At 37.5% G+C, this 72,089-nt stretch overlaps 3 protein-coding genes across 4 annotated transcripts in view; all 3 read right to left on the bottom strand.

The window, feature by feature from the left end:
- Positions 1-43,153: 43,153 nt before the first annotated feature.
- Positions 43,154-44,243, bottom strand: LOC134334683 (protein FAM181B). Its single transcript, XM_063017108.1, has one exon. The coding sequence runs from the start codon at positions 44,127-44,129 to the stop codon at positions 43,158-43,160; it is 972 nt and encodes a 323-aa protein (XP_062873178.1). The 5' UTR covers positions 44,130-44,243; the 3' UTR covers positions 43,154-43,157.
- A 7,242-nt stretch (positions 44,244-51,485) lies between these two features.
- Positions 51,486-64,416, bottom strand: prcp (prolylcarboxypeptidase (angiotensinase C)). Of its 2 annotated transcripts, XM_063017106.1 has the most exons (9): positions 64,249-64,416; positions 60,535-60,675; positions 59,724-59,825; positions 59,437-59,618; positions 58,909-59,066; positions 58,407-58,576; positions 53,231-53,398; positions 52,746-52,933; positions 51,487-52,403 (listed from the first exon to the last, which is right to left on the bottom strand). In XM_063017106.1, exons 1-9 carry the CDS (start codon positions 64,414-64,416, stop codon positions 52,199-52,201), a joined length of 1,482 nt encoding a protein of 493 aa, XP_062873176.1. In that variant the 3' UTR covers positions 51,487-52,198. The 2 variants fall into 2 exon arrangements, with proteins under 2 accessions (XP_062873177.1, XP_062873176.1); XM_063017107.1 differs by lacking the exon at positions 60,535-60,675 and having other exon boundaries at positions 51,486-52,403.
- A 7,373-nt stretch (positions 64,417-71,789) lies between these two features.
- rab30 (RAB30, member RAS oncogene family) overlaps positions 71,790-72,089 on the bottom strand; it is a 9,199-nt gene continuing 8,899 nt past the window's right edge. Inside the window, exon 5 of the mRNA XM_063016362.1 lies at positions 71,790-72,089. This exon is cut by the window's right edge and continues 346 nt beyond it. The gene's annotated coding sequence lies outside the window, so the exon portion shown is untranslated.

Below are 72,089 nucleotides of genomic sequence, written 5' to 3'. Positions count from 1 at the left end.
CCCCTTCAGCCTTGGGTAAGTTTATTAGGGTAATTTGAGTACTGACTTTTTTCTGTTTCATTAGAATGTAAGGAGTTTCACCCAGGGGTTTAAATACAGTTTAACTGACCATAATTCAGTGTATTAGACGTCGGGGTGTGATCTTTGAAATAGACGATCTATAATACATTTATTATAAAGTGAAGATAATACAAAACCACAGCCACATAGTCTAGGTCAAGTCCACCCTAGAATTTCGTTAGAATGACTACTTTGACAGGTACTGGAATGCAAAAGTCTGTGACTCCCTGAAATGTTTGGTCCATAAACAGTTTCTTTAAAGTTTTGGATTATTTATCTAACAAGTCCATCCATCACTTAACAATTTAAACTAAACACTGTATTGTGGAAGCATCATTTACTACAAGGAAATTGATTCACTGAGAAAATGTGGAATACTTTTTTATTATTTTTGAAAACAGACCATAGGGCGGCACGGTGGCTAAGTGTGTAGCACTGTCGCCTCACAGCAAGAAGGTCCTGTATCCCCAGGCGGGGCGGTCCAGGTCCTTTCTGTCTGGAATTTGCATGTTCTCCTTGTGTCTGTGTGGGTTTACTCCGGGTGCTTCGGTTTCCTCCCACAGTCCAAAGACATGCAAGTGAAGTAAATTGGAGATACTGAATTGTCCAAGACTTCGTTTTAACCTTGTGTGAACTGATGAACCTTGTGTAATGAGTAACTACCATTCCTGTCATTAATGTAACCAAAGTGTAAAACATGACGTTAAAATCCTAATAAACAAACAAACAAAATCGGACCATAGTTTATTTGCAAGTTGGGATGTAATGTATGTGTAAGTGTATATACAATGCCTTAGCTTTAGCAAAAAAAATGCTTAAATATTTAATTTCATACTAAAGTCCAAATAATGATTTGAAAGTTTGCACCTTCCCCAGAGTACATTTCCAAACACTTGGGTTTTTTACGTATTGACCAACACAAAAGAAAAGAAAAATAAACAAAAATGGAAGAAAAAACAGTTTAAAGAAATGTCCAAAATGCATTGTTTACCTTAAAAGTTTACCATAATGTAATTACATGTTTGGATTGGGATTTCTGCTCAAGTATGTTCTTTATTTAATACAGTTACAGTATAAATGAGCTAGTTTGACTGCAAAAGTAAAAAAAACATTTAACATGAGAACTATTAAAAGATTTTCCGGGTCTTTGGTCTCTTGAAGCTCAAGTGATCGCATGGACACTTTTACATGTACTATTTTAATGAGTGCGGTCATTCCCTTGTTAGAGTCACGAAAATCAGCAGCTACAATCAAATTTACCAACAAGGGATTAGCGGGCCATTGCACATTGCAAGTTAAATTACACGTGATCTTGTTCAGTGCTCATTAGGCCACAAACTTGAATACCGTAATCTGTACACTGGTTGCATACAGCAAATTATAAACTAAACAGTTATTAAGCCTTAAAACATCTTCAAAGAGCCAAGAGTGAGAAAAGGGCAAAGCTTCCTGACAAAATCAGTCAATTAATTTTCTAAATGTGTTATCTTTTTATACTCATGGAGGATAAAATTAAATGAATTTTAACATCAATCGAGGTTAGGACTGCACAGTACATTTTAAAATGTCATGCCTTTACAAACACCTGAAAAACTAATAGGAAGACAAAAAAGGACACCAGCGTAGGCTTCGCTAGCAAGAACAAACAACTTTGTTGACTGAGGCATTTCATTTTCAGTAACTCTGGCAACCAGTAAGATGTTTTTCTTTCCTCCTTGTTTGACCATGAATAGGAATTGATTCTGAGAACACAGAAGGACCCCTTGTCATAAAAAAGCATGTACAGACCACAAGACCTCAATACTACCTAATGAAAGTGAATGGATTTACTGTCCTACTCCTATCCTACCAGATCTCCAAGGACATTTTTTCTGGAACATAATATATTTGTGTGCTGAGCATGAATATGATGCCTCATAAAACCTGTACTTTAATGAAGGAGAAGAGCAGCCTCTTAGCTGGTGAGGACAACGGCCATATAAAGAGTAAATGATGGAGGGTCCCATTAAACGTCGCCATTAGGCAAGTGATTCATCCTGCGAGCATCTCTTGCATACAGCACTTCATGATTGCTTGTTCTATTAGTAGAATATCTCTTCTGTCTGGGTAAATAACATCTACAACACAATGCTGTCTTTTGGTTCAGGGCCATATAAGGTAATTGTTTAGCATTAATGGAGGGATTTTTGTACCACTTAAATGTTTTTTTTTTACCTAGAGAAAAAATACAAGGGCAAATCAAACAAATGTAACTACTGGTGTAACCTTAATACCAATGTCAAAGATCAGCTTATTCTCTCAGTAAATACAATCTTATTATGTAAAATCACAGAGTAAACAGATTTTAAGTAAAAAAGCATCAACCAGAAACAGTTTACAAAGGACAATATTAAAGACTGATAGTAAAAGTTCAGTTCAGTTGAAATTTTTTTCTACAAGTTTGAAACCATCTCTTAACAACTTCAGGTCTGCCATAAATAAGGTTGGTATATTACTTATGGCATAAACATTTAAACAAGATTTACATCACAAGGCTTTTGTGCAAAAGGCAAAATCCTGCTTGTCCATGTATTAGCAACAAACTTTAGCCAAGCTTTAAGGTGTCCCTTTCTTGCTAATTTGTCAAAAGTATGTGGACACCATTCCTACTTATAGAGTTCGAGTGTTTCAGCAACACCCATTTCAAACACGTATAAAATTAAGTATTAAAAATAAACCCTATTCTTTCAATGTTTTGGAAAGGTACTGTGCTTCTGTACACAAAGAAGGCTCTCCAGTTGCCTTAAATATAATCTTGCGCTCAATTTCACTTAACACCTTTAACTGCAACAAGTCGATTACAGGAAAACTGATTGCAAGCCATGGCTTTCGGACCAACATTAGTGCCTGACCTTACTTAATGTAAAATGATGAGATTAGTTCAGAAAAAGAAATAACTGGAAACAAATTTTGGGCGGTTCTAGAGGGGATTCCTCATAACTGATGCAATTACGACCTCTGTTGGCTGATTGGTGGCGCCTGCACAGAGACGAGGGATAATGGAAATCAGGCTGTGTCTCTCCGTACACAAAGCTGATCCACATATGAACTCACCTTGTGCAAGTGAAAAGATTCAGACTGCACTACTGCACATATTTTGATGGGGGTGTGTATTAGAAATTCTGATTTTCTATGGATAAGCTGTAAAATGCTGTACTGTAGTATAAGTGGTATTGTGGTGTAAGTAAAACATATACCAATTTAATGATGCATTTTTGTCTTTCTGCAAACCATAGAGAAATGGTACTTTGATTTTAGATTTGGTGGAGATTTAGACATGGGTAAAAAGCCTTGATCATTCATTGCATTCTTTAGGTTTGGATAACAGCTAAGAAACAACAGGTTCTAGATAATGACCCATTTTTGAGATTCAGTTCATAGTGCTCCAAACACTTGCTGCATCTGACCACCTTATAGAACAGCATTTCCCAACCTTTTTTGCACCACGGACCGATTTCATAGAAGATATAATTTCACGGACCGGTGGGGGCGGGAAGATATAATAATATTGCTTACAATTGGTGTAAAATGAGCTTTTTTCGCCGCAACAAGACGCTGCTCCCACCTAGGGGTGACAATAAGACAATAACACCCGAAACAGAAGCAGTGCAAACTGCTTTTCTAGCGATCTCTAATTATTCATTCTTTCTGTGCGGCCCGGTAATAAATGGCCCACGTGGTTTGGGACCTCTGTTATAGAATATATAGAATGCCTTTATTTGTCATATATACATATGTAGATGTACAGTACAACAAAATTCTTTCTTCACATATCCCAGCTTGTTTAAAAGCTGGGATCAGAGCGCAGGGTCAGCCATTGTACGGCACCCCTGGAGCAGAAAGCTGGGATTCAAACTCTTAACCTTTCAGTTGCTAGCTCAAAGCCCTACCCATTAGGCTACCACTGTCACTAATGTATCTCATGTATCTTTGTAAACAATGGGCATGTTTAAAGGCGCTTACCAATGCATCATGGTGGTTAGTCTCAATGGTTAGAGTTCAGGCAGAAACAAAGTGAATAAAAACACTGTATGATTCATTTTTAGAAAGCTTGATATTTAAACTGTATAAGACGAGATCAGTGAATCAACTGGTGTACGTAAGATGGCATGGTATTTAGGTAATTTGAAATGCTAAACACCACAGGCTTTTAAGAGGTCTAAAGGGAACAAATTAAATTCTCTAATGTGGCATTTACTTGCATTACCACTTTCAGAATAGCTCACACTTGTGTAAATAAGAATTTTTTTCTGGCATGTTCAACTTGCTAAGTAGCAGATTTTCTATAACACCAATGCAGCCTGTGCAACTTCCCTCTGAGGTCAGTAAATATTTCAGCCTTTCCACTTGGGGTTAAGTCAAACATGAAGACCCGAGGAAAGCAATTACCAAAAGTTATCTTTAGACAATAACCACAAAGCCGTAGACTTCACAGCCTCAGTGCAGATGACTCCAGTGATGAACGAGGGAACACAGGGTCTAGAGAAGTGGGCCGACCCTTAGAACCCGGCGGCCAAAGAGAGGGTGACCACATGCTACCCGGATCATTACACCACCTGAGCCCAGACCTCTGCTGCCACTCTGATTGATGTCCTACGCCAGCCCAAACTGCCCAGTGGAGGCCATCTTTTTCAGTACATGCCACAGCCCATCCATCTTGGCTGTGGCGCTCAGGCTGTGGCGCTCAGACTGCTCTACAGCACTGTACATCTCGTCAAGGGGTGCCAGGTTCCTCAGCCCCAATCCTGGCTTCATGATTTAATGGGCACATTAACAGCAAAACTCGATACTTCACAGTAAATTACTGCAAGCCTGCCAGGCAGAAAGAATTAATACAACAGCAGATCTGGAAGTTCATTCAGATCATTGCATAGCTCTGGGTAATTCATTATGGTTGAACACTGCATGTTTATATAAAAAAATGCTGAATGATCTATAATACAGCCGACTCTGGTAATGCGTGTCTAGTCAGAACTGGAAGACACCTTCAGGATTGTATCCCTGCTAATAATGGAGGAAAACAATGCTATTAAAACTTGCCAGGCTTAGCCATGTGTACTTGGAGAAAAACTAATTGATGACAATAGCAGCGTCACTGAGGCTACAAAATCCTATTTGTATTCAACATCTGTTAATCATTGCAGAGTCGGCATACATTAGATGCATTTTCAGCAGCTTCCCCTAAAATGTCAAAAATTAAATGGTCAAATATGTACAGTTGTGTTAACATTTCATTGACTACAAATGCGTTAGAACACGTTCATCTCGAAGACGTGTTCATTCAGATTCAGCTACTTATCACAAATCGACTGACTCGAACTTCTCATACATTCCCGGAGCATCAATGCATTTGCCCGCAGAAGCTGAGCGTCTATTCACTTCTATGGGGCTCAATGGAAGGGTTTTTTTCATTGCTTCGAAACTCGCCGGTCATTGGATAAATGCCACGATTTTGTCCCGCCCCCGGACGCTGAGCATCTCTGGGGGTGAATGGAGCTGTGGGCGGGTCTGGACGCTGAGCTTCTGCAAGATGATTGGAGGATCAGTCGAAAGGCTGAATCCCGTTTTGATTGACAGCTATTTTGAGATCTACACCATCAATGGGAGCTTCAGTCCCATCGTGGATTTTGCGAGTGAAGTCGAAAGACAAACTGCAACCCATTTCAGGCCATTTTCTTGAAAAAGAACAGAGGGCACAATTTATATATAAATAAATTGACAAATTTTATGATGTAAACCGACAATGAGCTTCCCCTCTTTGAAAGACCAGCGGCCGCCACTGATTTTCAGTGTAACTTAACTTAAGTGTCTTAACTGACATTTGCAAAAATTTTACTTTGCAACATTTTGCAAGCAATGTAATATAACCTGTTGAATCTCCACAAGCGTTGACTGCAGCAAATAATGCCAGACACAAACCCACTGCTCCCTACAGATGGAGCACATTTACTTGTTTGCTCCAGCACCTGTTTATATAAAGCACATGTGCAACCTCAAGAGATGGTGTGAATGGTAATGAAATTAGCTACAATTACCAAGTCTTCTCATAAAATGGTAGTTGAGGTGATGAGCACAAGCTGTGCACCCTCAGATCTGTTGGGTGTTGAAGTGGGCCTAATAAAACCTGACAAGATCTTTTTTAGGTAGCATATGTTAGTGCCTGTTATGTATTAGCCTAATACCAAAAAATCCTTCCACATCTAAAATTGTAAAAGTCAACAGAAGCCAGTTAAGTAGATTTTAATTATATTTGAGGCCTAGGTATCACGCCTCAGTTCTGTGTCACCAATAGTCTGTGTTTATTTTTTCATCACTTATCTTGATCTTTTAGTCTTAAGACTGGAATAAGCATGTCATCTCCTGTACCGAGTAATGTCCTGTATTATATTATATATTAACACATGGTCAAACAATAGACACCCATTTGTGGTGGCAAAAAGGTTCATAAAATCAAGCATAAAGCAATGCGATCTCTACACAATAATTGGAACACCTATTATTAAAGTTTTAGTATCTCTATATGACATTCATAAAGAGATTCAGATCATCATTATACTGTCATGGCAACTACAAGTACTGGTAACACTTACAGTTGTTGTTGGATATGTCATAAACCTGTTGTACCAGATGTCACATGATTTATATTATTTTTATGATTGTGGATAACATTGGAAAGAAAAAAATTAAGTGACTTAATTCAGAAATTAGAGAAAGAACTCATTTGGTTTTAATGTTTGATCCTATGACTGTCAAAATACACTATATGGCCAAAAGTATGTGGACAACAAATTCTATAAAGGGTTCTCTCCTTCTATAAGGTTGCCTCTCCTTTTTTGTTTTACTTCCATTCAAATAGTGATAACCACAAAGAGCATTACTTAGGTTAGGCAGTATGTTGGCCAGTAGGTCTTACAGGTCAATAGGTTTTGGTTGAGGTTGAGTTCAGTTTTTTTGTGCAGGCTGTGTGTATAGTTAAATAGAACAGTAAATACTTAATTGATGTCAAAGGAAACTTAGAACATGCATACAAAAATGTGTTATATTCAAATACATGCAATTTCATCATGTCATATTGTGTTTTAATTAGGGCTGTCGAAGTTAACGCGATAATAACGCATTAACGCGACCTCAATTTAACGCGATTTTAAAAAAAATAGTGCCGTTAACGCAGATTCTAGTTCATGTTGACACTTGACTGGTAGAACAAACATTTTAATGTCGGACTTGCCACCGTTTTTCATTTGCGGTTTGTTAACATAATGTAACCGATCGTCGTAGTGATGTACTTGCATAATAAAGAAATAAATACACGCTATATTCACAAGTTGTCGGGAGCAGAACACTTTATTACACTTAATTAACTTCTTCTTCTGTACCGAATACCGGAAAGCTGAGTCAAGCACGTTAGTTCATGAACTATGGAAGCCCCAAAGGGTCAAAACACACTCACTTCGTGTAGAAACGTCCATCAAACCATCGTCACGATACAACCACAGACAAGTCTGATACAATAACTACGCCTTATCCCACCTAAAGCACCGCTGATCTACAATGTTTGCTGATGGAGAAATTCTAACCTACAATCTGACATTTACTGCCTAATATGTGAGTGAATAAACTCCCTTACAGTTTTCTCTTGTCCCAGCAGTTTTTAACATAAGTACATTTAGCATAAAATGTGTTCACCATTTTAATTGTAACATTTCACTTAAAAATCCTTGTTTTCTATAACATTTACACAGATTTTTTTTAATGCGATTAATCGCGATTAACTATATGAAATTCTGAGATTAATCGCGATTAAAAAAAATTATCGTTTGACAGCCCTAGTTTTAATGCTTTATGCAAAAAAATCAAAACCATTTACTTCAATTGGTTTAACATTTAATCAGAAAAAATGCTGTCACCTTAATAATTAAACAAATCTGCAGTCAGAAAGGACAAATGCTGTAAAAAAAACAGTACCAGACATGGTTCACTGGCTTTACAGATCATGTATAGGCTTATTAGCTGAGCAAAAAAATCCTTCTCCCATCCCAAGCACCACCCCTGCAGCCAGCTGCATTCGCCAGATGCAGAGCTTGCCTGCTACCTTTTTGCTTCAATAATCTTCATTATAGTAATTGTTGTTTGATGTTTTCCTAACCTACTGCTCAGGGGAAAAAAGTTTTCTTCAGCTCCCAGTGCCAACTCCAGTTATTTAGTTTTTCTTTCCATTCATGTCACCTGTAATGAATTAGGATTTCTCCCAGCTGGCTGAGTTCCCTAATCAGAAGTCTGGACAAAGAGATGCCAAGCTTGAATAAGGATTAAACTACATTGACCAACGTTCTTGTCACTTTCCTCTTAATGAAGTGGTCACATGTCTGCTAGTTTGGCAAGCAAGGCTGGCATCTGGTGCCCAAGTGTTCAAGAGTTTACTTACATTTCACCTGCACAATTACTCAGAATGAATGATTACCTACTTAGGTACACTCCTCAGGGTCTGTTATTCTGTCTAAGGAGAGCCATACACAGCCATGCATGTCATGATGGACTAATTACCAAAACACCAAAGAAAACATCAGCTAGTCTTTCAAAAAACTGTCTCATTAAATTGTACTGGTCATTAGATATAAACTCTCACAATTCTCCAAAAAGAGAAGCATGTAACCCTCGTGTTCTTGGAACGTGTGGAGTGATACGTAGCTTTAATTAATACTGTTTTCTGACTTACATTTTATCCCCATTCTTGCATGTGTTTGTGTGTTTAATCAATACAGAGTACAGCTTTGTGTCATGGCACAAAGCCTTGTGTCAAGATCTTCTGCAAAGCCACAGACTGGTGTTAATCACAATGCAACAAACATCTCACCCAGATACAGGGGGGAAACATTTTTGTTTTTCCAGTATTTACAGCAAAAGGATGAAAACAAAAAAGTACAGTGGTACCTTGTCACTCCACATCCTCTAAACTCGAAATATTTGAAACTTGACGCCCTCCGTTGAGAAATGTGTACCTTTAAACTCGACTGTCGCTTTGTTTACATTTATGCTGTCCGTTTTACTTCAAATAAATCAGCATAAAAATCCCGAAAAGGTTCAATATTTGATAACGGTAAACAGCAGCACCGTGACCCAGATTAACCACACAGCAGCATAACATCATAACAGCTGCTTACCTGAGCTTCTCTTCATCCACTTGTTTTCTAGTATGTTTCCAGAATATTCCCAGAATATATAAATCCATATCCAACTGTGTTTGTCCACCTAACTAATGAAAACCGTCTTACTCTGATAATTTTATTTCTCGGCTTTCACAGTTAAAAGTTGAACCTGGTACTTCATTAACTAAGCTGTAATGAACCAACCAACGAGGAGAGAGTTTAATTACAATGCAACAAACATCTCACCCTGATACAGGAGGGGGGGGGAATTTGTTTCCAATAATTACAGCAAAAGGATGAAAACAAAAGGTACAGTGGTACCTTGTAACTCGACGTCCTGTAAACTCGAATTTTTTTAAGCTCGACGCCCTTCGTTGAGAAATGTGTACCTTTAAACTCGACTTTTTCCTTAAACTCGAAGTGTGTGACTGTCGCTTTGTTCACATTTATGCTGTCCGTTTTACTTCAAATAAATTAGCATAAAAATCCCTAAAAGGTTCAATATTTGATAATGCTTTGCTATCATTGCAAAATAAAAAAGCCCACGGTAAACAGCAGCACCGTGACCCAGATTAACCACACAGCAGCATAACATAACAGCTGCTTACCTGAGCTTCTCTTCATCCACTTGTTTTTCTTCTTGGTGGCCATCTTGTATGTTTCCAGAATATTCCCAGAATATATAAATCCATATCCAACTGTGTTTGCCCACCTAACTAACAAAAACCGTCTTACTCGGATAATTTTATTTCTCGGCTGTCACGGTTAAAAGTTGAAACTGGTACTTCATTAACTAAGCTGTAAATTATACCTCCACACAACCAATAAAGAGAGAGTTTTTTAGTGTCAGCTCACCTAAATCACGCACATTTGAGAAATAAAAAAACTAGCATATATTGCTTCGGATTAAAGGAACAGCTGAAATTCCGGCCCAAATCTGAATTCGGAAGCTCTGATTGGTTTATAACGCTGTCTTTCAAGGTCTGAACCACGACTGAATCTCTGAATCAAATGCGCATAAATCCATGTTTACGCACGACACCGTAATGAAATAGAGTGAGCAAAACGAAGCTCCCTGATTCGATTCCAATGAATAATTCCTTTGAAAAGAGTCGTTTGACTTGTTTGATTCAGTTCGCTTTTTCACACTGATGTGAAGAAATGGGGGAGGGGTTTATTTCATGTGTATGGACAGAGTCTGACAGAGATTTAGAGCCAAAAAAGGCACAAATGTATTGAATAATGACACGTTTAAGAACAAATAATTCATCTTACATATTTTTTTCTGCAACATAATCTGTTTTTTTGTGTTGGAAAGCTTTGGAGACCTTTGAAGACCAACATGGACATTTTTTACTTCAATAACAGATCAGAATTAGTTAGAAGCAAAAGATTTCGTATGGTGATTGTAAACAACATTATATAACATTATATAAATAACACAGGAATAAATTGTTGGTAATGGAATATAATATTATAATATTGATAATATTGATAAATTATCAGTGTTTGTAAATTATACCAACTATTTGCTATGACTGCATTACAACAATTTTGTATCACGATTTGATGCCAGGTAACCTAAATCAGCATTCACATGTTAAATGAGATATTAGAAAAGACAGACAGACAACATGACCCAAGATTTAGAGGACAGAAAAAATAGGGGTGATTTGCAATGATACGAGTCCCTTGATGCCAGGTTGTTGATAGTTCTGGGTGCACTAAAGACAGTACCTATCGACCTCACCATCTGTGAATCAAAAGGCATTTGGAATTTTCTAATTATCGGACTCCGGCTTCCTTAAAGCCCTTGACTGCCACGAAGGGCTTAGACAGGACATGACCACAAGGGTTGAGATGCCACTGTGCGATAAGGTTCATTTATTGTTTGATGCTCATCAGCACATTACCTCTCTCACTCTTTTTAAAGCCTCACATACAAAATCTTGATTAGGATCACAGGCGTTTCTACAGGGAAATGTCCCAGCCTACCTTTTGAAGGTGAAACTTTAAGGACATCGCCTGTTTCAAGCCATTTTAAACGAAGTCTCTGGTTTGTTCAGTTTACCGATTATCTTAGTGACTGTGTCCTGCTGTGGCATGCATGAAAGGAACAAGGTTTTTAGAGATTGATATGTTAATGCCCTATCATGATGGCCAGAGTAATTAACACTAAATGGTAATGACTTGTCCTTCATACTTTCATTTTGTACTGGAAATTAATGTCGCTGTCAGGGGTTTTAAATTGAAAACTATACCAATCCAGAGCAAGGCCATTTAAGGCAGCATGAAACAACCTAAACGCATGGCAGAGCGTTATATAGAATGGCAACACAATTACTAACCATTGACATGGTAAAAATCCACTTGATTGAACATGATTGTTTTGATATATTAACATGAGCAAGATGAAATGTGTGGATTTTAGCTTGTTGCATGATTTATAACAAGAAATGTCTGACAGTGAGTGAATGATAATGCATTTTATTGTATTTATGACATCTTGAAGGACATTGCTGACTGATATTAAGCCAAACCAATCAGGCAGAAATTTTTAAATAATAAGCTCATACAAATATCAATTGCAACTGAAATATGGAGACAAATACATCAAAAAGTTAAGGTTATAACTGCAAATCTGGCAGAAATGTAATTACACATTTGCTTGTCTTGCAGACATAACAAGAACACATTTACAACTCCAAATCAGAAAAAGCTGGGACCGTAAGGAAAATACAAATAAAATAATGCAAGGTTTCTTACATTTACTTTGACTTTTATTTCATTGCAGACAGTATGAACAAAATATATTGCTTGGTTTGTCTGGTCAAATTTATTTCATTTGTTAAAATAGATTCATTCCTGCATTTCAGGCCTGCAACACATTCTAAAAAAGTTGAGATGGGATTTAGGCCTAATAATGAGGTAAAAACTAAATAATGATGTGTTTCTACAGAAAATAAGAAGAACATATTGCTCCCTGTGTAAACTGCTGTTCTTTTTCCACCGTTTCCTCTAATGTGACAGCACATTGCTTAGCCTAAACACAAAAAAGTTTCTTGGATGAGGTTTAGATTAACCTTTACTTTACTCGTTATCCATTAGTGCCATTTATTGTAAGACGTACAGGTCAGACTTTATGACACTTTTATGCAACCACACTATTGGTTTGATCCTTTGCATAGTATGATTAATTTATCTTTAAATTATAATATCAGGGGATGCTTTTGGGTGAGCTTAGCATATTTAAACATCTCTGGTGTCCTTTGACACTCCATTGCACAAACAAGTGAGAACTCCAGAGAGTTCTTTTAGGTCTACAGTGTATCCTAATTTAAACAGTTTTTACCTTCATTTGTACAGTAACAAAGAAAATTTTACTTTGTGACCTTCAGTTCATGGAGGTGCCACCCACACTTTACTATAGGCTTGTTATTTTTACATTATTGCGTATGTCCACTTTTGCAGCACAGTACTGCCCAGTTTATTAAAAACTTTGAGAGCAGTGGGGTAATGCTTTCCGAATATGCACCATACAGCTTAATTAGTTAACATGTTTAACTAGTATCCCAATTTGCTACTTTAGCCATACATGCTCATATCCATAGTAACAGTCTTACAGTAATGGGCTTAAAAAACAGCCAAACAAGTTCCTGGTCCAAGAATGAACCTTACATCGTTAACTTTATTTCTGTACAGTGTTGCATTGGCTTATAAATGTGAAAACAAAATGTGGGCAAAGCCTCCCCTAGATCTTCAGATTTGAATTCTTTGTATGAGAACATATCTGTCAGTACAAGACTATAGATCAGCTCACAAGCAAACCAACTGTTTTTGTTTAATATGTTACATCACTACTTTTACCCTTTCCTTCTAAAATCCAGGGTAAGATCTTGCCAATGTTTTTGAATAATAGAAATGATTGTGTGGAAAAGAGATGCCTCATCACTGTAGGACACTCACTCATGTAATGGCTGATCTACCTAATTAGCTGGCTTAGCTGTCTTTGATTTATATAGTGCTCCAATCTCTCCTTAATCAGCAGCAACCAATGATCTGTGGAGAAACCCTGCCCATTTAATTACCCAGTCGGTGAGCATTATACCAACTTCAATCACCAGGAAGGATATTTAAAAATCAGATAAAGTTTCTACACTCGCTACACTGATCATTTCAATAATTAGGTTATGATTATCAGGCAAGTCTAGGGAGTCGTACAACATGTTCTGGCAACACTGCATCAAATTAGGACTGAAATAGATTTAGCTATAAAAATGACATTCATATGTTTTAGTCTTATTATCCCAAAATGTCCATTCAACCAAAACTTTGGACATTAATATAAAGTTTGCCTCACATTTTGCTGCAATTAAAGTTTCCATTCCTCTGGAATAACTTTTTGTGACTACATTCTGGAACAGTTATTTCCAAAGGGGCTGGATCAGGTTGATGACTTGAGATACATTAATTTGTTTTTCAAATTCTGTAGGATGCTATTTTAGGCCAAAGCCTTACAAGGTCGTAGCCATGAATTAAACACTGGGGGGACCAAATCTACCAGGATGGGGGTGGGCATTGTAAAACATTCACTGCATATCAACAAAGGAATGGAACAGATAGATAGAAGATATACTTTATTTGTCATATATACATATACAGTACAATGAAATTCTTTCTTCGCATATCCCAGCTTGTTTGGAAGCTGGGGTCAGAGCGCAGGGTCAGCCATCGTACGGCGCCCCTGGAGCAGACAGGGTTAAGGGCCTTGCTCAAGGACCCAACAGTGGCTGCTTAGCAGAGCCTGGATTTGAACCGCCAATCTAGGCTACCACTGTCCCTCTGACACTGACGGATCCTAACATTGCACAAAGCTAGTGAGTGGAATGTGTATCATTTTTACATCAGTATGTTAGGTGGACATTTTGAGCATACAGTGTATCACAAAAGTGAGTACACCCCTCACATTTCTGCAGATATTTAAGTATATCTTTTCATGGGACAACATTGACAAAATGACACTTTGACACAATGAAAAGTAGTCTGTGTGCAGCTTATATAACAGTGTAAATGTATTCTTCCCTCAAAATAACTCAATATACAGCCATTAATGTCTAAACCACCGGCAACAAAAGTGAGTACACCCCTTAGTGAAAGTTCCTGAAGTGTCAATATTTTGTGTGGCCACCATTATTTCACAGAACTGCCTTAACTCTCCTGGGCATGGAGTTTACCAGAGCTTCACAGGTTGCCACTGGAATGCTTTTCCACTCCTCCATGATGACATCACGGAGCTGGCGGAAATTCGAGACTTTGCGCTCCTCCACCTTCCGCTTGAGGATGCCCCAAAGATGTTCTATTGGGTTTAGGTCTGGAGACATGCTTGGCCAGTCCATCACCTTTACCCTCAGCCTCTTCAATAAAGCAGTGGTCGTCTTAGAGGTGTGTTTGGGGTCATTATCATGCTGGAACACTGCCCTGCGACCCAGTTTCCGGAGGGAGGGGATCATGCTCTGCTTCAGTATTTCACAGTACATATTGGAGTTCATGTGTCCCTCAATGAAATGTAACTCCCCAACACCTGCTGCACTCATGCAGCCCCAGACCATGGCATTCCCACCACCATGCTTGACTGTAGGCATGACACACTTATCTTTGTACTCCTCACCTGATTGCCGCCACACATGCTTAAGACCATCTGAACCAAACAAATTAATCTTGGTCTCATCAGACCATAGGACATGGTTCCAGTAATCCATGTCCTTTGTTGACATGTCTTCAGCAAACTGTTTGTGGGCTTTCTTGTGTAGAAACTTCAGAAGAGGCTTCCTTCTGGGGTGACAGCCATGCAGACCAATTTGATGTAGTGTGCGGCGTATGGTCTGAGCACTGACAGGCTGACCCCCCACCTTTTCAATCTCTGCAGCAATGCTGACAGCACTCCTGCGCCTATCTTTCAAAGACAGCAGTTGGATGGGACGCTGAGCACGTGCACTCAGCTTCTTTGGACGACCAACGCGAGGTCTGTTCTGAGTGGACCCTGCTCTTTTAAAACGCTGGATGATCTTGGCCACTGTGCTGCAGCTAGTTTCAGGGTGTTGGCAATCTTCTTGTAGCCTTGGCCATCTTCATGTAGCGCAACAATTCGTCTTTTAAGATCCTCAGAGAGTTCTTTGCCATGAGGTGCCATGATGGAACTTTCAGTGACCAGTATGAGAGAGTGTGAGAGCTGTACTACTAAATTGAACACACCTGCTCCCTATGCACACCTGAGACCTAGTAACACTAACAAATCACATGACATTTTGGAAGGAAAATGACAAGCAGTGCTCAATTTGGACATTTAGGGGTGTAGTCTCTTAGGGGTGTACTCACTTTTGTTGCCGGTGGTTTAGACATTAATGGCTGTATATTGAGTTATTTTGAGGGAAGAATAAATTTACACTGTTATATAAGCTGCACACAGACTACTTTTCATTGTGTCAAAGTGTCATTTTGTCAATGTTGTCCCATGAAAAGATATACTTAAATATCTGCAGAAATGTGAGGGGTGTACTCACTTTTGTGATACACTGTATCTGAATATTGGGGGGGGGCATGTCTCTATGAATATATATTGTGATTGCGAACTTGAAACCTTAAGATTTATCTTACTGGAACTAAGTAGAGCAGCCTAAAACATTACTCCTCATGCACCTAACTTTAAAGCAAACAATAGCCTGCTGTAGAATTTGCTTGTCATCCGCCAAAAGATGGAAAGTCTAATAGCCTTTCTGTGTGCTTAATGTATTAAAATAATGAGCCAGCAACACCTAATATCTTGCACACACATTTATTCCATTTAGCAGATGCTTTTATTCAAAGCAACTTACAAGTGTGACTGAATGTAGAAATTAAGGGTTAAAGGCCTTGCTCAGATAACCGCTTAGGTGGCGCAGCGGTAAAAACACACACTGGAACACGAGCTAAGATCTCGAATACATTGTATTGAGTCTCAGTTCTGCCTGCTGGCTGGGCTGAGCAGCCACATGAACAACGATTGGCCTGTTGTTCAGATAGGGGTGGGATATTAAAGCCGGATTGGGACTCATAACTAATGCAATTACAACCTCTGCTAGCTGATTGATGGTGCCTGCACAGAGACAGGTAAAAGAGTGCTGTCAGGGTGTGTCTCTCCGTACACAGTGCTGATCTGCATTGCACTCGTCAAAGTGTAGGTGACAAAATGCATACGGCTGCTGCCCACGTGTCGGAGGGGGGCGTGGATTAGCTTCGTTCCCCTCAATTAGATCGGGGATCGGTATTGGTGAACAGGAAGCATGACGCAATCGCGCTAAAAGGGAGAAAAAGGGGAGAAAATGCATAAACAAAAATATATATAAAAAGGCCTTGCTCAGGGATACAACACTGGCAATGTGGCAGTGTTAGGGATTGAACCAGCAACTCTCCGATTACCAGTGCAGTACTTTAACTGCTGATTTACCATGCCTCGTAAGAAACTATTTTTAAAATTAAAACAGAGCAAAATGTTCCATTTTTCTTACAACGTAGATCCATAGATTAAATGTAAAGCACAATGTTTAAGTATTCTTGACAATATAAGGAACCTTGTGTAGGATTTGCCACTTCTAGGCAAATGTTTTGGTATACTAAATCATAGAAAAGGTTTACATGTTAAGCATTTAGAAAGTCCTTGGCTAGTGCTTCCTTAGGCAAAGGACCGTTGTACAATAGTTAGAAGGCAAGAGATTTGCTTCTTAAAAATTGCCATATATTGTATCATACTGTCACTACCACAGAGTTACAAAGAATCTATGTGCAGGGCTCTGTGGTCACTGTGATACAAGCAGATATTGCACAGATGTGTGACTGCCAAAACAATTTTATTTCATCCATGCAGATATACGTGACCTTTATTGTAATCCCTATAATATTTAGGAATATACCAGGCTTATGATGCTACTGCATGAGCTGCAGTATAAGTAGACGATCACCTCAATGTGTTTAAGAGGTAGCACAACCAAACACTCAGATAGCCAGATTGGGGTTGTTGTTTGATTGGGGAAATTCTGATTGTGGCCAAGAACTGGCAATGTCCACACTAAGGCGAATAAAATATATGTTATTTTTATAAGTATATTTAATTTAAGTGAAGGTTGATAACTTTGTTATTGGCACTGCTCAAATGAGTGTATACTTTTTCTAGTTTTCTTAATCTTAAAGGAAGTGTAGTTGATAATGCAGCCCAGAGCAAGGATCCTCAGTCGGCAACTATAATATGCAACAGGAAAAAATGTTAAGCAGCATGAGCTATGACTAAAATGAATTAAACTGCCTCTTACTAAAAATCTGCTTTATTATTACTAGGTATGGACATAAATTTCTAAATATATGTCTGCAGAATAAGCATTAGATGGATATTTCACTGCTCGGTTTGTAACTGTTACATGACAGCACTTGCAAATGCATATGGCTACAAGCGGCAAGCATTCATCAATGTATATAGCACTTCAGGTTTCCTTTTTGTCAGGGACTGTATGGAAAACAGTGAATAAGCAAGCACTCACCTTCTGTCTTCTGTAAGAGGAGCTCTGTGTAGAGGCATTAATGCTGCATCAGTGTTCCTTAATGCTAATCAGTATTAAAAGGCCCTTTTTTATCATTAGCTCACAGACTTCCAACCGAGGCTGTGTCATTTTATTTTTAATCTGCCATTGTAAGGCTTGCCAAACTGACAAGTCATTGCATTTTTTCGAGCACAGGCAGACAGAAGATCCTTACTAAGTAACAAGAGTTATTAGCCCACATGGGAGACAGAGAGAGGACATTGTCACTAAGTGCTTTTATTTCTTCTTTCCCATGAATCACTGTCAACATACAGCACAGACATAAAGTAGCACACAAAATAAGAAGGAAAATATATTCTGATATACAGAGAGATCAAATGGTAAGAACATGATCTGTTTTCTAAATCAAATAAACAGGAATAAAATAAAGCAGCTATATAGCTTCAGCTATTTGACCCCAAAGGAGTAAACTTTTTTAATACAGGATCAACCATTTGACCCAATACAGTAAGTGGGACCTGTAGCTCTTATGTCCTTGGGAGTGTAGGATTTGGGGGATTTTTTAGTTTCACCTCCAGGTGCTCCAGTTTCCTCCCACAATCCAAAGACATGCCGCAGGTTAAATGGAGCTATTAAAATTGCCCTAGATGTGAATGTATAGAATAGAATGCCTTTATTTGTCATATACATATACAGATGTACAGTACAACGAAATTCTTTCTTCGCATATCCCAGCTTGTTTGGAAGCTGAGGTCAGCCATTTGTACGGAGCCCAACAGTGGCTGCATGGCTGAGCTGAGATTCGAACTCTCAACCTTTCAGTTGATAGGCCCCTGAATGTGTGTGTGTCTTTGCCCTGTGATAGACTTACAAATAATGTGTTAGACACCACTTTTTCATCACCATCAATGCAATAACTGAGCAAATTATTTTAAAAAAAAAACACACACAACTCACAATATATATCATTAATTTGGTTAATTTTGACCTCAATGTAATTTTATTTTACTCACACAACACTGGGGACTTTGGGACCCCAAAAACAAGAAGGCAAGGGTGAAAAAGAACTACCTATGATATAAAACATATGTTTATGAATTATTGTTTGACAATCATACATTTCATGGTAGATACAAGGAACGTGTATTTTGTACCTACTAATTAATTATGCTATTAGATTTTTCTTTTTTCACATCCTGTGCAAAGCCACATCCACATTATCAAGTATATTTCCTCCAATTAAAATAAAACTTTACTCACCCCACCCACCACAATTCTGCATCCATTGCCTTATTTTAATTTAATTTTAATGTAATTTTTGTTTCTACATCAGAGATCAGAGCTGCTTATTAATTAAGCCAATGAAGTTTGTAAGTTTAAAGCCAAAGTAAGTATAAGCAAACAAGGCAACATTAAACACTTCTTCACTTAATTAAATGTTGATATAATTAAGAACCATGGGCCCACTGAGAAATCAGGTTAAATGGTCATTACAAAACAAAACCCCCTGTTTAATCAACACTGATCATTTTGTTTTAAACTAGTGTGCATATATTTTTTTAATTTATGAATTTGAATGTGGCACTAATGTACAGCAGGTAGTTGTAGTAAGAACACTACAAACTACAAGTGCTACCCAGTCACACTTATAAATGGGGAGGAGAGGTGTTACACATTATATATGGTAAATTAATGTGTGAATACTATGTAAGCAGTCTTGGATACAGACAAAAACCAGATATGAAAAAGTGACTCCACAACAGTCCGTTACCAGTTTAGCTTCAGGTATAAGGGTTTGCATGTGAAACTTGTAGATACATTGCAACACAGTTGAAAGCTAATTTAGTAAAGTGCCTAACTAAGTATTGCATATTTCAAATCAAATTATTGTTTTGAAATGGCTATTACACAGTAAAAAAAAAAATTCATACAATGCCTCTCTCAAAACTGCAACCCTATTTCCAGACAAAGCTAGAATTTTTTTTTTAAATGCAATACAACAAGATCTGCTATTTGTTAATTGTCTTAAACTGTTATACAATTGACCAAAGCACAAAAAATAATTGTAATGTTTAAGCTGACCAACTTGATTGTATTTTGTAAATAAAAGAAAAATCTATATGTCTTTACACTACAAACGTGGGACCAGGACAAAATGACCTACAATTTAGTTTGAAGTGTAAAGACCCTTTACAGGCTATTTAAAATGTCAAATAATTAAAGTATGTTTTACTCATGATAAAAACAATATGGCCAGAGACAGAGCAGTAACAGAAGTTAACGTGTTACCTGCATGTTACTGTATGATTTCTACCTTGCTCACCTGTTCCTGCACTATAACTGGTAAGCATCTCTCCCCACCACAGTTTCCTCCACATCTAATTACTAACACTGTGTCATTTAAAACATTTAAATGTCTGCATTTAATTAAAAAAAAAGAATGTGACTCTCTAGAGTCTAGACTAATGATGGATCCTGATTGGAGAGCAGACTTTATTATGAATAACTTATAAATCATTTAAATGGTTTTAGTATGAACAAATTATAAAATTATGTAATTGGTACAAATCTATTTTTAAAAAACCTGAACATTCAATGCCCAGTAAGTCTTTTTTGTGGGTGTTTTACAATTTTACAATGTCCAATACTGACCATACAACTACTTATTATTTCTTATCATATTATAGGCACTCAAAACTGTGGAAGGAATAACTGTACTACCATGAGATGGCATACAGTTCCTCTTTCCTCTTAGGACATTGTGTGTTTTTTTAGTACAATTCAATCAATATGCAGCATTAAATCTAATGTATGTACCCTCACACCTACATGTCAACTTTGTGCTGCAGAGTATTCATTTATTTTAGCTGGTGGCAGATTTAGCAGTTGCTATTTAGAAAATGTCGATTTTCCAATAACTGCTGCATTAGTATGTAAATATATGGGCATACTAATAAGGATTTTCTATTGAGAGAACATCCTCAGGAAAGTTAATCATTTTAATTGTTTTCTCATTACCCAAAACCATAGTATCAATTTTCATTCTTTATTTGATATTAAATATTGTTTGAATGTCACTTTGGAATGTAATTTAAAGTATCAACCTTATATAGACTTGCATAGTTTTTATGATTTTATTATTTTTCTGATCTTTTGTTTTTCAGTGGGTTTACCCTTTTTAATGTATCGTTATAAAACCACTATAGGTATAGTCAGATCTGTATTTTTTGTATAGTATGTAGGAGCAAGGGTTGCCAGGTGTATACTAAATGTCGACGTGGAATGTTAGAAAATGAATAATATTTATATAATGGAAATAAGTGCAAAATCTAATTCATTTATCTTGTATGTGTGCTTAATTGTATATAAATGCAGCATCATTTGGGCCATACAAGGATAGCGCACAATTGCAAAGCTTGGTTGAAGTATCATCACCATGCTGAGGGAATTTTTTGAATGATGATACAGAGAAGCACAGCACTTTCGGAGTCTTGACTGCAGCAGAGAAAGCAGCTGTTAGCCATTTGTCTTTGTATGGTCAATGAACCAGTATTCACCATACAGCTGCTCCAGAGTACCCTACTTATTAAGCACATCTGTTACATATTGGACTCTAGGTGGTAGTTATCAAGCTGTCCAGACTTTTTGGTAAAACTACTGTAAAAACTAAGTTTCCAGTTCTTTGCTTGATTCTGGGTATTTATCCTCTCAAACTAGAGTATTTTATACATTTTCAGAGATGGTGAAAAGACCACGATGTCGAAAATTCACTTATACAAAAACAGTAGCTTAAAACTTTCTTTTCATCTTCCATGAATCACTCCAAATGCATAATAAGTTATCCTTGCCACAAATCCTGGACCCTTTTGTAAAACCACTGCTGCCCTTTCTTTCTCCTTGGCATCGGTCTCCCATTGTGGCTGATCTGAATACATAGATTTATCTCTGTTTGATTAATACCCAAATCCTTTTACACTGTCAATATTGTCTCTCTGCATGATGCTAGACCTCTGTGATGCACACACAGAAATACACTGAATTTTATTCCACTATTCCCACACTAAAAATTACATATCACATACTACTGTTAGTGTTTCAACAGAAGGAAGTTGTCAAGGTATGTGTTTACTTCACAACCAATCTCAACCCAGTTGCTCTGAATCTAGTCATCTTTAATTCCCTTATATTGAAATCATGTCCCTAGAATCTCCTGCACTGGATGAGGAGAGCTGAGACTATCATGCGGCCTTTCCAACACACACAGCCACCAGTCGCATCTTTTCACCTGCCCACGAGGTGAAACCTCTTTGCTTTGTGCAAAAGTTTTAGGTTGCATTTCTTGATCTAGCAGTGGACTGTGTTAAGAGACAATGGTTTTCCATCATACTCCTGAGCCCATGTGCCTAATTCTGATTACCGTTGCAATCCTGTCTGAGGGCTTGAAGGTTGGCAGCCTTACCCTACACAGACAAAGATTTTTCAGAATTCCTTAAATCTTTTTACAGTATTAAGTACGGTAGATAGTGGGGAAAAAACTCTGCATGAATCTGCATTCATGCTTTGAGTAATGTTCTTCTTGAAATGGTTGACAATTGCCCTTAAAGTTTGATAAAGTGGTGAACCACAAATCATCTTTGCTTGCAAAGACTGAGACACTCAGTGGTGGTGAGTACCCACCCATGGGACAATCCACCCTGCAGCATAAAGAAGTTAAAGGATCTGCTGGTGGTTTCTATGAAAGGGTGTACATGGTCTGCAACAATGCTTATAGGTGGTACGTGTCAAAGTAATATCCACATGGATGACAGGACAAAGGTTTCTCAGCATCACACTGCCTCCAAGGGCTTGCCTTCTTCCCATAGTGCATCCTGGTGCCATGTGTTCCCCAGGTAAGCGACGCACACGCACCCGGCCATTCACGTGATGTATAAGAAAACGTGATTCATCAGACCAGGCCACCTTCTTCCATTGCTCCGTGGTCCAGTTCCAATGCTCACGTGCCCATTGTTGCCGCTTTCGGCGTATTCTGACACCTTTTTTATCAGAACCAGCATTAACGTCTTCAGCAATTTGAGCTACAGTAGCTCGTTTGTTGGATCGGACCACACGGGCCAGCCTTCACTCCCTACGTGCATCAATGAGCCTTGGCCACCCATGACCCTGTCGCCGGTTTACCACTGTTCCTTCCTTGGACCACTTTTGATAGATACTGACCACTGTAGACTGGGAACACCCCACAAGAGCTGTAGTCATCTAGCCATCACAATTAGGCCCTTGTCAAACTCGCTCAAATCCTTACGCTTGCCCATTTTTCCTGTTTGTAACACATCAACTTTGAAAATAACATGTTCACTTGCTGCCTAATATATCCCCCCCACTAACAGGTGCCGTGATGAAGAGATAATCAGTGTCATTCACTTCACCTGTCAGTGGTTATAATGTTATGCCTGGTCGGTGTACATAAGAGTATACAAGTTTTGTTCATGAACTGAGAACAACTGTTTGTTTTAAGTGGGGCATTGACTTTGTTTAACAAGGTTATATGAATAGTTTTCGAGTATCTAAACAATGGGACAATGGGAACTCCACAAAATTTAAGTTCCTAGCCCTACATATATAATCTATCATTAACTCACTTTAACGTTATGCATGCAGACAGATCCACTGAGAGAAGAATGCAAATGGTTGTTAAATTATCATAAATTTACATTTCTGAAAATTCACAAGGACATTAAAAGGCATTGTGACTTTATATCTGAAATGCATTCATAATTCTGTCAGTGAAGGAGCAAAAATTTGCCCCAAATAAGCTTGTGCGTGATATACAATTATACAGTAATACCTTTGAGAACATGTGGTATTGCTTGCTATGATTCAATCTTTCAACAGCCCGAGACAAAAATGGAGAAAAATATTTGTCCACCTTCTGAAGTGCCATTGCATTTCTCGGAGTTTAAAATATAGAAACTTTATTTTTAACTTTGTTCATTTGCGCTCTGCGCTATTGCTTTATAAGCCTCCACAGTGTTTATCCTGACTAGATTAAAACCTGAATGCCAATATGGGGTCATTTTCCATGTATTGCTCATCCCACAGGAATAAATCTCATTTTAAAGTCTCTGCTTTTTAACATGAACTATTTATAAGTGAGTTAATAAGAAACATTACTTGAACACCTTTATGTGCCATGAGATACTGAAGATGTTTCTGTATTATTAAGGTTTTATGTAATTCAATTTGGGATTTTAGTTAAGAAACAGAAATGAATACTGTTTTATTATTATTAAAGAGACAATAACTGGCTCCAAGTGAATGTGAAATTTCTTTTTAATTTAGTGCAGATACAAGCTGCGTATTCATAAAATTCACGTTGTTCTTAAAATAATTCTTGTTTAATTACTTTAATACACAGAGGGAATAAACATGCACAAAGGATCACAAAGACAATTTAACAAACTGCATATATTTCTAGCCTTCACTAATTGACTAGACAAAACAGGATTCACTGAAGAGTTGCAGCACCTGCGTGCACACTTAATATCCCAAAGCATTTTCTGCTCTTTGGCTTATGTTCCAATCTATTCATGGTCTTTAATTGCTATAATTTAGACAAATAAACACATAGAGTAAAAATCAGTGTCCTACTGGATTTTACACTAGTTTACTATTGGGGCAAGCCTGCATACATTTATAAATCTAATATACACTGATTAAAACCACCTCCTTGTTTCTACACACACTGTCCATTTTTTATCAGCTCCACTTACCATATAGAAGCACTTTGTAGTTCTACAATTACTGACTGTAGTCCATCTGTTTCTCTGCATGCTTTCTTTTTAGCCTGCTTTCACACTGTTCTTCAATGGTCATCTATTGCTGCTGTTTGAGTTGGTCATCTTCTAGACCTTCATCAGCGGTCACAGAACGCTGCCCACAGGGTGCTGTTGGCTTGGATAATTTTGGTTGGTGGACTATTCTCAGTCCAGCAGTGACAGTGAGGTGTTTAAAAACTCCAGCAGAGCTGCTGGGTCTGATCCACTCATACCAGCACAACTCACACTAACACCAGGTCAGTGTCACTGCAGTGCTGAGAATGATCCACCACACAAATAATACCTACTCTGTAGTGGTCCTGGGAGAGTCCTGACCATTGAAGAACAGCATGAAAGGGGGCTAACAAAGCATGCAGAAAAATAGATGAACTACAGTCAGTAATTGTAGAATGTATAAAACTGACTAAAATTACATTTTAACCAGAGACAAATATGTGCTAAATATGCTTGACAAAACACTAAAAAGACATAAATTTGATATGAAAAGTAAGACTGCTTGCCAAATGCTGCTCGTTGTAAACAGTCAGAATTTGGCAACAATAGCTGCTCGTATTCTGCACGCCCGACCTTTACAGCACACCTGCCTTTTAACCTTTGTCTTTATTATTTTATCCACATTCACAGGTATGAAACCTTTGTTCATTCTGCATTTCTGCAGCTGAGTTTCAAAATACCAACTTCCATTGTTTTACTGCTTAATATCCTGGGCCATTTAGCATTAAAAACTTTAATTTCCTCAGTCACTACCAAAACAAAATAGTTCATAAAAACTAAATGCTTGCGTGGCCTGGTCAATTCACTGACTTCAATCTTTTTGGAAATGTATGTAGAACTGAGTCAATATAAGTGATCCTTAAAACCTTGGAAAGTTAAATACAGTAGAGGATATGTCTTCTTATAAACAATGTAAAGTACCAAAAAGGCAATTCAAACAAATGAACAATATACATTTGCAGTGTTTAGATACTTTTTTTATTGTTGAACACTTATTCAAATAAATTGTAAATGACAAAAAAGTGGGCGCCCACATGGCGAAGCGGGATATTCCGCTAGCACACCAGCGCTGAGATTCTGAACTCGGTTCAAAACTCGCCATTGCCACCGGTCAGCTGGGCACCATCTAGAGGGCATAATTGCCAGTGCCTGCAGCAGACTCTAATTGACTACCATGTCTGCTAGGTGGGGTCTTCAAACGCTGTATAAGGACCCTGATTAGCAGATAGAGGCACCTGTGCATTAAGCCTTGGTGAATAAGAAAGGGTCTGTTGAGGATTGCGCACGGTTCGGAGAAGGCGTGAGCAGGAAATATACCTTCCTCGAATGCAATCAGTGATCCCCAGCAGCAGAAGACAAATTAACTATGCTAAATTGAGAGAAAAATGGGAGAAAATGCATAAATAAATAGAAAAAAAGTTCCTAACTAAATGTCCCTAAATGAATTTTTGTGAAACACTTTATTTTTAAATTTTATTAAATGTTAGACCAATAAATAAGTAATATATTAAATACGTTTATTTATGTGGATTATATTTATGCATTAAAATAGAAAAAAAAGATGCTGCAATGACATTTGTCAGTGACAAAGCCCAAATAAAATGCATATTTGGTTTAAATGCAAGAAACTTTACCATTACCTCATCTTCCTATAGTAGAAAAGCAGTTTTGTGAATATGTGAATAGCAGCCAGGAATGCCTGATGGCCTGTTCTGCAGCTCCATTTCAGTAAAGCTAAGCTTTATATCATAGTCAGTTGCAATGTCATGGTTGTGCCGGCTTTCATATTCATATGCATCTGTTCTTATTTTATGACAAAAAGCGTAGCAATGACTGTGCTAATGAGGAAGGATTACATTACTCACTATCAAAGACTTAGAAGGATTAGCTTGAATAAGCAGTGTGGCATGCCGGGGTTGTACTGGAGGAAGTAATGTTTTTCAGCAGAATGTGCAAATGAAGTGCTAGGATTGGGTTTTTATAAAGAAACTGAGAAATTCAGAGCTATATTGAGGGTACATTCAGGAATGTGACAGTGGCAGAACTCATGAAACCTTCAGTATTGACAGATTCATGCAGCCTAAATTTATGTCAATACATAAATACAGAGAAATAAAAATTTCAGTGGGCCTGTGATGGAAATGGAAAAGGGCTCTGGAACCAGTATGAGTCAGAGCACAAGTGAGCTAAACCCCTAGAGAAAGATAACCAGTAGAATCTTTAAAATGTTTGAAAGGCAGACTGTATGTAAATTGGTATTTGTTTGCATAAAAAGAGATGCTAGCAAACCAATATAAATTATGTAACCAAATGGGAAAACATGCAGTAAAGCTGTGCCAGAATAAGTATCATTTTAATATCATAATTTTCCTTTAGTATTAGTAATTTTATGAATAAATATTAAATTATCTACCCAGGAACACTTGGCCAGAATTCATGCAGAAGGTCTCACAGGATCCTAGAAAAAATGTCTAAAGAACCGCAGATGTCTCTAACCTTAATTAACTAGATAAAACTGGGAGAAGGGAGAAGACCACTGCAATATTTGTATTTTTGTGTTTGGTATAGTATATTTACAGTATTGTATAACTTTGGAGATTAGATGTTATCATGATGGCTTCCAACAAGCATACACATTTCATAATAGGACCATTAAAAATACTCAAACTTGGCAGCGGTAGTGTAATGGTGCTTTACTTCAATAAAACCTGAAAAAGCAAATGTAAAGGGGGCTGTTTAAGGTGAAGCTGAGATGTAACAGGGTTATAGAGCAGGACAATAATCAACAATACAAATGCTAGGTCACTTCCAGAAATACAGAATTAAAGATTTGGCTTGGCCTGGATGAATTCCTGACTTTAAGTATGTTTTAGCAAAAAACGAAACAAGCTGTTTATGTCCAGTAAGCAAACAGTGTACCTGGTTTTAAACATTAAAGATGCACATTAAAGATTATATGAGTTTAAATAAACTGTCATATTACAGATGTTTTAATTATAACCAGTTACGTTGAAGTATTTTCCCCACAAATAAATAAAATTACAATTAATATGTTTACTTAGCACAGCTTGTGTAGCAAGTTTGTATAACCTTTAATACATGTAGTGCATGCAACAACAAAGGAAATTGCACTGAATATAGTACATGAATATATGCACTCATGACCACTTATTAAGTATACCTATTTATAAAAGCTACATCTACCATACAGATAAGCCTATATGCTATCTTTTTCTAGTCTTCATTAATGGACACTTTCTAATCATAGGTCACTGTTGACTATATATTCTTGGTTGGAGCAACATTCTCATATTCTTATATTAGGTGTTTAAAGATACTAACACTGCTGCACCTAATACACTCATATGTGTATATATATATATATAACACTCTAGAACAGACCTGGGCATTGTACGGCCCGCGGGCCACATCCGGCCCGCGAGACATCCCCAACCGGCCCGCATGAGGTTCGTGGCAATTAAAAATTAGATGTAAATAAATGTACATCAAACATGCCACTAACAGGACTGATTTTGACGAGAGCGCTGTTTCTTTAAATATCCGTACGTTTCGATTTGTGTATGCGCGTGTGTGCGCGAGTGTATCAGCTTCACTGTAATGCGAACAGAACTGAGTGTGATTGACGGTGGAGTTTTTAACAAGACACGAACTTCTGAATTGTTTATTTACTAAAGTCAGATGTAACGCTGGTTAAGGATCAGAATTTAGGCTCTAAATCGCTGTTGCGGTACTAAACAGAAATACAAGCATATGAACGATGTGGAGCGTCACACCTGAAGCTTCACTAACTAAACTGCAAAAGCAACAAGGACTTTTTATAAAGTTTAACACATCTAGAACTGAAGCAGTCAGGACCAGCTCTGTGATTTTAAAAATAATATTAAACAATAACAAAGGACTGAAAAACAAATGAGGTCATTAGACTCAAAACAAAATAGTGTAAAGTTTAAAAACCTGCACATTTTGTTCACATTTGTTTTTGCATTTGTTTGTTTAAATAGTGAAATAATGTTGATGTTTTTACTCTGCATACTTCTAATTTTCTAAATGTAACATCAAAACATTAACAGCTTATTAGAACTGTACAATTCACTGCTTTTCATAAAGAGTGGACAGTTGTAGCCTAGTGGTTAAGGTACTGGACTAGTAATCCGAAGGTTGCTGGTTCAAGCCCCACCACTGCCAGGTTGCTGCTGTTGGGCTCTTGAGCAAGTCCCATAACCTTTAATTGCTCAGACTGTATACTGTAACTGTATTGTAAATCGCTTTGGGTAAATGCATCTGCTAAATACTAAAAATGTAATGTAAATGTAAATAAAAAGATAAAATTAATATTGAGCAGAATTAAGTTCACCTTATTGGTCCGGCCCTCCACAACAGTCCGAGTTTCTTATGTGGCCCCTTGGAAAATTTAATTGCCCACCCCTGCTCTAGAATGTGACTGTGTGAGTTCTTAGTGCTGAGAATGAAACATCAAGAAACAACATCTGGTCTCGTGGGCAGATTTTTACAGTCAGTAATTGTATACCCAGGAAGCTAATCTGTATGCCTTAAACATAAAGGTGCACAGCTAAATATTGGATTCTTATTCATTGTTATTACTATTAATTTTGTAATAATTTTTTTACTGCAAATAAAGCAGACTTAACTGCAGAACAAGCTAGAAAATGAAAACAAATAAGACTCCCTTTCTAAATGACCAGCATCATATCATACAATGCAACATATACTGTTGTGGTTCACTCTGTGACCACTATAGCAAATATTCAACAGTTTCTGAGCTTTTAAAAAAAGAGTAACAACATACCATCTGCATAATCCAGCTTGACCTGTGACAAACATAAATGCATGTATGTGGTTCTGGTAGGTTAAACATTTACTTAATGTACTATTGTTCTAAAGAAATAAACAAACTTAGCTTGCTAAATAACCATAACTGCTGATGTCACAGAATATATGCAATATGATTCTAAATAGACTGTGGACCAGTTATAGTTGATAGGTGTTTTGCTTGAATGTATTAGACAAGAAAATGACATGCTGGTTAACACCACAGAAATGTTCTACCAGCATTTCTACGCTTCTACCAGCATCCAAGGCAGAGTAAGGAACCACATAAATGGCATGGAGTTTCAATGTTATACAATTCAATGAACAATGGACATTGTACTACTGCTCAAAATAAATGAGTTTGCTTATCAGCAATGTTCTCAAATACTGGGTTGGATTATGAACTCTACACAGTATAAGGTCTAGCTCCTTCAGTCACAGAGCCTACATGGCCCTCTCCTCAAAGATGAACTTGACGCAATGGGTTTAATGGATGCAGGTTTGATGGGATTGCTCTGATTCCTTCATTTCAGCTTAAGCCACCACTGCAAAGTCCTAAATCCATTGTATGAAATATCATCACGATAGGATTTCATGAATACTTGATTGGTGTACAGAAGGTTCTTTTAAGTTGACTAGTCCTAAGCCAGGTTTTAAAATGGGAACATATGAAGCAAACTCAGGGCAAACCAAATCAAAACTTAAGGCATTGCTTAAATAGGGGAGGAATAGGTGCCGGCAGTAAACAAATAAAGCACCTTGATGAGGCCCTGAAGAAATCTAAGTTGCCTACTTGTGGCAAACATGAAGTACTGCAATCCTCACTCTTAACTGGTACAGTATTTAAAGACATTTATAAACCGTAAAGATTTCACCATGTGAAATGCCAAAACAAACCTAAATGTAAAACAGACCTATTTTAGTTTAATAAAGAGGCACTTTCATAACACAATAAATTAGAACCAATGAGTTTTAATGTAGGTGTATTTTGCGTGCGTAGGAGCTAGGAACTCAAGGTTTTTCATTTATTTTCTCTAACTGCTTTATCCAGGTGAAGGACAAAGTGAGTACAGTATCAATTAATCAAAAAGAAACCCACATTCACATAGTCAGGCCTAGGGGAGAATTCAGAATAGACAAAACACCCTCGTTATGTTTTGGGATGTGGGAGAAAATGGAGTATCCAGAAGGACATGAAGTGACTATGCAATACTCCCACAGAGAGTTATTTAAAAAAATAATTAATTTCATGTCCCAAGGGCTGTGAAAATCCAAATGGGGCTGTGAGGGTGGTTAACATTATCTAATATAAGTGATTCTTAACCTTTTAATTGGCTTGGCCATGATAGGCCGCAACAGAGACCAAAATCCAATTTTGCAGGCTGCATAAATGTATTAATAAATGGACTCAATAGGCTGCAAATTGCCCCAGGAGCCACAGGTTGAAAACATCTGGCTTGTATTGTTCTTGTTGTGTACTGTACTGTATTGTTTACAGGAAGTACACATGTTAAATTGGCATTTAAACAAAAGTTGAGCCAATGAACAATTAATTTGCTGAAAATGCATAAAAGCAGCATATAGAATGTAGTATAAAAATAAAAATGAGCATTTATTGTACACCCAGGACACCCAGGATGGCCAAATATATTTGCTTCCAGAGCTTCTGTACCATTGTGTGCTGCATATTAACAATATAACATGGTGATTTCATTTTTACAGTGAAAAGTAAAAAACTGTGGCCAGGAAGGCAACAGTGACATTCAGCTTAACTCATTCAGCCTCAATCTCATCATACAGCTCTAATCTCATGTCGCTTTGATCTCCTCCAGGTCCAGTCACATTTATCTTATTTACCTTTATACTTATTCAGCAATAATCTCATCCATCTTATCCATCCAGTAACACACATTAATGTGCAATTGATTCATGTACATGTATTTGTCTGCAAAAGGCCCACCTGCCGTATACATCGGCAGGGGAACGCAGACTACTGTATGAGGTGCAGGTGACTGACCGTGCCCGTTCCTTTTTATCGACGCTTCAAGGGCGGTTTCTGTGCCTCATTAAGTGTTAATACGCTGAAACTGAAGGGATTTCTATTTAAACCGACCTCATTTGTCAGCTCATTGCTGGCTTATCTGTTGATCTGCACTTTCTTTCTCTTTGAGGCCACCATGCCATGTCTGTCCTGACTTTTTTCTGCCGGTAATTATGTCTGCATACTTTATCTTTTCGGGGGAACTCACATGGTAGGGCATCAGTCTTTTTTGATATGGCCCTTATTTGCATTCATGAGGATCCTGCCCTGGATGAGAGCTGCCTCCAGGGGCAACGTGGCGTCACTCTCATATGGCGACCCCACAAAAGAATATAGGCTGGACGCAAGCAACATCGGTCACTGAAATGTCATTTCTGTTCCCCTTTTATAGCCACTACCTAAGTTCCTTTTTTTACTACATTTCCTTTATTTCTTGTGTGTGGGTTGTCATTTACTGATGGATTGGATAGCTGGCATTTAGGTGACAATATGGTTCTCATTCTCTATCTCTATCACTCTGTTTTCTCTTCATTTCTGGCCATTTCTTTTAAGGCTCTTTAGCCACAGTATCGTTCTACCTTGGTTAGGGATCCTGCAACTGGGTTTATTTCTTATTTTATCCTCAAAGGTGCCTGGCTCCACCTGGTGCCTATTTGGCAAGGGCACTCCACCCCATTACATTGTCTTTGGATTTATTAACAAATTTGATAAACAATACAAATCATAACATTGAAATGTAATTGATATTCTTAGCTATGATCATAGTATAAGGGTTAAAATATTTAAAATGTTAATGTAATTGTATGTTTAGGAAAATGTAATAATTAATTAATTTGATTTAACAGGTATGATAATATGCTCATTTCATATGATTAGTTATTTCAGTCCTCTGTCACTTCATTGTATTGATTGGTTAAGTAGCTGGGGAAGAGAGTGTTTGTATTAAACAGTAAAGAAAGTATTAAGAACCTGTTTTTTCTTGTAATTGGTTTACCCACATCATGCTACTCATTAGAACCAGTTTATTACAATTTTTAATGTTGAAGCTGAAAAAAGAACCTGATTAAGGCTGTAAAAAAGACATTGTTTGGAACATAAGGTAGTTTTATACTTGGTTTCCCACCTGAGAATAAATTGTCCCACATCTTAAAGTGCTCAGGAAGAGAGTCCTTCACCTTCGAGAAGAGGTGCCTCTGGTAATTATAAGAAAGGAGTCTATGATAGGGAATGGGATTTTCGGCGTTCTTATAGGTTCTTATTTCTCTCAGAGGACTCGTCTGGGTTATTACTCTGGTCCTTTTCCTGGGGATATGAGGACATCATTTGCAAGTTTGTATTTCATCTTGGTTTTAGTACTTTGTATAACTGGAGATAAAGTAGTTGTAAATATGTTGGACCCATCTTTCAGTCAGTAATAAAAGCAGAGTTAAGTTCAAACTTTACGTATATTGACTATCATTTTATGTTAAAGCAAAATTTAGAGCTGGGTTGTACAAAGCCAGTGAGTAAAAGCTGCTATTTTAAAAAGATTTTTTGATTTTGAAGCAGGGGTTTGATTTTATTTTATTTTATTTATTTTTGTGCAGCAGCCTCCAAGCAAAGTAGTAAAGGTCTAAGTAAAGGTCATTTGACTGTGGACTGTGTCATCCATGTTTAGTGCTTTTAGCCATTTATGGCAAATCTGCTCTGTTGTGGTTTTTGGATTGCATTTGCACACTCAGACAAATATTTTCTTAGCACAAGGTATTAGTTTGGGTTTTTACCCACATTAACTGAAGAAAACACTGTTCTGTGTACTTTTTAACTGTTGTAGACAAACTATGTCTATTTATATTCACAGGGAAATCTCTGTTATCACTTATAGTCAATCTTAAGCATTTCTGAGCAAATAAATGGTAATTCCACAAAGTTTATATGTTCATATTCATATGTACACACTTACCAAGCACAACTGTAGAAACACCTGTATTAAAAATGCATTTATTAGCTGTTTTACGAGCTACACCTGCCATGTACATTCACGTTCTGGATATCCAATTACTGATTGTAGCCCAATGTCAGCCCCCTCCACCCCATCCAAAAAGGACCCCATAGGACATGTACATTATTTGGGTGGTGGACTATTTTCATCACTTTAATGCCACTAATGGTAATGATATGGTAGTGTGTGTTGGACTGGTATGAGTGTATCAAGTTTACTAACTGGCCTCATACTCTGTTAACACTCATTGTAGGTGTACAGTTGGAGGATAGAGTTATAGAATCTGGTCCTATGGGGTTGTTTATTAATATATGGGATAGAGAGGGTTGTCTGAGTGTACAGAGCAACAGATGGACTAGTCAGTAATTGTGTACTCACACAGTGCATATACTGTACGTATATGCAAGGTGTAGCTTATAAAATGGCTAATAAATGTATATTCATGTACATTCATTCATATTTCATGGATATGTACTTGTATGGACTCTTCACTAAAAAACTGCATTTGGGATTGGCTAGTCTAAAATGCCCCCAAAGTATGAGGTAATTTGTAGTTCCATATGAAAGAGGGTTCTTGGGATAGGTTCTGGACTACAATTAATCAGTATAAAGTGGATAAATATGAAGTAAATAAAAAAATGGATGTTTAGAAGTGTACAGGGAAATATTTTTAAGATGCTATTTACTGTGTTTCAACTCTTCTCCTGTAACAATACACAGGCTATTTCTGAGCTTATGATTTTTGGACGGTATTTGGAATGCAAACTAATCTAAAAAATGTTGACAGATGTGTGCTTTTTATTATTGCTCCATCCAAGTAATAATGTCCTTGATGTTCAGCTGACCTTTAATTTTAGGAACAGAGGATGTCAGCGCATGTGGTAATTGCAGTCGTTCCACTTTTAATAAGTGTCACCAAATCCCATGACAGTTGGCTCACATATTGCTTATTAGTCGTGCTTTATGTTAGTATGATTCTAATTCTTTGGCACAAATGCACTTCAGTTTAAATATCATTAGCTGGCTTGCACCAAAATACGTTTTATTTATTTGAAATCATTATTGTACAGTAACAGAATCAATAGTATTGATGTAAATACAGTGTATCACAAAAGTGAGTACACCCCTCACATTTCTGCAAATATTTCATTATATCTTTTCATGGGACAACACTATAGACATGAAACTTGGATATAACTTAGAGTAGTCAGTGTACAGCTTGTATAGCAGTGTAGATTTACTGTCTTCTGAAAATAACTCAACACACAGCCATTAATGTCTAAATAGCTGGCAACATAAGTGAGTACACCCCACAGTGAACATGTCCAAATTGTGCCCAAATGTGTCGTTGTCCCTCCCTGGTGTCATGTGTCAAGGTCCCAGGTGTAAATGGGGAGCAGGGCTGTTAAATTTGGTGTTTTGGGTACAATTCTCTCATACTGGCCACTGGATATTCAACATGGCACCTCATGGCAAAGAACTCTCTGAGGATGTGAGAAATAGAATTGTTGCTCTCCACAAAGATGGCCTGGGCTATAAGAAGATTGCTAACACCCTGAAACTGAGCTACAGCATGGTGGCCAAGGTCATACAGCGGTTTTCCAGGACGGGTTCCACTCGGAACAGGCTTCGCCAGGGTCGACCAAAGAAGTTGAGTCCACGTGTTCGGCGTCATATCCAGAGGTTGGCTTTAAAAAATAGACACATGAGTGCTGCCAGCATTGCTGCAGAGGTTGAAGACGTGGGAGGTCAGCCTGTCAGTGCTCAGACCATACGCCGCACACTGCATCAACTCGGTCTGCATGGTCGTCATCCCAGAAGGAAGCTGACGCACAAGAAAGCCAGCAAACAGTTTGCTGAAGACAAGCAGTCCAAGAACATGGATTACTGGAATGCCCTGTGGTCTGACGAGACCAAGATAAACTTGTTTGGCTCAGATGGTGTCCAGCATGTGTGGCGGCGCCCTGGTGAGAAGTACCAAGACAACTGTATCTTGCCTACAGTCAAGCATGGTGGTGGTAGCATCATGGTCTTGGGCTGCATGAGTGTTGCTGGCACTGGGGAGCTGCAGTTCATTGAGGGAAACATGAATTCCAACATGTACTGTGACATTCTAAAACAGAGAATGATCCCCTCCCTTCGAAAACTGGGCCTCATGGCAGTTTTCCAACAGGATAACGACCCCAAACACAACCTCCAAGATGACAACTGCCTTGCTGAGGAAGCTGAAGGTAAAGGTGATGGACTAAACTCAATTGAGCACCTGTGGCGCATCCTCAAGTGGAAGGTGGAGGAGTTCAAGGTGTCTAACATCCACCAGCTCCGTGATGTCATCATGGAGGAGTGGAAGAGGATTCCAGTAGCAACCTGTGCAGCTCTGGTGAATTCCATGCCCAGGAGGGTTAAGGCAGTGCTGGATAATAATGGTGGTCACACAAAATATTGACACTTTGGGCACAATTTGGACATGTTCACTGTGGGGTGTACTCACTTATGTTGCCAGCCATTTAGACATTAATGGCGGTGTTGAGTTATTTTCAGAAGACAGTAAATCTACACTGCTATACAAGTTGTACACTGACTACTCTAAGTTATATCCAAGTTTTATTTCTATAGTGTTGTCCCATGAAAATATATAATAAAATATTTGCAGAAATGTGAGGGGTGTACTCACTTTTGTGATACACTGTACACTGCTTGTAAATTAGGAGGGAACACTTAATCATCACACTATAACACCAAGGCATATTAATCTGAAGAGTAATCAATTGTGAATCAGTTTCACCTGCTTTGGTGCAAAGAAAAGTAAAAACAGGTGCAAGACCACCCCCTCCTAAAACAAAATGATTTGCAGGTGCTGGCCACAGACAATTACTCTTCCCTTATCCTTCTGGACAGATTCTTCTCTAGTTTTTAATTATATTAGTGTCCTTGACACTGCTGGTAGCATGAGGCGGTTTATGCAGCCCATTCAAGTTGCACAGGTAGTCCAGCCCCTCCAAGATGGCACATCTGTACATGTCAATGCAAGAAGGGTTGCTGTGTCTCCCAGCACAGTCTCAAGAGCATGGAGATCACATGCCCTTAGTTGAGGAGTGCTGGGCAGGGCTGTGGAGGGGCATCAACCCAGCAGCAGAACCGCTATCTGCTTCTTTGTGTGAGGGTGACATGAGGGCCCCACATCCCTCATGAAGCTTGAATGGCATTAGCCAGAGTACACCAGAATTGGCGGGTCCGCCATTGGTGCCCCATTTTCAGAGCACATGTGACATGTTAAAGCTCCTACACACACACACACACATGTATATATAAGGGCTATATATATATATATATATACAGTATATACAGTGTATCACAAAAGTGAGTACACCCCTCACATTTCTGCAGATATTTAAGTATATCTTTTCATGGGACAACACTGACAAAATGAAACTTTGACACAATGAAAAGTAGTCTGTGTGCAGCTTATATAACAGTGTACATTTATTCTTCCCTCAAAATAACTCAATATACAGCCATTAATGTCTAAACCACCGGCAACAAAAGTGAGTACACCCCTTAGTGAAAGTTCCTGAAGTGTCAATATTTTGTGTGGCCACCATTATTTCACAGAACTGCCTTAACTCTCCTGGGCATGGAGTTTACCAGAGCTTCACAGGTTGCCACTGGAATGCTTTTCCACTCCTCCATGACGACATCACGGAGCTGGCGGATATTCGAGACTTTGCGCTCCTCCACCTTCCGCTTGAGGATGCCCCAAAGATGTTCTATTGGGTTTAGGTCTGGAGACATGCTTGGCCAGTCCATCACCTTTACCCTCAGCCTCTTCAATAAAGCAGTGGTCGTCTTAGAGGTGTGTTTGGGGTCATTATCATGCTGGAACACTGCCCTGCGACCCAGTTTCCGGAGGGAGGGGATCATGCTCTGCTTCAGTATTTCACAGTACATATTGGAGTTCATGTGTCCCTCAATGAAATGTAACTCCCCAACACCTGCTGCACTCATGCAGCCCCAGACCATGGCATTCCCACCACCATGCTTGACTGTAGGCATGACACACTTATCTTTGTACTCCTCACCTGATTGCTGCCACACATGCTTGAGACCATCTGAACCAAACAAATTAATCTTGGTCTCATCAGACCATAGGACATGGTTCCAGTAATCCATGTCCTTTGTTGACATGTCTTCAGCAAACTGTTTGCGGGCTTTCTTTTGTAGAGACTTCAGAAGAGGCTTCCTTCTGGGGTGACAGCCATGCAGACCAATTTGATGTAGTGTGCGGCGTATGGTCTGAGCACTGACAGGCTGACCCCCCACCTTTTCAATCTCTGCAGCAATGCTGACAGCACTCCTGCGCCTATATTTCAAAGACAGCAGTTGGATGTGACGCTGAGCACGTGCACTCAGCTTCTTTGGACGACCAACGCGAGGTCTGTTCTGAGTGGACCCTGCTCTTTTAAAACGCTGGATGATCTTGGCCACTGTGCTGCAGCTCAGTTTCAGGGTGTTGGCAATCTTCTTGTAGCCTTGGCCATCTTCATGTAGTGCAACAATTCGTCTTTTAAGATCCTCAGAGAGTTCTTTGCCATGAGGTGCCATGTTGGAACTTTCAGTGACCAGTATGAGAGAGTGTGAGAGCTGTACTACTAAATTGAACACACCTGCTCCCTATGCACACCTGAGACCTAGTAACACTAACAAATCACATGACATTTTGGAGGGAAAATGACAAGCAGTGCTCAATTTGGACATTTAGGGGTGTAGTCTCTTAGGGGTGTACTCACTTTTGTTGCCGGTGGTTAAGACATTAATGGCTGTATATTGAGTTATTTTGAGGGAAGAATAAATTTACACTGTTATATAAGCTGCACACAGACTACTTTTCATTGTGTCAAAGTGTCATTTTGTCAGTGTTGTCCCATGAAAAGATATACTTAAATATCTGCAGAAATGTGAGGGGTGTACTCACTTTTGTGATACACTGTATATATACTGTATATACGTATATACTGTATATTTATTTATAAGGGCTGTCGCGATTAAAATTTTTCATCGAGATTAATCGAATTAAAGAACCAAATTAATCGCAAACTAGTAACTAAGCAAAATTTGAACAGTTATGCACATTTTTTATTGCAAGAACATGTTTGCCAATAAAAACATTCATAAAATTATGATAAAATTAGAAAGCCAGTCAATGCCTACATAGAGTTGTTAACAGCTACCCATCTTTCAGTCAGTTATTCAAAATGACAAGTCTGTTCACATTATCTGACAAAAGTGAGGATCTTTCTGAAAACAGGCGCTCATAATATGAACCATTTCTAGATGCAACACCAGTGGAGCTCATGGGCCCCAGTGCTAAAAAAAAAAAAGAAATATTTAAACAAAATAATATGTAAACAAAAGCAAAATGCTACAGTACATTTGATGATTATGACTAGTAAAGACAGGCATGTTTTGGTGGCCAAGGTAAATAGGGACCACAATAGATTATTTATTTTCTAGGATTTTTACATCATGAACCCAGGACCTTATTTATTCATCCCTCAAGTAAGTCTAATTTCAGCTTCTTTTTTTATTTAGTAAATTAACCCATTATTTAATTTAGCAGAAGTGTAAAATGAAATCAGCACACTAGGTATTTTAAACTTAATTCTCAACATCACACGAGCTTCAGTTAATGTTTTTTTTGTGAGACAGGGGCAATTAGTCAGAACTACAACACTGCCATCTTGTGCAAATGAATAGAAACAGCAGCATCGCATCAGCCTATCCCAGGATACTGGTAACGATCCCTAGGCCCTAAATAAACCCTTGGCTTCTCCAAAGCATCAAACATTTACTCTGCTACACTTATTGCACTTACTTTTAAACTGCTTGTATGTTTTAGGAAGGTGGGACAAAACTGTAGTAACTAGAGGAAACATAATTCACAAGGACAGCAACTAGAGGCAGGGACCAAATCCAAGACTCTTGAGCTGTGAGACACTAAAACTCTTGTGCGACTCTGCCACCTCAATTTTAATTATTTTACCACCTCTATTCTACCACCTTTTGAGGTACACCTATCAGATAAACCAGCTCTGTACACTTTGTTACCCCCTTTTCCTTTTATCAAACAAAAGGCCCCCTATAGGACCCCCAATAATTAGATGATATTTGGGTGGTGGACCATTTCGACTACTGTAATGACATTAACAGGGTAAAGAAATGACATTGCAAGCAGTGTGTGTTGTTCTGGTATGAGTGTATCAGGTGCAGCAGTGTTATTGGGATTTTAAACACTGTTTATACCTACTGACCTCTTTATAAAGAACATGTATTCTTGTACGTAAGTGTACAGCCAGACAAAAGCTATTTTCTTTTTGTACAATGTGTGTTGTTTTTCTGTGTGTCCTTTACTGGTGGATAATTTTGATCAGTGGATGTTGTTTACTTTATATTTTTTGTTGGAATACAACAGCAATGACACTGAGGCGTTTAAAATATGTCAAATAGACAAGAATTCTACTATTTTCAAAATTGTTTTGTTTTTCTCCACTGCAAAGACACACATGTATAGATAAAATATGTTTTGATTTTAAATTTTATTAAACAAATAGTTTATTTTAATAAAATGCAATAAAACATACTTTTTGGTGAAATCTGTATATTGTAAATGGGACACATGGCAATTTCATGTTTTACCTAATCTAAAGTTATGCCAAGGTTTAAATGTTACATATTGCAATAAAATATAAATAGAATTAGAAATATAGTATGCTATTAAAATAACACTGAATATGACATATATAACTGCTAGAGATAAGTGTTGTATGAGACTAAAAGCACCTTTGCAGCTCAGCACCTGAAATATAGTGTAATAATTTCCACTCTGCACAAAGAGTGTGATAATTGAAGACAGTAGGTGATGTAAAGCTTAATCTGGCTTTTTAGGCCTGCAGGCAGTTTAACACGCATATTTCCTCTTTCACATTTAGTGTTATCTGTGGCTTTAAGCCAGACATTTGCACAATATTAAATAATCATTGTAATAGTAAGGGTACATTGCCACCATTGCTCATATTTTATAGTAGACTGGACAGTAACCGAAATGAATATGGTTTTCTTTTTTGTTACTTCTTTTTCATTTGTGGCATGCTGGATTAAATATATATGATTCCTAAACTCACAATAAAATGAATCAACCCCAACTAAGTGATTATACACAGGAAAAGAGGGTCTCTGAATGATCTGATGAATATGAAAATAATGTACAGTAAATCATATGCTATGATCTTCACAGTCAGCAAATCTCAACCCTATCGAAACACCTATGAATATTTTGGACATATGTGTTCCATATCAATTGTGTTTTTCATTTTGTATCATCATTAGTTTATATTTATAGATTGTTACACCTTCCCAACAGTCAATATATATTTTAGATTCATATCTATTACATTTGTAGGTGTTTTATAGATATTTATAAAATCTACAAATTTTAATGAATTGTGGTGGACATACAGTATAACTCAAAAGCATTTCTAACCACACAAACAGGGACAGTGGTAGCCTAGTTGGTAGAGCTTTGAGCTATCAACTGAAAGAATCCCCTGCCATGCAGTCACTGTTTGGCCCTTGAGCAACCCTCTCTGCTCCAGGGGCGCCGTAAAGTGACTGACCCTGCGCTCTGACCCCAGCTTTCAAACAAGCTGGGATATGCAAAGAAATAATTTTGTTGTACTGTACATCTGTATATGTATACATGACAAATAAAGCCATTCTATATATTCTATATTCTATAAAGCTTTTTCAGGCAATAAAAGAAAAACCTTTTTGTGGTATGCTTGATATTTTAATTTTAAGATTAAACAAACAACATCCACAAGTTCTGCCCACATGTGTTTCTGGGGTTTTTTTTCTCAGTTTTCTGTAACAGCTTAAGCATATTAAAAAAAAGTTGTCTGAATTAATGGTCAGTAACCAGCAGCAAACCTATTAACTTCATTTGTAACTACATCATTTAGGATGACCAGAGCAGGAAAATACATGTAAATAATAATCATTTTGAGGGGATATTATTTCTCTTTTGGCATCTGATTCCCTTTTATTTTGATTTTCACACAATGTGAAGGAAACATGATAACCCATAGAGGGAAACCCATAACCCATAGAGGGAGCTGTAAATTCATTTGAGTTATACAATCCAAGCCTGTTCAAAGTTGTATTAAGCTATTACATATTTTATGCATCTAATTCTATAACGAACATAAGTAAAGAGAAGTACATTATGCCAGAAATAAAGACCAGCTTTATTGTACTTATTTAATTTTCACAAACAAATTGTCTAGGTTCACATCATGGAAAGTAAAACATAAACATCAGCAATTAACTGTAAGTACCAAGAACACAAACCATAGCCTTCTGGAATATTGCTTCTGCCAACTGTTTTAGGTTATTTACAAAAAGGTTGTATATATCTGAAGCAAAAAAAAACATTCAAGAAATCTGGCATATAAAAAGCAAAATACATGCTTAAGTATAAGTTGGAATAATATTTATGTCACTAGGATTTGAATAAAAACTTTGTATTGAAATGTATTATTGTTGTCATTTATAGAATTTACATAATTCTAATATATTTTCAAATAACTAGCTGTGCAAAACCTAGTGGCACAAAAATCATTCTGTATTAGAATTCATTTATTTACTTATTTTGTAGCTTAGCAGTTTCTACTTAAATGTCCATAATCTATTGGCATTTTCTAAACTAATCCAAAGTTAGACTGTAGTGAAAAGCCAGTATACACATTGTAGTCCCTGTCTATAAAGTTTCTTTTTCCTTCTTTTATATTTAGCTATTTTTTGTCGTTCTTTTTCAAACTTCAGAAAAATATATACTCCAAATTTTACTCCAATCATTTTAAAATACTGAAATACTCATAGAGCTCATTATAATAAACAAGCATTTTATATAAACTGTTCTACTTCTCAAAGGGTTTTTTAATACATCATGATGTAAGTCACCAAATGACTGCATAAAAACATGACTGCAAATTGATTTTCCTAATCTTTAAATCACAGTAATAGTTGCCTATATTTACAATTAAATGTGAGCATTAAAATCATTTTTATATATTTTTTAAAAACATGCATGGCTATAGTTACAACTGAGTGCAAATGCTTGCATCCCCTATGGAGTTTACCATAATTGTTTAGATGTATTCACTTTAATTATCTTAATACCAATTTTTGCTACTGTTGATAAAGACACAACTTCAGTGACCTATCTTAACTTCACACCATTTTGTTTTAAGGGTATGCAACCATTTGCAGTGTATTTGTAAGTGTATTTTAGACATATGCAAACAAAATACCCTGAGATAATGTTTTTAGAACAACCCCTTGACTTATGCACAGTAAACTAAACTTTTTATGAGCACATAAAACAACTTAATTAATATTGCTGTGCTACTATCACATATAATAAAGAATATAACCCCCAAGTTTCTACTAAACGCTAAGCTTTTATAGATTGTAGTAAGCAAGCAGCTGGATTATCCCTCTGCAATTTTAGAGCAAAATGTTTTTTTCTTGTCCATCACACAGATGCATAGCTTTTTCAAAAGTCGTTTAAAAGATGCAAAGCTGCTTTGCTTAAAGAGATGAAAAACTATCCCGGCTGTATGGGCCAGCCAGGTCATATGACACCTGAGGGACATTGCAGTCTGTAAAGAAGTTAGAGAAGTTTGACGTACACAAAGAACTCTGCTCCACAGGGACTGAATAAGATGAGTCTGTGTTGCCAAATACAGATGGTTGCCCTGGTACTGTCCTCATGTCCGTTGTTTTTTTAGACACATCAACACATGTGCCCCAAGGCTCAGAATAAAGGAAACCACCTGTTACAAAATGGTGTGACTCAAAAGACATTGGTTCCATCTCTACAGGCCCCTGCTGTTGGACCCTGTTGGGCGTAGCATGGAAGAGCTCCTGCTCAGTCATCATGTTGCAGCAGTCAGGCCCGAGAAGTTCAAAGAAGTCTGTTGCTTCAGGATTTCCCCGGTCCAGATCTTTGAGAAACATGCCAGATGTTGATGTGACCCTCGCACTGTTGGCTGGCTCTGTAAAGAAGGATGGCGGCAGGTTTCTGTGTCGCAATGGAGGCTTTTTGGCCTTTTCGCCCTGCAAGTCCTTGGCATTGCTGAAGAGAGCAGCCAGACTCTTGCTCTGCAGGTTGGCTTGAAGTCCTTCTCGTTTAGGTGGTGTTTTGCTCTGGGTAGTGCTGGTTGAAGTTTGGGGTAAGTCCTGACTTTTGCAAGCCTCCTGAGGTCCTTTATTTCCTGGTGCCATGATCCCTGAGCATCTCTTGATCTGCTTCTGTAAATACTTGCGATGATTGACTTTCCTCTTAGACTTGACCGGCTTATCCAGGGCAAGTTTAATGTTGCTGGAAGCAGAGTCGATGAAGCTAAGCAAGTCTCTTGTTGCCTCCCTAGACTCACCTTGACAGTTCACTTCACCCAAGAGTCTCCCATCCAGACTCTTCTCCACCTCATACTCCATTACCGAGCCAGGAAAGCAGAAATTAAAAAACTGGGAGTTCATGATGGCAGTCTGAACAGCCATTTCTTTCTGCACTTTGCCCAAGATATCCACTTATATTCCAAAGTTCCTTAGACCATCATTAAAGCGTAGTTTTGTTTTTATAATTCCAAAGTGGCTTGCTAACCCTTAGTCCCTGCACTTGGTGCCAACAGTGTTTCCTTTTACTCAAATGAAAGCGAGACTAGAGGACAGAATTTGGGGCAAAGCAGGGGGATTTTAGGGGGCAGAGCTAATGATGTCAGGACATTAAGGGGGAGGGACAGAAGGACTTTAGGACTTAACTCTTTGCTCACGCCTGACCACCTGCAACTAAAAGGGATCTATCAGAGGCATCCCACTGGGTAAAAACACAAAAGGCACTTCTTAAACTATCCCAGCCACTTTTCATTGTTTACGTTTCTGTGTATGTGATCAATACAAAGTAAGGGCATGAAAGGTAGATATATAGCACTAGTATATTTAAATATATACAAAAAGTACTATAATGCCATCCAGATGTTTTTCTTCTGTATTTCAATTATTAGGTAAATAATATGCAATAAAATTTGGATGACAATTCTTCTCATATTTTATGTGTCCAACATATTAACACCTTTCCAGGTACTTATCATGGCAGTTACACATGGCAGTGCTATGCATATTTCAGAGATTTAAGGAAAATATAAAAACATGCTTTTAAATAATATTGCACTTTTCCATTAGTTGGTCTGAAAATATCCCTTTAGGTAAACTTATTACAGTATTTACACCATTATTTTGATATATTTTAAGATTTAGGTTACAAAAAATGTGTTACTCTTGGTACCGCTGATGTCCAACAAAGAATGTATTAATATTTCATATATTTATCATTACTGTTTTATATACTCATTTTTTATTTTACATCATATTCCCAAAAGCAGAGACTGCTTCTTGTTTTTGCAACTCCTTTTCAGTGGGCAACACACTTTGTTAAGTGGGGTATTCTCTGTAATGATGACAAACCAGGACAATAGACAAGAATTTTATTATGTTTAGTTTATTTTAATGATGACTGCAAGATATAAATGCGAATGTGATTTTTTTTTTAAATATGTAAGCTAATATCATGTGAGTAATGCTTTGCTACTTCCTGCTAGTATCTTAATCTGCTAGTGGTGTAAGTTTATTTCCCGTGCATTCCCGTACCAGTGGGAATTTTAGCCTCTGTCTGACAACTATTATGGGCTGCCTTTGACATACAGCCCTACAGGGTCTAAATAGCTTCTATTCTTCCCTCAGCAGTGAAAGGGATCTTTGTGCCAGAGATTCATTAAACTGCACCTCACAGCCCCTTCGTAAAATGGGGCTCAATAATGAACAGTCGATTTAACTAGAAAAGCTGCCGGAGCTGTTAAATTAAAGGGGACCAAAGTGCAGTTCAAGCTCAGTGTGCCAAAAGAAATGTTGACCTTAAGAAATCCTGGGTATGAGTGAAACGGCTGCTGTAAATAATGCATTTACAGGAAGTTTCTTGGCTAACAGTGAATGCTGAAATGGGAGTCGGACCAACAGGGTAAGTTACATAGGATAGGGGCCCACGGAAGCCTTGGTTAAAACAAAAAAGCCATTACTTAAAAGGACATTGTTTTGGGTCATATATTTCTGGGGATGTATTATTACATTATTATTAATGTAATAATAACTGTGGTACAAAAATTTACAAGAAATGCAGCCACACCAATGATGATTGAAAAGGATCATTTTGTCAGATAACGATACTTTTAAAATGTTTAAAACCTTATTAATTATTGATAAGCTTTATTGGTATTTTACTTCATTCTTTTAGGAATGTGCAGGTATTATTACATTATCAAGAAGACCTGAAGAGTGGTGCAGTGCAATGTTCAGTCCTCTTATTTGTTGATTTTGTGTCATAGTTAGTAACCTAGTTTGGTTAACCGTGTAAAATGTCTTGCCTCCAGATGTTAAAAAAGTTGGCCAGAACTGTCCTAAGCAATGTACACACTACAAAAAGTTTTAAGCATGTTGTAGTACTGATTAATAATAAGAATAATAAGTATTTAAATTGTGTTAGTACCACCTAATGCTTTCTGGAACCATAAATTGGATATCATGTTAGGAATTTATTAGAACCAGTTTAAAAGCATTTTTTTTTTACTTAGCTAAGCTAAGACAATTTTTTATATTTACATAAAATAGCATCATAAACTACAATCTATAAAATTAAATTTACACTCATAAATAACATCCCATTAAATGAAGTTCTGCATGCTGGATTTGGGCAGTTTATTCCATTCTTTATGGCAGATCACCTCAAGCTCTGTCAGTGTCTTTGAAGTACCATCTTCGAGTCCCTCTACAGATTTCCAATGGGGTTTAAGTTTTGGCTTTGCCTGAGCCACTCAAGGGCATTCAAAGTCGTGCCACAAAGCAATGCCAGTGTTGTTTTGGCTGTGTGCTTCAGATCATTGTTGGGTTGAAAAAGAAAAGTGCTGCCCTTGTCTGAGTTTGAAAGCACTCTGAAAATTTTCATATTATCAGACCAGAGAATCTTATTTCTCATTTTGCCATGTCCATGACATTTAATAAACTCCACACTCATAAGCCTTTTACTTAATAGTGGCTTTTGTCTTGCCGCTCTGCCCTGATATTTGATATGCTGCAAAGATGGTCGTCCGTCCAGCTGGTTCTACTTTTTCTGCAGATGGACCCAGACTTTTAGTCTGAATGCTTTCAAATAATATGACACAAGATGCAGCACTGGTATTTTAACAATGTAATAAGTCATGAGATTTTCTTATTTTCAGCTTGCACTAACTACATTAATATACTAAATATACCTTAAATATTAAATTATTTTTTGTTGAGTTGACTAGTTAACCAACTCATAAACTTAAATCCAAGTATATAAAACTACCATAATGTTTTCTCTTATTAAGCATTGCACCTTGTAAAATCTCATACCAGAGACTTAACCAGAGCATTCTCTTCACGTTTTAAAATATTTTCCCAGGCATTATTCTTTCCCCCTCCTAACAAGTGCATTTTAAGGTGATGCAGTGAATCACTTGGATGTTTAAAAGGAGGGGTAAAAAAGACCTAAGCACTTTTGAAAAAGGGGGGCCATCAAGAGAAGGTTATTATCATGTAAATTCCAGGGGAGAAAAGGAACAGTGAAACTGATAGCAGTGATCTAATTATCTGTAGCCCAGCTTAAGCCACAGATCTGAATGGAAGTGCCACTGCCTTACAATTAACAGCTGCACAACAGTGCAAATATAACAACAATGTACGTACATCATCATAATGTGCAATATTAAATACATAGCATATTGCCAGGGTATCTACTAGAATATGTTCTCACTAATACAAATTTTAAATAAATGAATGCAAGTTTCATTATATAATTGCATTTAGCTTGAATAAGCAACCCACCATAATTTCGATTCAAACTGGGAACTATTTTCATTTTGAATTTCAAGGCCTTGGCACTGCACTTAGCTCTTTGAATTCACTTTAAATGAGTTTCCACATCCTCCTCTTTCTTTCGGAGGCTAATTTTGGCACAATGACATCACTAAACTGATGGCTGATATTTTCTCCTCTTCCCGCACAGAGCTTTTGTACATGCAAGTCATTCACATTTGAGGGTCTGACGCACTGATTCCGGAAACAAATTTCTATGGCCACATAAAGGGCGAGGGGATCGGGGTGGGGGGGCTAGAGCTGAATACTGACTGAGACTGAGGGGAAAAGAATTGCATTACATTTAAAAAAGAAAAAAAGACAAAAGGGGATTTGTCACTGTTTGAACTTTCATAAATGTCACAGACTGTTTTGTCTGGAATCAGCACTTGTTAAATAAAACAAATAAAAAAAAACAACCAGACCTTTTGATGTGCAGCTGTTTTTAAAAGTCCCACAAAGATAAATGGTCATTTTATTTCACATAAAACACATTTTTTAAAGAGAAAAAGCAATTAGTCAGGTCAAACGAAGGTGAAGGAATATTTAACTGGGAGAACAATTTATCTTTCCACTTTCGAGTCACGTCCCTGAAAAGCTGCTTAAACACACCACTGACCAGTACGCATTGTTTGATTAAAGTTACACACTTTGCACTCCACCCTCTGTGTAGGGATTTTCCAGAGTCAGTAGAAACTCTCCTACTCCAGTTCTCTATTCTACCCCCCAGGATACCTTCTCCAGCAACGTCAAATATATATATATATATATATATATATATATATATATATATATATATATATATATATATATATACACACACACACACACACACACACAGAATCTTAATCCCTTTGCACTAGTGTGTGGTCTGCAATAGTAATGACATAGACAGGTCTACACACCAAGGGTCAGTAGAATACTAATAACAAATTTGATTGATGGACATGTCAAGAGAGAAGAAAGGATGGTAAAATTAATGGCAGTGCGGTGAAAAGTAAGATATGGGCCATTATAATGACTGTCTGTTTTGGTCTGTGTCCACAGGAAGAATGTGACAGATCATATACTCTGTTGTTTCCTGGAGAAACAATACTAATGTTTTGCTTAACTTGGTGTACATATTATGAAAGCTTTCTAAAAGTCTTCAAGAAAGAGACAAGATGGCATAAAACAGCCTTGCCAACCCACTAAGTAATCAAATTAATAAATAGTTTCTAAACCTTAAAGTCGAGGCTACACATGGTGTCATTTGAGATGCAGAAAGATCAATGTCAACTTTTATGAATTGTTAAAACAGAATTCAAGGCAGATAAGTTCAACCAAATTGAACTATTTTAAATAAAATAACAATTAAACCTTTTAGGATAATTTTTATCATACCAATATTTGATTATCTAGGGTTATTTATGCAGTTTGGAGCCACTTAGATGCTAGGGCGCACAGTTTGCGCAGCGGGATATTCCGTTCGCACACAGCGCCGAGATTCTGAACTCCTCGGTTCAAAACTCGCCGTTGCCACCGGTCGACTGGGCGCCATCTAGCGAGCATAATCGGTAGTGCCTGCAGCAGACACAGTTCTGCTAGGGCGAGATGACCGGACTATGTGGGCGGGGTCTTCAAACGCTGTGTAAGGACTCTGATGGGCAGATAGAGAGGCGTCTGTGCAGAGTGCATGGGTGAAAAGGGTTCCACAAAGGACTGTGCGTGGGTCGGAGTAGGCGTGAGCAGCAAAATACCCACCTCAACTGCAATCAGGGATCCCCCAGCAGCGGAAGACAAATTGACTATGCTACATTGGGAGAAAATGCATGAATAAAATAGAAAAAAGACATTTGGAATAATAAAACTTATTATGGCACCATATTGATGTCTGACAAATATGGGCTTGGCAAACAGCTTAAGGTCTCTACCAGTTTACCTGGTTAGTGCCAGTTGTAATGTCTGGTGTAGGATGAATGCATACCCTGACCTCAACCTGATCCAACACCTTTGGGATGAATTGGAAGGCAGATTGTGAGCCAAGAATTATCTGTTAACACCAGTGCAATGCTCTTATGGCTAAATAAAGCTGTACTTTTGAATAAATGTATATTTCTGATGGCAAACACAAAAGTAGTACAGGGTGGGCCATTTATATGGATACACCTAAATAAAATGGGAATGGTTGGTGATATTAACTTCCTGTTTGTGGCACATTAGTATATGGGAGGGGGAAAACTTTTCAAGATGGGTGGTGACCATGGCGGCCATTTTCAATGGGAAGAGGGTCATGTGACACATCAAACTTATTGAGAATTTCACAAGAAAAACAATGCTGTGCTTGGTTTTAACGTAACTTTATTCTTTCATGAGTTATTTACAAGCTTTTCTTTGTTACAGCCATTGACATGTCGCAGAGGTTAACAAGTGAGGAGCGGATAGAAATTGTGTTGATGTCTGGTGAACGCAGTACCCGGGTCATTGCAGCAGATTTCAATGCAAGACACCCTACGAGACCACCCATCTCCCATGCTACAGTTAGCAAACTGCTTGCCAAGTTTCGTGAAACTGGTTCAGTGTTGGATTTGCCAAAATGTGGACGCATGAAAACTGTCACTAATGAAGAAACATCAGTGGCTGTCCTAGCTTCATTCAGCAAGAGCCCACAGCGTAGCACTCGCCGCATGTCACTGGAGAGTGGCATCAGTCGAACATCCCTTCGGCGGATATTAGCTACTCACAAATGGCACCCTTACAAACTCCAGCTGCTGCAGCATCTCAACGAGGATGACCCAGATCGGCGCACTGAATTTGCAGAATGGGCAAAACAAAAATTGGAACAGGACCCTCAGTTTACACAGAACATTTTGTTCAGTGATGAGGCAAACTTTTATGTGAATGGTGAAGTTAACAAACAAAACCACCGCTATTGGTCTGACACTAACCCACATTGGATAGATCCCTCCAAGACTGTTGGAACACAAAAATTGATGGTATGGTGTGGTATATGGGGTACAAAGATAGTGGGGCCATTCTTCATCAATGGAAACCTCAAGGCCACTGGATATTTGAAATTGCTACATGATGATGTGTTTCCCTCTTTATGCACTGAAGCTGGCACGTTCCCTGAGTTTTTCCAGCAAGATGGTGCACCACCACATTATGGGTGTCAGGTCCGAGCATTCCTAGATGAACAGTTTCCTGGAAAGTGGATTGGTCGTCGGGGGCCAGTTGAATGGCCCCCAAGGTCTCCCGATCTGACCCCCTTAGACTTTTATCTTTGGGGTCATCTGAAGGCAATTGTCTATGCTGTGAAGATACGAGATGTGCAGCACCTGAAACTACGGATACTGGAAGCCTGTGCTAGCATTTCTTCTGCGGTGTTGCTATCAGTGTGTGAAGAGTGGGAGAAGAGGGTTGCATTGACAATCCAACACAATGGGCAGCACTTTGAACACATTTTATAAGTGGTCAGAAACTTGTAAATAACTCATGAAAGAATAAAGTTACGTTAAAACCAAGCACACCATTGTTTTTCTTGTGAAATTCTCAATAAGTTTGATGTGTCACATGACCTTCTTCACATTGAAAAAACTAAAGTTGGATCCAAAATGGCCGACTTCAAAATGGCCGCCATGGTCACCACCCATCTTGAAAAGTTTTCCCCCTCCCATATACTAATGTGCCACAAACAGGAAGTTAATATCACCAACCATTCCCATTTTATTTAGGTGTATCCATATAAATGGCCCACCCTGTAGTGGTTTCTTAGAGCTTTATTAAAAAATGAAAACTGAATTAAATTTAAATGTATTTATTTGAGTCTATTTGAATAATCTAACAAGACCAGTAAGAGCATTCATACTCTGTAGGACTAGTGATCATGTGAATCTTAAATGGCTAATCATTATTCATTACTTTATTACATTTAAGCATCACTTCTTCAAAGCCTCACCCCTCAACCCCAGCTCACCATTAAGCTAAAACACTTCTTTGCACTATGGTTGTAGTATTAATAATTCTACTGGCAGGGGGCAGCTTGCTGTAGATGAAGGGGTGTCAAGGTGCAGCAGTTCAGAGATCTTAGGGTTGCCAGTAAATGAATGGGGAGGTCATGTGGCTCAGACTGCATGAAGCAAGGATTCTGTGCTTTACACCACTAGCCTCCCACAAGCCACTTTATTGCTTGGTGTCTGTTGAGTTTGCATTAAATAACATGGAAGCATTGGCAAGAAAGTCATTTCAACATTTTGATTTAATTTTATGGAAGTGCATTACAACTGAAAGTGGGTCAAAGTTTTTTTTATTATTATTGTAATGACCAGTTTGACATGCTCATAATTTATCTGTAATTGTAATGTTTTTTGAAAAGCACAGAATCAAACAGATCACACAGATCCCAAAAATAGGTAGAACAGTAATAAAATTATGGTAATGACTAATGTAAAAATGTGCTCATAATTTATTTGTATTCTGTCAGTATATTCCAAAACACCTAAAACTTTGACACTTTTTAAAATCTAACTAGATTCAAACACATTTTCTTTGGTCCAACTTTGGCACACAGCATTTTCTTGCTCATTGACTTAAGTTTAAAAATAATTAACCTTTTGTTCAACTTGCTCATGCTCTACACTATCTATAGGTTTTGTCCCAAGTGGTTATCGTACACTTGCATTCTGTTTGATCCATCTCTTAAAGTAGTTCACCTCCAGTGTTCGAGCACTGATCACAGACTGTGGGTCATGCTGGTTGTTAAAGCGCAGGTCCAGGTGGTGAGCTCCATCAGGAATGATAATGGCCACCAGGGTGTCAGAAATACTCTTCGTAACTCCACCACTCATCCACGGATCAAGGCCTCCATTACTAAAATAAAGAACAGATTATAACAATAGTATTAGCTCAACACATGAACCCTGTCTTCTATATTTACCACTGTTTCAGGTGCTCCGGTTTACAAATGTTACAATATAACCAATATTTAAAGAAAAGCACCTTTAATTAATTGAAGTCGGTGTTTTAGAATTCATTTGGCCATACAGCATATTATGAAGCATAAACTAAACTTATTGCTGCAGTATAACAAATTCTGTATCTATAATGTGTTTCATGTTTGAAAAACTTTAAGACCCTAAAGCCCTAATTCACCAAACAGGACATAGCAGGTAATAAATGGACTAGCAGGCGTTTGAGAAAGCAATTGTTTACCTGAAGATGATATTACTGTGAGCGTGAATGTTCTTCCCTCCATAAACTGTTTCAGCCCAGTTTTCCCGTGGCCTTACACCAAACAGACCATAGCACTCATCAGAGAATGCTTGGAAGTTCCAAGGCTCAGGTTCAAACATGTCCTGAATGCCATCTGTACACATAGGCATTACCATCTCTGTGCAAGACTGATTAAGAGAACAGTGACAGAAGAGTTACAGACACATATGACTTAATACAGCAATAGCAAGTTGCACAAATTATTTGTTGATTGAAGCATCAGTCACATGGGGTCCATCAAACTATTTTTTTGTATTATTTATTTTATTTTTTTATTATTATATTGTTCCTCAGTAATGTGGGACAGTAAACTACACCCACAAACACACCAGGAATGCACTCTCAGACTCTACTGCTATTAGGTGATGTCAATCAATACATGAAAATGTAGCATTTACAACTCTTATTAAATATTCAAATTTTACCTGATAAAACCAGCCCCTGATGCCCAGATTTCCAGTAGCTGTCTCTGATATGTTGAGGCAAACAGAACTTCCTGTGTAGTTGTAGTAGACTCTTACTGCCTGAGAGATGCCATGTAACAGCTGCTTGTCAGACACACCTGTATCAAACTGAAGGTGTGTGCAGACAACCTGGGAATTTTAATAACATCACATTAAAGACTATTGGTGCCAACGTTGAAGAAAAATGACATTTTGAGAAAATGATTATACAATCAATTTGTAGAAACACTGTATTTCAAAAATACTTTAAGGCTACTTTGCTGGTGTACTCCGCATTCACACCTGTGACACAACAATATGCGCTTGTAAAATGGTGATTTACAGCAATAAGACAAATTTGAGGAAACTTAAATTTTATAAGAAGTGTAGTGTTACCAGCCATAACCAATTACACTTCATCACAGCTGGGCACTCATTATTAATCTCAGTGTGATACACAACACTCCTATTAATTTCCTAGGAAATATTTGATCATAGGAAGAAGAAACAATTTATTACATTTGACATACTGGCATGTAAAAAAAACTATGTTTGGAAAAATGTGTTTAAAATGGCAGTGATCGCGTAAAGGTGTCATTAGCAAATGAACAGCCATTAAAAAACTATTAAAAAACTATTAGTCTCTTCCTACCATACATGGTCAACAAAATCTATCTAAGTGTGTATGATTTGTACACCACCAATCTAAAAACGAAATGACTGATTTGACGATGACAATGTTACAGATCTCGACTGCCTTTCCCCAAAATGATTAATCTTAGCAAAGTCCGAACAACTTTAGGAACAACGTAATTTTAAGAATGGCAGTTTTGAGCTTTTGTTGCACAAAAGCCGTCTTACTCTCCAAAATTACGAATAAGATTTAAGTAGGTCTCAGCTGACTCCACCTCTGCATCTGTGCTGGAAAAGCACCTCCAGCTGAAAACCACCAATTTTTACAAAAATGTTGTCATTATTATAATATTTTAAACACTAATAATTAATAAGTATTTAAATTACTGGTATAACTTGCAATTCCTACCTTATCGCATATCAAGCATTTATTTGATTTCAATGTGTACATATAAATATACATTTATGCTCAGAACTAAACTAAGGACCTTCATAATGGCTATCCATGAAATCATAATAAAACTATGTAATTCATGCTACTAGATTCAATTTTGATGGCACTGCATGTAGTGTATGCGATGCAACTGCATTATGATGCAATAATTTTCATGAATTTGTGATATATACAAAAGTGCTGTTGCCGTGCATAGAACCAGCACATTAGTGAGTTTTTTCATAAAGAATTAGTGGCTTCTATTGTTTTTGAGGTAGATTAAGAAGTACTTAGTGAGTTACAAATGGGTCGGTTTGGATGGGTCAGAATTTACTTCGGAAATTAGGTTTCGGAAATGTGTGTACTAACATATTATATATATATATATATATATATATATATATATATATATATATATATATATATAATTTTTTTTTTTTATAGAGTTTCACAGTTATATCTGACTTTATAGTGACAACCATTCAAATAGTCAATCAGAAAATATGACTTTATGCCAGCACATTTTGGCAACAAATCCAATAAATGTTCAATGTTTGGACACATCTGGTCAAATCTTGTTTGTTTAGAGATACGTTTAAATGAATTCTGTAGAGGGAACCAAGTTCTGCACATTCTAACTTTTTATTTTTTATTTTTTGATAAATTTAACATACTGGAAAAACAGTATCATTTTAGGTAGATCTGCATGATTAAAAAGTACTTAGTGAGTCACAAATGGGTCAGAATATTCTTACATTTACAATCAAGTTTGTTACGAAGGGTTTCAGGAATTTCTTATAAATGTAAGAATGTTCTCAAGTATGAGGCTACTTAGTGTTACAAACGATTTGGGAAACCCACCCTTGTTACATAACCTTTGAAAAGGGCTTCTTTAATAAACAGGAGAATTTAAGGACAGTGTGTTTTTAAAGGAAAGTCCTTTTTTCAGTTTATTTTTAATTCAGAACCTAAGGCACTTGGTGTGGAAACATGGAAACTTTCTTTGTGGTGTCATTAAATTTGCATGTTAAATTGTGCGTAAAGGAATCTGGTTTTAATTAAATTTATTGTTGTGTTGCACCAAGAATCCCAAGTTGTTCAAGATCAACAAGGACAAGGCAAACAAAGAACCAAAAAGAGCTCTAGCTTGGGAAGCTAATTCACTGCCTAGACAGAAAAACAACCATTGCAATATTTATGTTACAATCTGAAGGTTTGGTATGTGCCTTTATACTGCCTTCAAGAGGAGCCAGTGTTTGGCTGTTTACTGGCTAAAAAGTTCAAATAGAGTGGACCTTGTACAGAGTTTGTTTCTAAGGCTTTTGTTAGACACCTAAAGAGGAGGTGGTCTGTGCACGAGGTGGGCTGCAGATTAAGCTCAGGCTTATACCGTGACAAAAATGCAGTAGTTCTCTAAAGCATCCTCTCTACTTTTCAGACAGGATTAAGCTTATACATTCATCTCCACCAACGGATTTCCCTGCACTAAACCCTCAATGCCCTCTTTGCACAGTTGCCCACATAATCACATTAGCTTTGTCATTAAAAGCCCCATCTCTACACCTACTGTCTAAACCACTTTAAATAACCACAGGGGTTGCATATATGATCAGATTTGGGGAAAATACTCACAAATTACATTTTTAGAGCAACAAGTGCTCAAATACAGATATGGAATGTGGTTATCTGGAACCACCTTTTATTCAAACAGTATGGATGATTAGTTAGTCGCTTTATCAAGGTCAGGGTCACAGATTTCCCAGAATTATCGGGTGCAATGCAGTAGGACACCCTAGACTGGACGACAAACATCATGGAGCCTTGGCCATCCTACCTCAGGCATAGCCAATCATGTTTGTACACAGATGCCCAACCAGCTAATTCAAACCCTGGATTCCAGCAATAGTGGGATAGCAGAATTCACCCATTATCATTGTTTTTGTTATCATAGTAGTTCTTCCTGTACTAACAGGACCTTCTTGCTGTGAGACGACAGTACTACCAGCCAAGCCTTTACTTACTTTAAATATGTTAAGAAAGACCACACAAATGACACATTTCTCTCTACATAAAGTACAACCTGCTGACAGGTGTATAGAACCAATAATTCAAAATATATTGTAAGAATGATTGTAAAGCTAAAGAGCCCATAATAATCCAAAAATAAGATCAATGAAGGCATTGTTTGGAATTGGGACTCTGTCTCAGGCCTTCTTGTCCAACATTAATGGCTAACCTGACAAAAATACACTTAATACAGTGCCTATACAAACTCGTACCCATAGCCCAATAAAATCCCTATTTTCATAAATATTTAATTCTAAATTAATCTAAGTTCTGCTGTCTTATCAGACAGAACTGGAACTGCAGATGCATTTATCATTGTGACAGGAAATATTTTCTGTCCAACACTGGTACTGAGCCAGCAACAGAATACTTCAGAGAATTGAATTGGTTTGTCGATAGAAAGCTTACTGGTAAAGGCGAAGTGAAATAATGAGGAACATCCAATCTAAACAAAAGGAAAGGACAATTCAGTCTAAGCACCTTATGAATATTGATGTGTCTTCTGAGATAAACAAGCTATTATCAAAAACATGCTTTGTCAGCGCTGGTAATTTTCTTGGGACACATTAATGAGCACCTCACTTCAACCAATCTGTAGTACATCCGCAGTGGTAGCTGTTGAATTAATTATTTGTGTGTTCTACAGGAGCAAAGAGGGACTGTTTAATATGGGAAAACTGTAGTGTGCATCAAGAGATACTGTTTATGCACCTCAAATAAAATAAAAAGTAAATTGTACAGTTAGTCACATTTATTAAACTTCCTTAAAAACTTAAAAATACAGAAGAACATATGCATCTGGAAGTGTGGTATGTGCAAAAATGACCCGGCTAGGTTATATTAAGTAACACCCTTTTATCAGATATTACAGCTTGATTTAGGAATTCTTCCTTGAAGACTGCAGGCTGTCTTGCATAGTCAATATGTTTAAGATTTTAGCCCCAGATGTTTAATGGTGACAGTCAGGGTATTTTATGTATTTTAAGTAACAGGTGGTATCATGATATTTTTGGATTATTGGATGTTTTGGATTACTGTCCTGTGTATTAGACAGCTTCTTTTAGCTACAGCTTCTTAACTGTTTCATATTTGATTTAAGGATTTGCCAAAATTAAGTGGAATCCATTTATTTATTTACCCACGTAATGTTTCTTGGGCTACAAGCTGCAACACCCCACAGCATAATTAATCCACCCAAGCGCTTAACATTTGACAATGCTTTTTTTTATCTCCAAGTATACAACTAACGAATGAAGAGTTGTACTTATTGATTTATTTTTATATTTTTCTTTCCCCATTTTTAGCGCGTCCAATTGTTACCCGATGGCGTTATGCTTCCTCTCCACTGGTGCTAACCCCCGCCCTTGATTGAGGAGAGCAAACTGACACACGCCCCCTCCGACACATGAGCAGTACCCGACTGCATCTTTTCACCTGCACAAGGCGAGTTCTCATGCCAATCAGCCTTGTGCACAGAGAGCCACACCCTATCCGGCTCCCTACCTGGATGAACAACAGCCAGCCCAGACGGATGGCAGAACTGAGATGTCAACTTTTGGAGCCTTCTGATGACTCTTGGATGCAGATAAAATCTGTGAAAGCAACACTGCACACGAGAATTGAGTTTTTGTTGATGGTCTGAATTACAATATTAATAGACTATTTTGATTTAATATGATTAGCTATATAATTGTGAAAATTGTTGTTTTGTGATTCAGATTGCTATTTTTGTCACTATCCAGCCATAATGCAACCCTACAAACAATACACAGCGTATAGTGGTAAATGATTATTTAATTGCCATTGTTTGTCACTCATTTTTTGTCACGTTAAGAGGTGTATACTTTTTTGGGGTGGGGGTAATTAAATTCTACAGTGATAAAACAGTACAAAGTACAATGACCTCTAAATGCTTTGTAAATTAAATGGTATTGTATTAGAAAAGCCTAAAGTGTTCCTAATAAAAATCAAAAGGTCTTGTTTTTTTAAAGGTCACAGTTTGATAGTAAGTTGGAAGTACAGTACTTTAATGGGCCAAGGTGGGAGGTGCTGGAGGAAGTTGGCCTCGTAAGGATAATCAACCATTGCCAAGTTCACCCAGGTCTCCTGGAGCCAGCCCTTGAAATCATTTACATCCTCTTCCTTCAGTGGTGAGCACAGGCCAAACTCCTTAGAAAGCCACTGCAGACCTTCAGCTATGGCAAAAAGGAGTATAAAACCTTATAGTTTGGTAAATGAACCCACTACTGACAAAAAACAAATGTATTATGGGATATGAACAACATATTTAAAGCTATACTACACCAACAAGCTCTGGGTAAAACTAATTGTCCTCTCTGCCAGTTAATCACAATTATTTAATAACTAAGCTACATTAGACTCACCCAGGCTTAATTAGTGCCTGGCCAGTTGAATCTAAAGACCCATTTTCTAAGTAGGCTAAACAGTCTTAAAAACAGCACCCTATGCTGCAATTAAATATAATAAAAATACTGTATATTCTCAGTTGTGTAAATCTCATACAGACCTGTGGACAACACGTTGTTAATAGCCGTCCATGACCTCCTGATGTTTTTGCTACAGTTGATTCCACTACTGGCAAAGTCTTGGGTGACTATTTTGTAGAAATCACCACAGGGCACCATATCAGTGAACTGCCAGATTGGTGCAGATGCAGCTAAAGCACTGGAAAAAAATAACCACACGATCATATGTTTTTTTTATTCCAAATTGTAACACTGCTATTAAAGGTGAAGGTTTGATCCTGCATTGTCTCCCCTTTTAATTTACATATTGCTCTCACAGTGCTTGTGATGAACAAACTGAATCTTAAAATTCTATGAATTTAAATGGATATTTAGCGTAAGAATGCGACTAACTAATAGCCACAGAATCTTAAATTACTGAAGCTACTGTGGCATTTGATGTTGGTAAGAAATGCATTTATTGCTTGGATTCATTTTCTTATGCTTAAATGAAATGTAAAAATCTTACATGACGCTGTTTTGAATTTCAAATGTAATTTTCTGGAAGATTCAAGCTATTCATTTCTTACCCGATAACAGCGCTGGGGTATTTCATCCTCAGCCAGGCAGACAGCATCCCACCATAAGAACCTCCAATGGCAATGACAGGACTGTTTTGGGCTCCTGGTGTAGTCTTTTTAAGGTACTTGATCAGCACTGCAAAGTCTGCTAGAGCCTGCTCTGATGTCAAGTAGTTCAAGTACTTAGCATTCTAAAAGGAAGACGTTCAAGTCCATGAGAGTACTCCATTTAAGTCTTTCACAAAAAAAACCATAGCTAATCAAAATGCTAATACAAAGACAAAAACTTGGCTTACACTGTAAGACTCATCTCCAAACGGCATGGATTGTCCATAGTAGCGATGTTCTGCAAAAACAAGCATGGCTTCTAGTTCCTCTGCTACGTCCCACATGAAACCCTATGGCAAATCATAAAATGTAAGCATTAGCTTTACATGCCATCTCTGTAAATTTGACACCCTATATGATTAAAAATCTGTTTAAGAAATGAGCTGGTCTGTGACTTACAATATGCTGATTTTTATTTAAGCACCTGTGACTACATTCACTAATCGATGTATAGTATAAGTATTGTACAAATGATCAAAAATAATGATAAATAGTTTAAGAATTTAATAAACACAAATGTTTTAACGCTCAAACCAGAAAAAAGTAGCATAAACAACACTAGTTGTGGTGTAATTTGAATTCTGATGATTTTTTATAATAGGACAAAGCAGGTGGAGCCCCATCTCTGCAAGTGCCTGTGAGGAATTAACCCAATAGCAGAATAATACTGTGGTAAAAAGCCACAAAAAATGACTAAATACAAAATTTCCAAAAATATTACAGTAACAAAAGAAAACAAAAATCCTGATCCGCTGTCTAAGCGGAGACTAGACAAGAGATTGTCATCTATATGCCAGCTGCTCAATCCACCACCATGTGACAACCCATATTGTCGAAAAAGAATAAGGATAAGGAACTCAGCAAAAACCAAGAGCAGCTATGAAAGAGAAGATGCTACAGAACTAGAACCAATCCACTAACCAACACCGTATGCGACCAGCCACCCCCACACCCACCCATTTTTATGTTAAATAAAGCAAATAGAGTTTTCATAATTACAGTGTTGTTGCAAAACCATTCAATGTCTCCTTCATTGCCGGTGTAAAACAGAATAGGGCCGTTCTTCTGATGCCAATGCTGGTCGTTAACGAGGTACCTTTGCTTAAATGTGCCATTCTCCAAAAACCCAAAGTGATCAATCTGCAAAAGAACAAATTCTGCATCAATTCAGAACATGATAGAGTAGCTTTACCTTCCTTCAAGAGTTAGACCTTATGTTTCTTGAGAAAGCCTTGCTCAGTCAAGAAAACATTAAAGGAGGAAAGTAGATTATGTTTTGTTAAGATTATGTTATGAAAGGCTAACTGTATCTTTGTACAGACCTATTCAAGCTGTAACTGGCTGCTCTGGCTTTGCAACAAATTACTAATGTAACAAATTTGTGACATTGTAATACTTTCCCCAATAAATTATAAAACATCCTTGTTTAAGCTTATTTATACATACTTTATGTTCATATTTAAAACTACAAAGTCAAAAGACATTATAAAATAAACAGACATAAATGTAAAAGGGTGGTTTCAGGGTGCTGCAAAAGAAGCAATAACAAAAATGACCAAGACAAGCAAAAATAACAATGCTTGCATAGATTATAAATATAAGTAAGATTGCTCAAATATGATATAAACATATTTGCAATATATTGGATCCACTACAATGAAAACAAACTACGTACATTGCATCCCTACTTGTTGAGTACTGTGCGTTGGTTTAAAAGTTAAAAAATTAGAGACAGGGTTTGGTGCCACCTTGTGGTCATTCATTCTATAAGCAGTGATGATCTACAACAGGTCTATGTTTAAAAATGTGTCTGTTAGAAATATTAAAATATTAATATGAACTTTAATTTTAATGTCAGCACCTGATTAAATTGTTGATATTGTATGCGAAGTACTGCAGGTTTTAAATTAAGAAATTTCTTTCTACTTATGCAATACAGTAAGATTGGTCATTAAAGTTAGAAGTAATTTCTTTTCAATTTAATGATTAAGAGTATTAACAAATTCAAACAGATTCTTGTTTTTGTGTCATCTTACAAATTGTCCCAACTTTTCTGGAAATTGGGTAGTGCAGTGATTTAAAAATGTTTACAAAATAAATGTGTAATTTTATTTAAGTAATTATTGAAAGAATAACTGTCAATTTGACATTTTAAGACAAGTACTTTCACTTTAATAACATTTTGCAATGATCAGCACACAACCAGCTATGATTTCAGAATACTGTCAAATAATATGCCATGTTCCTTACCGGTGTATGTCATTTTTGACTATATCTATATACACCGACCAGGCATAACATTATGACCACTGACAGAAGGCAAGCCGGCGGAGGCAGTGTGATGCTTTGGGCAATGTTCTGCTGGGAAACCTTGGGTCCTGCCATCCATGTGGATGTTACTTTGACACGTACCACCTACCTAAGCATTGTTGCAGACCATGTACACACTTTCATGGAAACTTTTAGCAGGATAATGCGCCCAGCCGCAAAGCAAAAATGGAGGTGTTGACTTAGCCTCCAAATTCCCCAGATCTCAATCCAATCGAGCATCTGTGGGATGTGCTGAACACACCAGTCCGATCCATGCAGGCCCCACCTCACACTTCACAGGAGTTAAAGGATCTGCTGCTAACATCTTGGTGCCAGATACCACAGCACAGCTTCAGGGGTCTAGTGGAGTCCATGCCTCAACAGGTCAGGGCTGTTTTGGCAGCAAAAGGGGGACCAACACAATATTAGGAAAGTGGTCATAATGTTATGCCTCATCAGTGTTGATAGCTTTACTTCTATGCCCAGTGTGGCTGAATAGTCAAATGACAATAAATAAAACACTTTTAGTTCCCAGAATTGCACATAGTGTTCCTTTTGTAATCTGCTTCTGCTTTCAGTTTAATGCTTGAGAACTGAAACCTGTTGATTTGGTTCACATTAAAGAAAACTGACAAGTTTTAATAAACATTTTAGATTACACGTTTCACAGGTTTTGTTAACTTTGAAAAAATTATTGCTGCTAACATAGCTGCTATATGTTTTTATTTTCTCTACACACTGTAATAAAGCTTGGCTTATAATTAACATTCTTTCATTTAAGTACAGTTCTGAATACAACCATAAGTCTGCCCGGATCCACTAAAGTACTGTTTAAAGCAGCACAACTGCAGGTTACTGATTACAATGTGTTAAGTGCTGACAATACAAAACACAGGACAATAGGGGTAAGAGGACAGGAAATGGCCCCACACTTCCTTAGCGGATGAAACTGACACCGTAAAGTTACAGGACACTGCTAAACAATTCCCTTCGATCTGATAAGACTTAAAAGTTAATAATATTAACAGCCCAGTGGATATTTGTTTTGTCTTGAAGAAGACGGGCTTTTCCTGTGTCATCCTTTCTCACGAACTGTGTAGTGGCTATAAAATCACACAACCAGATAAAACCAGCAGCTTCTGTTATTTATTTTCCAGTTACAAAACCGTTGAGCACTGTCGCCTCACATCAAGAAGGTCCTGGGTTCGATCCCCAGGCGGGACGGTCCGGGTCCTTTCTGTGTGGAGTTTGCATGTTCTCCCTGTGTCTGCGCGGGTTTACTCCGGGTTCTCCGGTTTCCTCCCACAGTCCAAAGACATGCCAAGGTGAATTGGAGACACTAAATTGTCCATGACTGTGTTCCATATAACCTTGTGTGAACTGATGAACCTTGTGTAATGAGTGACTGCCGTTCCTGTCATGAATGTAACCAAAGTGTAAAACATGAAGTTAAAATCCTAATAAACAAACAAACAAACAAAACCGTTGTACAGAAGATCACACAATGCATTCCATTTAATAAAAATAATTAACGGTTGTTTTACTTAAGCTGAATGTGCTGAAAAGCAAACCAGGTCCTCAACAATCAAACAATATGTGTTTAAGAAATTCACTTTCTGTTCGGATGTTTAAAGCACTACTAACACAGGATGTGAGCACTGTGCCATGCTTCTTAATGCCAGACTACTAGCTTTGCTTTTCTACTTAAGGGACCAACTGGAAATGCTGATTGTCTAAAGACATAATGTGAAGCACTGAGCCAGACATTACGCACACAAAATTAAGGAAATCCTTACAGGAACTCAGTAGTATCCTGTGAGAAGACAACAAACAGCCTGGACTTGCTGGATATAATATTATGCTTAAAAACAATTACAGCTGACTCAACTGATTTCAAAAAGCTTAGTGGTTAGTTTGGGTTTTTTTACACTTTCCATTAAATCAGAAACCTATAATTCTTATATTTAAACTGTATGTAGTTGCACACAGTGTTGATATATACATTTCATTTGTTTAATTATGTAAGTGTTTAGTATTTAAAATAGCTTAGAAGTCAGGAGATCAAACCTAACCTGATAATGCATGTTGGTTTCTGTTTATCTGAAGTAATATAGAGTATTAAATCTAAGTTGTTTTTATAATTAAAAGATAATGCATATAATTGCCACACTAATAAAACAATCATGATTATGCAATCAATGCAATCATTATTGTGCAACTCATAAACATGCACAAAATAGTTATTAAAGCTTCATCAAGAATCTTAGCCTTGACAGATTTACATTTACATTTATAAATAATATAGTACTTTTGAAACGTGCAGACAAGTTACTAAATAATATTAATTCCTGAGCCTTTCAGACATCTAGGATTAAAATAATAATGCATAATAAATTGACTTACCTGCTGATCAAAATACAAAGTTTTGTAGGACAGAGCTCTTGGTTGGGACAAACTCCTTGTCACTCTGTGCCTGCCCAGAAGATGTGGTTTTAAAGTGGCCTCATAAAAACTGATGAAAAATAGTAAAATAAGTGCTAAAACAGGGACGGGTCTGAGTGGCGCTGGCATTGTTGATAGTCAGAAGAGAAGATAAAGTGATGCACACGCTAGTTACAGTATTGTTTTTCCCACCGCTTTTCGACCGAAAACAAATTGAATCCCCAAAGATTCGATTCACTGATTTAATGCACTGTGAACTTGGAGTCGACTCAATACAATGAATCGATTTATTGAATCGATTCAGCTAGCTTTCGCCTAATTGTAAGGTCACAGTATTCCAGTCAGTGGTGGTTGTAGACCATGTTAGGTGGGGGGGCAGGCAGGGGCCAGAGGCTGTGTTAGAGGGGCCAATTACTTTCTGCCCAAATGTGCATTGTGGGCATTAAGAGGAAACAGTCGATATTCAATAGAATTCAACATTTTATTTATGCAGTTTTCAGTCTACATTTTCTAGAGTTTAATGTAAACAGATCAACAAAGAATCACCATTTAAGGCATTGCTCTGCTTAAATGTAATTTATTCAGTCCTTTTCTTTTTCATATTCAATTTAAGTTACATATACTGTATTCCTAGGGGGGCCGTAGGGGGGGACAAGCTGGTTGTCACAGGGGCACTGGGCCCCGCTGCATTCTGTGGAAATTACTCAGCAAGCACTAGAAGACACATCTTACTGCTGGGTTTCTACTGATGGGAGCAAGTAATTAAAGTGAATTAAATTAAAGTTATAAACACTCCTAATAAGTCGGCTGATATGATTGTGCAATACATCAAAGAAACTAAAAATAAAGGGATTTTTATTTATAGGTGACAACTGTTTTTTAATTTGTTGTTATTATTGTTTAGGGCTTAACGCTGAATGTGAAGGAATAAGATGATCTGATCATAAAGGCCTTGTTAAAGAGCAGCTGTACATTTATTAAAGTTCACTAACACAGCTTGATGGTTATTGACTCATTTGTCAACTATTTAAACCTCTACCCCATACACATTGCCATGGTGTCACCAACGACATAAAATCCCCGCCCGCCTTCCAGACCTTGAAGCGCCCTCTTATTTAAAAACCTAAATATGGTCACCATAATATATGACAAATAAAGAGGATATCTTATATCTTACATATTCAGTTACTATAAACTAAATTATTGCCATGATAGTGAAATGTAGCCATTTCCTAATTTAACAACAACATTTTGTCACACACCCTTGTGTTTTCTCTGGTATTTCATAGAAACAATTAATACAAATTAAGGCTGTGTGTCCCAACCAGTTTGAATCGACATGTATTTGTAAGGTATTGAATCGAATCAGAGTCGAGCACTTTTATAGAATCGAACACAATAGACACGCCCTCGACCGGCCTCGCCAGGGGCGTGGTTTGACTGAAAACCGGTGGAAAACAAATAGAACGCACGTTCAGCTGACTGACTTGACAGCAGTTTACGGAATAAGGAAATAACCCGTCAGATGACTCGAAACTTGCGGTATGCAACAAAAAAAAACTCTTTTATAGAAGCAAAGTATTAATCTGGTGTCATGTGATGTTTTGATTTATCACCCAACGTTCAAGACGAGTACCGACAATCATAATTCTTCTATGTTTCTGGTGTATCCAGACATCCCAAGTTGCAAAGAAAAGAAGCTAAAAAACCTCTTGCACACACCAAAGGATATGGGTGATAATCAGAACTTTTAGGAGCTGTTAACTGAGCTAACAAACACAAACACATAGTGAACTAGAAAGTGTGAAAGATAATAGATTAATGTTCCCTACATAGTGCACTAGATTGTATATTAGAAAATAATTTATGTTCCTTACTTAGTGCACTAGATAGTGTACTAAATAATAGACTTATGTTTCTTACATAATGCTTTAGGTAGCGTATTAGTTAACGGGTTTAGGTTCCCTACATAGTGCACTAGATAGTGAATTAGACAATTGGTTTATGTTCCCTACACAGTGCACTAGATAGTATTTTAGATATGAATTTATGTTCCCTACGTAGTGCACTAGATAGTATTTTAGATATGAATTTATGTTCCCTACGTAGTGCACTAGATAGTATTTTAGATATGAATTTATGTTCACTACGTAGTGCACTAGATAGTGAATTAGACAATTGGTTTATGTTCCCTACACAGTGCACTAGATTGTATATCAGATCACGGATTTATGTTCCCTACATAGTGCACTAGATTGGGTATTACATAATTAATTATGTTCCCTACATAGTGCACTAGATTGTATATTCGATCATAAATTTATGTTCCCTACTTAGTGCACTAGACAGTATATTAGACAATTGATTTATGTTCCCTACACAGTGCGCTAGATTGTATATCAGATCACGGATTTATGTTCCCTACATAGTGCATTAGATAGTGTATTACATAATTAATTATGTTCCCTACATAGTGCACTAGATTGTATATTCGATCATAGATTTATGTTCCCTACTTAGTGCACTAGACAGTATATTAGACAATTGATTTATGTTCCCTACACAGTGCGCTAGATTGTATATCAGATAACGGATTTAATACGCGATCGGGGAAAAAAGTCTGTGTCGCCTGTGTGTGTGTGTGTGTGTGTGTGTACGTACTCTTGGCCGCTCGTTCTAGATTCCGGGAGATTTTATCTGACTTGCGGGCATCAGGGAGCCGCTATGCGGGAGACTCCCGGAACTTCTGGGACACTTGGGATGTCTGCAATACAAAAAAAGAGACAACTGTCGTTCAGCCAGCCAAAGTGGTTCATGGGAGTTGGGTTGGATTGGTTTTCGTTTACTCTCTCTTACACAGGTACTGTTTTAACTACAACTCCAAATCAGAAAGTTGGGACAGTATGGAAAAGGCAAATAACATTTTAATACAGTTCTCATATATTTGTTGACAAACTGGAGATCCTCTGTCCTAGGGTTGCCAACTTTCAGAACTGGAAATAAGGAACACCCTGGGCTGGCGGGTTGGTGGAGGGCATAGGGGGGGGGGGCTGGCAGGTGTTTACCTGAGCGGGAGCTCAGGTAACATTTTTTCTCAATAGTGCAAACAACATTTTTACATAATCCATCTTCACACTGACATGCAGCCCCGGTTCTGGAATGCGTTGCTTAGGGGGGCAGTGAGAAAATATGGGGGCCCCAGCGCACCCATAGCACCGGCCCTGCTTGTGTTACTTTAGTTTCGCCCTAAGCCGAAAAAATATGCACGATGCGATCTGCCGGCGGCATCAATCAGCCAGCAGAGGTCATAATTGCCTCAGTTATGAGGAGTCCTATTCGGCTCCCACCCTATATGAACAACAGCCAATCCTTGTTCATGTAGGAGCCCAACCCAGCTGGATGGCATAGCTAAGTTTCAAAGTCGAGTTCTTATGCGGATCAGCTTTGTGTACAGAGAGCCACACCCTGATTAACGCACTATTCCTTGATTCTGTGCAGGCGGCATCAATCAGCCAGCAGAGGTCATAATTGCCTCAGTTATGAGGAGTCCTATCCGGCTCCCACCCTGTATGAACAACAGCCAATAGGCTCCCAGCCCAGTCGGCTGGCATAGCTAAGTTTCGAACCGACGAGTTGGTAATGTCAGCTCTGGTGTGCTGGCGTGTTTTACTGCTGCACCACCTGAGCACCCAAACGTGAAATACTGTATCTTGGTCATTCATACAGTCTGCAGTTAAATAAAGGTAAAAGTAAATGTATGAAACAAGGCATTTTTTTATCCTCTCCCAACTTTGTCTGATTTTAGGTCGCACTTCTTGTGAGTATAAGACGTTTTGATTTTTAATGATTTTTCAAAAAGCTAGAAAAACTAATTTTCACATTGTGTGAAAACATAAATCCATTCAAAATAAAGTTACTGAATCCTCTGTGGCATATTATTACCAAAAGTTGTGTGTCAATAAAGACAAAATACTGTGAACAAAATTAGTGTGATGTTATATTTAATTGTAGAATTACATCGTGTTACAGCCTTAAAATATGAGAAATTACAAAATATGATACTTTTAACAATGCAAACAAAAATACTATTTCTCAAAACATTAAACTTGCCAGCTGAAGCTCATATTCTGCATTTTATACTTAATGAATAACAACAGATATCTATCAGTCACCTTTCATTTAGTCTGTAAACACGGAATGATTGACAAATCTGAACGTGATAATACAAATTTACACAGTGGTTATGTGTTTTCCTTATGTATACGTACAATGCCTCATTTTAAGAACAAATATGATTATTAGAATAAGAAAACTGTAAAATTGTTTAATACTACCTGGAGATTGGACCTGAACATATAAAAGGTTCTGCTGATACATTACAATATTACATACTGCAAAGTAAAACAGCTGGCACAGAGCATGGTACTTGGCACACCAAAAGAAAAAGTAGTGTATATACAAATAAAAACATTAGCACTTTAACCATGGTTAAAAAGAAATGTATATTAGCAAAAATCATTCAAAGCAAATATATATATAAAACAAAGAGTAGCATAAGGCAAGTAATTCTTGAATGAACAATAAAACGAAAATACATTGTTATGTATAAATGATTAAATATGCTGACCTTATGAGTTTTGAAAAGGGATTGTGTGGACCGGTTAATGACCTTAATGTTTTAATCTATTTCACAGAGACATGACACAAGAGGGATGGGAAACACAAAATAGATACATTCTAAAATGTTTGGGGAATATCTAGCATCTCATGAAACCGGACGGATAGAAGACGACAAAGTTAAAATATTATAGCAGCCAAGTAAAACATTGAAATCTATAAAAGATTCACAGTTCCATTGTTTAAAAAGGTGCAACCATACAACACAGTCAAGTAAACATGGAGGTACACTTTCTAACTGATTCAAACTAGTCATATTTTATAACATCACATCGCCAAGAAAGATGGTGCAGACATTATATACTACTGAAAATAACTAAATGTAACACTCCCAGATCAAAAGTTTAAATTACAGCCCCCAAAGCTTCACTGATTAAACAAGATTATTATATACTAAATATATGTAACTGCTGTATGTTTACACATCATTGCAAAGGTGAGTTTTAGGACATACAAACAGAGTATGCAGGACAAAAAGTGTAATATATTTAGGATAAAGTTTTTGTGGTTATTAGAAATGAGTATTATGGGCGGCACGGTGGCTCGGTGGGTAGCACTGTCGCCTCAGAGCAAGAAGGTCATGGGTTCGGTCCCCAGGCGGGGCGGTCTGGGTCCTTTCTGTGCAGAGTTTGCATGTTCTCCCCGTGTCTGCGTGGGTTTCCTCCGGTAGCTCCGGTTTCCTCCCACGTCTAAAAACATGCAGTCAGGTTAATTGGAGACACTGAATTGCTGAATGGGTGTGTGAATGTGTGTGTATATGTGTCTGCCCTGCGATGGACTGGCACCCCATCCAGGGTGTTACTGTGTGCCTTGCGCCCATTGAAAAGCTGGGATAGGCTCCAGCAACCCGATACCCTAACTGGATAAGCGGTTGAGAAAGTGAGTGACAGTGAGTGAGTGAGAGATGAGTATTGTTATCTGAATACCTCATCATCCATAATAATTGTGGTATTACTACCTATTTTGCTGTTTATAACTGGTGGCATTGCGTATAGTTTTATTTAGGAAAAATTGCAATATGGGGAAATGAAATGTTTTTTTCTGGGAAAGTTTAGAAAGCTAAGAATGTCTAAGAACAAAAGTATTAAACCTTTCCAATTTTTACTGTATATACAGAAAAATAGATAACATAACCATCACTAGTATCAGTTATATAGGCTTGGGAACATTATGCATTGTTAACTTCATCTTTTTTTCTGTAACATACACTGAACTTTGTTGCCTAGGCTCTGTACTTTAAATCACTATATTTCTAATTGAAACAGTTACTGTTAGATTAATATGCAGAGAATCAACTCTGATTACGCATTCCAGTTATTCCAGCATAGCAAAACAATATTAGTACATTTATTAATTTATTTTTACTAACCACCTCTTCTTAAGCAGAGTCACGGTGGGTTTGCTGCAACCTGGAAACAATGACTACAAGGCGGGAACACAATGCACAGGATGTCAGTCATACAACCAATAAAATAATATTATTAGTAGCAGTCACAATTTAAACTAAGTCACTTTTAGTACACACAGTCATGGATTAACGTCCATGCTTCTCAAATCATTAAGGATCATGACTAGTTCTGCTATTCCAGGGGTGTCCAAACTTTTTTTGTTGGCTGCCAGATAGAGTAAAAATATGCAAACACGGACCACAGACTTTTTTTGTAATAAAACAAATTAAAATGTAATAGACCTATCTGATTACTAACAATTACACTTGATTTTACTTTGAGTGACTAATTATCTATCTTTAACAGTGTTGTGTAAATTAAGATTTTGCCCATTTCACTCACCAGTTGATAATACTAATAGGAGAAATTTTATACTTCTTTAAATGAAACATACTCACTTCCCTATGTGTATAGATTTTTCCAGCGCACCTATTAACCAATGTTAATGTTTTGAGTTGGGGGAAAGAAGATGGGGAGCGTTTTAGATTTGTTTTATGCGATAGTGACACCAAGAGTTTAAGCAGTTAAAGCAGTTTTTTTTAAAACCTGTTTTAATTTTATCTCTAAAATACCTTGTGAGCCGTTTCAAGAATGGTAATGGGCCGCAGTTTGGACATCCCAGGCTTATTCTATCCTTCTCCAGTGCGTTCTGTCTTCCTAACAATGTAGAACGCAGTTTAACAGTATAATAACCATGCCACTGATGTTTCAGCTGCATGATGGTTTGCTTTGTTTGCAATGACAGTTAGTACTGCACATGCAAATGCCAGTCAAATCCAGAATCAAATCCACACAAAACTTCAGTCTTCAGTCGTGATTCATGAGCTTGAACTAACAATGTAGCACGGCTTGCCTATTAACAAATAACTCAATGGTTTAGTCGTTTTTGTTTTGGGCCCATATACACATGACTACACATAAAAAGCAGGTTAATTCCAACATAGTATAGGCAATATATACATTAGCATATTTGAATTAAAGCTGACACAGTGTATGTGGATGCTGTAGTACAGAGCCTTAAGATTAATCTGGGTTACCGTTAAACACATATGATTTGCAGTGTATTTAAATATTTGTACAGGCCTAATTAAGTGTAACTGATTACGTACAACACCTATTTTCTAAAGCACTAATAACTAAATCAATAACTAAAATGTATTGGGGAAAAAGATAAATCTAATCCTAAAAATAGCTGAATTTGAGTTCAGCACTGTCATAGTCTCAATTGTTTGTAGTAAACAAATTGAAACTGGATGAATAAAACATTATTTTGAGCAAAAATTGTAAACAAGAATTGACCTGTTAAAAGAATCCTCAGTCAATATTTTCTCTATTGCTTGAGATTAACTATTTCTAGCATAATTCACTATTCCCAGGCCAACCATGTTGTAGAAGTGCTAATAATGTTGGATGCACAATCTCTGTGATTTCAAAACCTTCTGGTGGTGAGGAAAAACCTTGAATATTAAAAATGGAAAAAGACAACCTGTGTTTGTGTATTGTTTATGTGCTGAAGTGCATAAAAATCTTATCCTTAAAACCGCCTAGCAGGACTCTGGAGCCTGGGTTTCCCTTGGTGACAGCAGCAAACTCTTCTTTTGTCACTCTAGTGGTACAGTGATTAGTTTTAAAAATCTGCAAGGGTTCACATAAGGGTTAAAGAAGCATCCAAGACCA

Source organism: Trichomycterus rosablanca, chromosome 20 (assembly GCF_030014385.1).
Source record: "Trichomycterus rosablanca isolate fTriRos1 chromosome 20, fTriRos1.hap1, whole genome shotgun sequence".
Taxonomy (NCBI): domain Eukaryota; kingdom Metazoa; phylum Chordata; class Actinopteri; order Siluriformes; family Trichomycteridae; genus Trichomycterus; species Trichomycterus rosablanca.
The sequence above is the reverse complement of the archived record's forward strand: the minus strand, read 5'-3'. Positions and strand labels throughout refer to the sequence as shown.

What these genes read in the sequence shown, in the direction of transcription:
- prcp (XM_063017106.1), bottom strand. Translation starts at nt 64,416, where the DNA reads ATGCCAGCGCCACTCAGACCCGTCCCTGTTTTAGCACTTATTTTACTA. An exon ending in AATGGTTTTGCAACAACACT is followed by an intron (nt 59,826 to 60,534) that starts GTAATTATGAAA and finishes GATTTGCCATAG; the next exon opens with GGTTTCATGTGGGACGTAGC. An exon ending in TACCCCAGCGCTGTTATCGG is followed by an intron (nt 59,067 to 59,436) that starts GTAAGAAATGAA and finishes ATTTTTTTCCAG; the next exon opens with TGCTTTAGCTGCATCTGCAC.
- LOC134334683 (XM_063017108.1), bottom strand. Translation starts at nt 44,129, where the DNA reads ATGGCTGTTCAGACTGCCATCATGAACTCCCAGTTTTTTAATTTCTGC.